Source organism: Ziziphus jujuba, chromosome 11 (genome assembly GCF_031755915.1).
Source record: "Ziziphus jujuba cultivar Dongzao chromosome 11, ASM3175591v1".
Taxonomy (NCBI): Eukaryota; Viridiplantae; Streptophyta; class Magnoliopsida; order Rosales; family Rhamnaceae; genus Ziziphus; species Ziziphus jujuba.
In genome coordinates, this window is record NC_083389.1 from 5,228,402 (window position 1) to 5,281,918 (window position 53,517).

Sequence of the window (53,517 nt, forward strand, 5' to 3'; positions counted from 1 at the left end):
CGGCGAGAGATGGATTTTGAAATTTTGAAATGATGAGATCCGTGAACAGTTGTGTGGCGCGGGAAAGTAAATGATTTTTTATTACAGGATGGTTGCAGCGCGGGAAAGTAAATGATTTTTTATTACAGGATGGTTGCAATTTCTCACGTGTGACAGGGAAGTATCTAAACCGTTCATTACATAAGTTGAAATTCAATGGCTGGGTTTTTCCTTATGTTTTTGGACCGCATCCATTATGGTTAGGACCGACCTGACCATAGAATCTATATATATATATATATATATATAATACTTTGCTAAATGAAATGCATACATATGGAGAGAGTTTTGATACGGTAAACACTTTATAAAGGACTTATTAAAAGGGATACGCCATGTAAGGAAAAAAAGATTTTAATTAAACCTATAAAAAGTTGAACAAACACCAATGATAATTACAAACGTGTCCCATATATTCATTATGGTTTCCCTTACCCTATTTAGGTTTTATTTTTTTAAGAAATAAGAAATATTTTGTCATTATTTGGATGAGGTGAATTGCTACATTGAATTCCCTTTTACAAGTCCGTTATAAGGTCCTTATCAACCTCGGCATAAGAAGTTCACCGCCTCCCTCCCTCAACCGGCACTTCCCCACAAAAACGCATGCACGTTAAAATTATATATAATTCTAAATGTTCTAATGGAAACCAGATAAAGGATTACAGATAATTTGAATACCAGATAATGGATTACAGATAATTTGACGTGCTTGCATTTGATAACATGCTTAGCATGTAGGCATTTTATAACAAAATTTGAATGGTATGTTTATACATGCATGTATGATGATATCCAATTTCAAGCTTATTTAAAATTACCAAAAACCAAAAAATGTATTCAACTACCACGAGAAGCTAATCTCAATTTTTTTGTATGGCTGCTCTCAAGCATTATTTATTTATTCTCATTCTTGAAACCGGTTAACGCATTCAACACCCATTCGAACAATAAAGAAAGTAAATTAGAACATATTCTGTTTCTTGCCCTTGGTTTTCTACTTTGTTTTTGTTTTTCACTCTCGTCATTTTTAAAAGCTAGCTCACAAACTATCAAATTATAACATGAGTGATACACAAAACCCAGAAACTCCCATCAAACAGCACCGGAAAAACGCCTAAACATACACACATGCATTTGCCTATAACACTTAAAAAGGGAAAGAAACCAACTTCAACTTATGACAGATGATGACCTTTTTTTTTATATCAATCCTGCTGTGGTGATAAATCAGATGGAAATTATATTGTTCTCTTCCTCTTTTGGCTTGCTGATGATGATTTCATTGGCATGCCATTTTGAGAAACCTTCCTCAAGGGCATTTCGCATCCATGGATGCCGGCAACACTCTGTAGCTTCAGGTATGGTAAGCCAACTTCTCTGCCGAGTGCTCTGCTCAGGCCAGGACTGAAGCTCCTCATCAACGAGCAACACAAACATAGCAGCTTTGCACACACCTCCAGGACACAACTCATCTTGGAGGTTTTTGCTCTTACTAAAACAGTAGTATCCCAAAAAGTGCTAAACAAACACAGAGATTCATTAAATATATCATACAAGATCAATTAATTTCTCATCAACTATGATACAGAAAAATATGTGTGCCTGCAGAGTAAGGACAGAGAAAATAGAAATCAATGATACTGATTGATTTTCCATTATCTTTTAAAGACAATAAAATCAACAATGCTTGGCATAAGTTCAGAGCTATTATCTTTATATTCAATCACTATAAAGATGAACCATTAGAATTATGATCGATATAAGAAAAGAAAGTGGAGTAGTACAATCTTACCATTAATTCTCCTCTAACACCGGCTTCTTCTATAGCTTCTCGCACCGCTGCTTGCTCTACGGTTTCATCATTTTCCCAGCCACCCTGTATTTAAATAAAAGGTTACTCTATAATCTTCTCTTAGTGGGTGGGAGAATGGTGTTCAGTAGTTTAATACTCATATTAATATATTGATATACGACTACATGTTCAGCCTAATAGTGAAGGTTCTGATTGTGATTGTATATTATAAATTGAATAGTTCAACAACTATTAAAGACATAAAAAGGGCCCCGAGTACAGATAGGCGGATACCTTCAGACTCCTTCAGCCAGCGTAATTGGTTTATGCATACATTTAAAATGTTAATTTGCTTATGTATTTTGATAGAGAACAGCAGTATTTATAAGATGGTTTGCTTGGGAAAGTAAAAAGGTAAGGTTAAGCATCCATTTTCTTCCCTTTGCAATTTCATTTTTCATAGAGCTTTCCAATGATTTGAGCAAAGACAGTCAAACATTGTTGGATGGGTATATTGAAGCAATTCAGACAGCAATAAATCCTCCATAAAGAATTTCCTTGAAATCTTACTCTGAAATTTAGGATTTCTGATCGAACAGCTTTATATAGGAAAATCTTCATTTAAAAAGCTGTGGGGCACCAAAATCTCACCTGGCTAAAAACTTGGGAAAATTTGCAACCATTTTTGCATGTCTAGGAAAGAAGAAAATTTTTAACCATCCAAATCTTAATTGGGTCTAAACAAGGTGTTGAAACAAGGTGTATAAGCATCCAGAAAATACTCCAAACAGGAACAAAGAAAAGCAAATATTCTCAAATGCAAGCACTTTCTAAGATTACAATAAAGGTCATACAAATAGCTCCAAAAATGTACAGGAAGTAACCAAACAGATTGACACCCTTGTTTTTCTCTTCAATTCAATCCAGGTTACACATTGAAGTATGACTTTTGATCGTAAACAAATCAGCAATAATTTCGATATTAAACTTAGGCAATTGACGTGATCTTTAAAGTAATTGTACCTTTGGAAACACAAGCCCGGGGCCACTAGTAGAGCTGATCATTAGTACCTCAACAACCTTCTCATAAGTGCTCTTACCATTTTCAAGAGCATTTCTGTACTTGAAAGGAATACACCTGCCAATGACAGCAGATTAGAACCCTACATATTTCAAACTATATGCTTGGGAAAGAAACAAATAAAATTAAGATACAAAGAAAACTCAGTCAAGTCTCCATTTAGAAATATAATAAAAAATTGTTGGGTTTCTTGCTTCATTGCAAGTTTAAAACAGAGAAGTACAAAAATGATTAATTGAAAGGTTTTGGGATATGATTAATATCTAAGACTTGGACAACTGGAAATTGTAATGACAAAGTCAACAGAAGTGACAGCATCAAATAATTTCACCGTGAAATGTGTATATAAATATATGTATGTTTCTTTGCGTTTACTTGGAATATTTCTCATAATCCGTATCCACTTATTCAAAGCCTTACCAAGATTAACAACATTAATATTTCACCAAAAAGCAAGATTCAATGAACCTTAGTCCACATGATGAAAACGACGCATGCCAAATACTCAAGAAGCTTGTGATTATTACCCCCCCCCCCCCCCCCCCCCAAAAAAAAAAAAAAAAAAAAAAAAAAAAAGCTTATGATTTCAAATTGAAATAGTGGATGCTAAAAAAAGTTCACAATTCTTCTCTATCTGTTGAATTGTTTGCTTTTCTGCACTAGCAAACATGAAAAAGTAAACGACTTTATATACACCACTATGGGTGGTGGTGCTGTTGCTGTGCCAGTACTGTAGTCTATCCCTTCTTCCAAACCTAAATATGAAAGTGAGACAAACACACACAGAGAAGAGAATAGCAATACCCAGCGACAAGGCGGCAACCGCCGTTATAGCGCTGAAGATGACGACCGGTCCGAGCCACCAACTGAGCCATTAGACTTCAAAAGTTGTGGCTTTTCTCTGTTTGGTTTCTTCCGGGTTTGAGTTCTCTCTCAGGTGCTAGTGCTACCACCACGATATTCCAATGCAGCAGTAACAAAGTTGTAGATCACATGGTCGCCTTCCACTCCTATTTCAAATCATCCAACCAAATTTCCATCAATTAATTAAATAAAATAAAAATAAAAAAGGAGAGCTTTTTGTGAGACCCTTTTTCTTTTATCTGATAATCTGACAAAGCTAATCCTTACCGGCAGAAATAACGCATTTTCACACTCACCAAGCATGAACGCCTTCTTCAACCGACATACAAGCACCTCAGTTTGGCTTTGGCCCAATTTCCCAACTTTTTTTTCTTTTTTGTCTGTTTGTTGGTGCTTTGCAGAGAGAGAGAGAGCGAGAGAGAAAGAGAGAAACGGCAATGGGGTTTTCAAAGTTTGTCTCTCTCAGGCATGTGTTATCAGGTCGGTGGTTTGGGTTCCATAATTTCTTATGCAAATCTATAAATCAACTTTTGGTTTTTTTCTTTTTTTTCTTTTTTTTTTTTTTTTTTCCCAACCCAAAACACCAAAAACCGAAAACAAAAGGAGCATTCCTTTTGATATTTTTTAAATTGCTAAACCCCATCTCCAATTCTTCTTACAAACTTCCCAGTGTTCACAGAATGACGTTGACATTTATTTTATTTTATTTTATTTTTCTCTTGGTCCAAATTATTGCTTTTTTAAAAGCACATTTAACATTGAAAACATTAAATTAATGTTAGATGATGACCTCTTCTCTTTCTACAAGTAGAACCCCCACTCGATATTTACCAAAAATGTAAAATCCCACCACATACATGTAATTGTTGACTTTCCAAGTCATTTATCTTTTGTTGACTTCCACGTCGTCAACAACTAGACCACGTCACCTCTCAATCAAACCTGGGGCCCACCCAACCCCTTAACCCAATGCTTGTTCTTCTGAGTCTGATCCTACTGTTTCAATTTCCTTTCCGTCAAATTAACCTTTTATCGATGTTCCCAAAAAAAAAAATTTAATTAATTAATTAACCTTTTATTTTTTTATGAATATATTATAGTTATGGTAGTTATACAATGTGAACGTTGTGCAACACTACTATCAAAAAACATGACTTTGTAACACATAACATGTCCCCCTGGAGACAGCCTTCCATCAATGCTAAAGAATTTTCCACTCCACTTCGAATTGAAAAATGATAAAAGGAAGAGACTTTTTTTCTTTAAAAAGAAAATAAATATATAAAAAAGAAAACAAATTTCTTCCACATTTTCTTTGCAATCATACATCACTTATGAAACACGGATGTATTAAAATAAAATTTATTAATTGACTGATTGCTGCAAATTACCTAACATGTTAATTCTAATTTTGATGAAATTTAACTTCACCGTATTGTTATTTGAACATGTTACACCCAACTTAAAAAGATTTAGTTTAGTAGCTCTCAACGATCTCTGATACTGAAAAATATGTTCCCACCATGCACTTATAACGCCCATCGCAAGAACTGCAATATTCTAACACCATCTGTTTATGTGCCAAACAAAAAGAAAGAAAAAAATTTAAAAAAAAAATTGTGCGAAAGAGAATAAAAGGGAAAATATTATGTATAAAAATTAATTTGTTGAATTCAGATCATTTTAATTAGTGTGATCATTCTTCATTATTTCCATTTATACATGGAAAGAAAAGTTTTAAGGAAAATTTGAGAAAAGAGAACAGTACTGGGCACTAAAATTCAGTTTACCTGCATTCTTGAAGCTTTGTTACCACTATTTTCAAAAAAAAAAACAATGCCGGCATAATTAATGCCTGAACCAATTTGAACCATATCCATTATACCATACGTATTAACTTTGATGTGAACATATCCATATAGTATGTATAATAATGAAATAAACAAACAAAAAAATTAGACAGGGAACGTGTACTATTATAATACCGAACAAACAAACGAAACGAATCAATCTCCATAAGTACTGTAGGTATAATGTTCATGCTTCCTTATTAAAATAATTGAGCTAGTCCAACAACCAAAAATATTGCTTTAATATATGTAGAAAAGACATCTAAAAGGGTCAAATGTCATTAATTCACAAGCTATAATCCTCTAGTCATGACGTAAAATCGCTGAATCGGCTGTGATTAGAAGGAGAGTGAGATACCGCAAATCTGTAGTGCTGAATCTGCTGAAGCCATCTTACAGTTGACGTGGCCATTAGTTGATGGTAGAGATAAGCTTATATGGCAGGGGAATAAGGAAGGAAGGAAGGAAGGTTTACAGTCAGAAGTTGCTATGAGCTTATGTTTGAAAATGACAAGATTAACGAGACCGTTGAAACATGGAGGAAGCTATGGAAACTTAAGATTCATGAACGTCTTAAGCTTTTCCTTTGGAGAGTGATGTCTAATGTTATTCCCATAAGAGACGTAATAGCAAACAGAATCGGAATAGGGGAACAAAGTTGCGTGTTGTGTGAAGCTGATGTGGAAACGGTTTTCTACATTTTCAAAGGGTGCTATAATATTAGGAGTTTAGCTTTCGCAAGTAAATGGGGATGCTGCTGACTCGATTCGTAAGAGAATAATAGTATTGGTGATCTTGTTGAATTTTGCGTCTAACCCCAAGACAGAAGCATGCTTTCAAAATATGGATAAAAGAACATTCACAATATTTCTCTCCACTCTAATGTATTTTGCATGAAACTGCAGAAATGAAAGGATGTTTTCCAAGATTGATCCAAAACAGGACATGGTGTATCGTTTTAATCGTTTAGTACATGATTTTTTAACTTTGGACGAAGTGAACAAAGGCCGAATTGAAAAGAACAAGGAAAGATGGGTTGCACCACTAGAAGGATGGTGGAAGATCAATACAGACGCAGCTTTCCACAATGGACAGGCTGGGATCGCTTTTGTTGTTAGAGACTGGAAAGGGGAAGTCATTTATCTGGCCTCCAATCTTGTTTGTTGCGGTCCTCCATATGAAGCTGAGCTAAAGGCTTCAATGTGGGCAGCAAAAGTGGCAAAAGAGAGGAGGTGGGACAACCTGTGTTGGTCATCGAATTCCCTTTAGGTGGTTGACGACATTAACAACCCAGCAGACCCTTCAGCGTGGGAGACCAGGTTCCCTTCCAGGAGATATTTTGGATTTAATGGCTGTTGACATGCTTGGAAGTGGATTTTTCTTGTAATATCCTCCTTTATGGGATGCTTTTTGTGCTTTTAGCAATGAATTATTATTCAAAAAAAAAAAAAAAAAAAAAAACAAAAGAAGACATAAAATCGGTGTTATATATGCGCTTTTCTATAATGATTGTTAAAACAGCATTAAGGCCCAACTTAGTTATTAATTTATATATATATATATATATATGGATCTGTTGGAATGATTGATAGAAATTATGTAAGTATTGGAATGTATAGCTTAAAATCATTATCTAAATAAAATAAAGATAAAAATAAATTAAAATCATTATCTAAATGTCATGTCCCATTAATTAATCCAATCGTATAATCATTTCCAAATTAACTAATTGAATGATGATTTTTGTTCATTATGTTATTAATTTTTGTCTTATTTCTTTCCTCAGACCTTTTATTTATTACATGCACGAGATGTAACATATCAATATATCTAAGAAGATGTAACAAAGGTTATACATTAATATTCTATTAAATTATGCTAATTATATACATATAAGATAAGTTATTTTTACAATTTTAAAAACAATTCTATTCAGTATTGTTTTTTATATGCTATCGTATCTTAACTATGCCAAAAAATATATTTGTTTTTTTTCCCTCCAATTATGTATAAACTAAACACCATTTAACTAAAATTCTTCATAATATTTTTGGATAAAACTGATAATTATAGAAATTTTATAAAAAAAACTTTCCCATTTAATATTTTTAAACAATAGAAAAATGTATACTTTTATTTTAAACTTATAAACATTATTAAATATATTCGATTGTATATTTCTCAACACATTTAAAATATTTATATTTAAAAACATATGATCACATATTTTTAAATATATTTAATATATTTAATTATATATTTTTGAACATATTTGAAATATTTAATTCAATATTTTTAAAACAAATATATATAATTAATAAATATTTTTATTAGTAATTTTAAATAAAATAAAAATAAAAATTTATACTAAAATTCTATACTCGTTTGATGATGCAACTAGAACTTTTTTATATATAAATAAATATAAATGAGTAATATTAAAAGTATGAACCAAATATTTAATAAAAAAATTATTAAAACGCCAAAAGCATTATAAAGTGTAGGTTTTGGAAAGAAGGTTGGACCGCTGAAAATTAAATCCCTAAAGTGGTTGAAGTTGAACGAAGACAAAACAAAATCTGTTCTTGACAAGAAAGAAGTGGACAAAATTAGGGGGAGCAAAACAAAGATAATAGTAAAGATAAGAGGATATTTGACTTCTTCAAAGTTTCAAAGTCCACTAATTATATGCATATATAATATAATTAATATTCCACTAAATTTGTTGTGGACAAAATTAGCAGCAGCCAATTAAACATAGAGTAAAGATAGAGGATATTTAAATTCTTCATAAGTCCACTAATTATATGTATAATATAATTTATATTCCACCAAAAATGTCTCAAACAAATTATGTAATGACAAAGTCACCAAATCTGTAGTAAATTAAGACAATCACCAAACCTATAGTAAATTAAGACGACCGTCATACCATAGCTACATGTAAATATATGAGTATTTATAAGGATTAGCAAGGTCGACAAAACTAATATTTAATTAATTAGCAACAGAGATTTCTTCGAACTTATTCTAACCAAAAAATGAAAATAAAAAATTCGAACCGTTTGCACGATTATCCGCACAGTTCATTATGGTAAAATGTACCATCACAATAGTACATATAAAAGCCAAGCTAAACAATTAGGATTTTAAAACAAAATTAGAGAAGAAAATATAGCATGAGGAGGAAATGTGATTAGGCCAGAATATCAATGCCCAGTTTAGGTAATTAGGCCACAATATCTATGTCCCATTTAACGACCAAAAGTAGTCAATTTCTAATATGTTTCCCCAAAATAATAATTTAAGAGTTCGACTACACCTAATATATGTTGAACACGAAGCATTTGAAATATCTGTCAATAACTCTTCACGATATCTAATACGGAAGAATATGTTCCCAGAATTGCACAAACAACGCCCAACGTAGCAATTGCGATACTTGAAACAACCTGACAATTATATACGTACAATTAATACTGTGTTAGGAAATTGGAGCTAAAAGATTACACACGGGTAAAAAAGAAAAACCATATGATTATAAGTGCTTATAATGTTCAAAAATAAGACAGAGAAACTTTCCTATCTCTTTTAGGAGGAAGATACACTTCAAATAGTTCAATAATTTTCCCATCAATATATTATCCAACCATTTGTCTTTTGTTCCTAAGCAGTTAACAATTATTACTCAGTTGACAGTTTGCATAATAAAAGATGCATAATATTCAAGACTTACGGAGGAACAACTGGTCAAAGTTTTTAGAATGTAGTTTCTATATATGAGGTTCCAGCGGCTATAGCTAATTGTGTGTGCAAAGACTAAGCCAACTAGAGATTGTTATCACTGGTTTCATTTAGCACTTTGGAATAACTGAGATCATCCTTGATGTGGAGTGGTTCTCTTCTTCAATGTCCCCATGTATGGAAGACGAAATTTGATTAAATTAAGAAATAAAAGGTAAAGTAAACAATGCTTGCCTGTGTATTTGTAGCTTTCTTCCCCAAAATTTTCAGAAAACAGAGCGAAGGCATAATTACTGCCTGAAAAAAAAAAAAAAAAAAAAAAAAAAGAACCCACATCCATCATTCATATATAACGTTGATTATAATGACTATCACGTGCTTTTACATAAGATGAGCTAATTTGACAATTTACAAAGAGTAGCACTAGATCATATCCTAGACAAAGTCTCAGTTATGTTTATGCATGCATAAAATGTGGAAGCTTACCACCAGTATACTGAGCAGAGAACCTATTAAGGCCATCACAAGTCCTGCATTCACAAATACATTCTTGCTTTAATATCAGTATTATTCAAATGACCTCCAGAAATTAAAGGAAATGAAAATACATTTGAAAGCAGGAGTATGTATTATGTGGTTGAAGTTTAATTTCAAACTGTACCAAAGAAAGGAAGAAGAAAGGCAGCACAAACAGAAGAAATCACGAGTCCTGTCCTTAGTAAAATGTAACACCATGGACTATTTGCAGTTCCAGCCGGAAGCAGCTCCTCAATACTCCTTGCCAGGGGGTTCATCAACAGGGCATACTTGTCCAATGCTAAGGAATTCAAATATAAAATAAACTAAATGCAATAAAACTTTCAATCTATGTCCACGTTAATTTTCATTACAGGAAAAACACATATCGTCAAAAGGATATTTAGTAAATGGGTTGATAACCTGCAAAACAGCAGAAATACAAGCTTAAAATCCTTGAATAATGTTCACACAATAAAAGCATCCTGCTATGAACAAACAATCAAACATCTCATACTTACCGTCGTCCACAACGCAACTTTTGAAATAAAGGCATGTGGTGGCATGTTCAAAGTTATCTGGGACAAAGTACTTTCACCGAACATGAGAAACCCCATCACTGCGACGCACCCATATATTAAAACACATAACATAAAACTGCATCATCACAAGAAAGGAAATGTTAAGGCATCAGCAATGCATTTTCCCACTACCAAAAACATGAAATTCTGTATGTATACCAGATTATCAGTGCCTTGGTAAATTTTCTTTTGTCCGCCATGGATTGGTAGATATTTGGAAAAACAGAATGCCCAGAATAGCAAAACCCATAAACACCAATGGCAAATGGAATTCCTCTCCAGTTCACTACTTCACCAGTATGGTGAAACCCAATCCCAGTAGTTGTACCGAGTAAAAGTACACACAGGACTATCAAAACTGTGGCAATAACACCTCCGGCTGCAAAAGTAGTGAAGAGTTAACCATTCATACTTTCAAGACCTCCAACAAAATAGGGGCAAATCACAGGAGATGGTTGCTAAAACTAACCTGAAAGGTACGAGATCACACGGAGATCCCTCAGCCAAACAGTTGGTAGAACAATGAGGGCAGTTAGAATTCCAAAGAAGTGCTTAGAATCCAGATGAAAACCAGCCCAATCCAAGGCTGTTCCAGGGAATAAACTGCTGAGGTTGTCTCCTTCTAAAGTTATAAATTCCACGCAATAAGACTGCATCAATAAAAAATAAAAAAAGACTTGTTAATCTGAGTGAGAGTTAGTGGCATATGGTTAAAGAGTAATGTAAAACTAGAGTCAATTTTTCACTTACATATAACTCTGTATACAAAAAGATCTGCGCCATGATCAAAATTTGAACCATCAGAAATTACTGAATTTCAAATAAACAAATATGCAAGTTATAATAAAAGTAAGCATTCAATTTCCCCTCTCAAATAATCATTTCAAACAATTTTCCAATCAAATGAATACGACACCTACTTTTTAAGTGTAATACAAGAACAAAAGGAAGCTTTCTAAATAGCCAGCAAACAGACTATGATAGTTAAGACTTTATGATCTCTTAAATCCAAATATACGTGTTGTGGATTTGTATAGAACTACATACCCCTAGCCCAATTCTTCATACTGCTAGCAACAAGAAACTATGGTGACAAAAAAAGTTACAAAACTTACAGAAATGAGAAGACGGCCATATCTTCCAAAGGCAGCTTCTCCTAAATCAGGATAAGTAATGATGCCTTCTCTGCTTTCAAAGCAGTATCTCATGAGAGAGGCTGTATAACAACATATAACAGCAAACAGAACTAGCACTCCCAAACTTGCCCATCCACCTTCCTTCACTGTGTAAGGCGTTGAGAGAAGTCCAACTCCCGCCATTACATTAATTCCTGTCTCAAAAACAATGCAACATTAGGAAATCATGTATATATCCAGACACATCCACAAGACAACAGCTTGAACCATACAGAGCAAAAAGTTCAATGTTTTTCCAATATTTATCAGCAAAAATTCAAAGTCTTGTTTCTCTAGGATATAAAATAAACGAAATTTATATAAACTATGTTTATCATTCAAAGAAATCTTTTGAAAAATAGTAATATAACAAGTAGAATAACATTGTTAAATAGCTAACCATTAAAGATAGTTTGAGTGAAACTACATCCATGACCAATGGGTAATTCTCCAGTCAGCTGCCTATACAGTGAAACTTTATCAGACCATGATGACTGTGCTCTTGAAATCCCATCCAAGTTACTCTTTTGATTGATTAGATCATAATCAGACAGCAAAGAAGACTTTTCATCCGACTCCACATAACTTTTGGTAGAACTGCCAAAGCTTGAATATCTAATACTTGGAACACGTACACCAAGGTTGCCAAAATTTGGTGATGCTGCTATTGTGTAAGAATCGGTTGTCTCCCTGCACCCAAAAGTTTTAATTTATAAAAATATCAGGAAAAAACAAAAAGAACAAGAAGAGCTGTAAGTACCACATAAAGCTCATGCCTTGTTTTATACATAACATAGCAACTACTTATCATCAGGAAAATTTCATTGATGTAATATTGTTTTATATTCAGGCTTTCCCAATTCCCACCAAGAAAGCCAAGGGGATTCCCTATTCATACAAGACGTGATATTTACATTGTTTGTTAACCAAAAACCCTGTTTTGAAGCACATCTCAATCCAACGATTATTAATACAGAGAACACGAGTAGTGTGTATATATATATATATATATATATGTGTGTGTGTGTGTGTGTGGGAAAGCAAAATGAAGGACAACCAGTACCTGTAACTCCGAGGCCATTGCTGAGAAGAGAAAGCTTGTTCATCAACATCATCATCATCATCATCATCGGTATTGCAAGCATTACTACTACCACACCCACTCTCAATCTTGTTGAGTACTTCTATGTCGCTGTTGTAGCTGCCATCCTCATCATTCTCCCAAAAAAACTCGGATTCCCTCTCTTTTTCCTTGTCACCCATTGAACAATAATCAAACCCACCAAAAGCTTCACTTATTATTATTATTATTATTATCTTCTTCTTTCTTCCTCTGTTTACGCTTTTTTTTTTTTTTTTTAATCTGAGAGACTGAAGGGATACGCTTGAAGGAGGTGAGGCTGTACTTTGTTTTTGGTTTTGCTTTCTTTTTTTGTTTTTGTTTTTGTGTTTTAATGCTTTTCCTTTGTTGCTTGATGTACACCGCTTTAAAGGGTTCATTTGCGTGGCCGAAAATGGAAGTTCAGAGGTCACAGACGAGCGCATGCTCGCGAGGGTTCTAGCAGGTCGGCCATGATGATTACGTGGCGAAAATGTTTAGAAAAGGTAAAATTCAATTAAAATTGTAAAATGAGCTGATATTGTCTCCCACCACGCTCCTCCTGGAGCTTAGCTTACACCGTCACGCTATTAAATTAATCAATTTAATTTGTTAAATTAACCGACTTAATTTTAAATTAATCTGTTAATTTCACTACCTTCGTCTTCTAGTATCATTCTAAAATAAAATAATCAATTTATTACCATCTCAATAGCTTTCATTTTGAATTACTACCCAAAAAAAAAAATTTCATTTACATTTTGAATTATTACCAAAAAAGCTTTCATGTATCTTATTACCAAAAAAATCTTTCGTTACGAATAAAATAAGCTTTTGGTCTAGACCATATCTCTGCTACAGCTGCTAGATATGATGTTTTGTTTGTTTTAGAGTTTTTTTAGTTTGCTCAATAAATTTCAGTTTCAATTTTTTAAATTTCTTTGTCTTTAAAAGGATTAAATAAATAAATAAAAAAGCATAGCTGATTTTTTTTTTTTTTTTTTTGGGTGAAAAAGCATAGCTCATGTTGGATCTGGGACAGTGATTATGTTCTGGGTCTGATATATATTACTGATAAAGTATATTGATATATTATACATTTTTTATTACTTAATAAAAATAGATTATTTGAAAAAATAGGAAAACTAGAATATTTCAAATTGGTTGGTATCATTTGAGTTTAACCCATTTAATCAAATAAAAATAAATAAATAGAAACAAAAAAAAAAAAAGGAATTTAGAGTACAAGAAGGCAAAGCCTTCCAAATTATACATTTGTATACTTAAATACAATCATATTAATAGAGGTTTAATTTGATAGAGAGGGAGAGATACGACTTTTTTTTTTTTTTTTTTTTTGGACAAGAGGTTTAGGTTTATGCTCATGTAATATCTTTAACATTTTATACAATAAATAAATAGTTTTGTTTTCAATTCTAATTTACTTTATTTTAATTTCACCCACAAAACATGAACTCAAAATACAGTGAAGAAATGCTTTCACTCTCAACATAAGATGATTTGTTTCCATGCTTCATTAAAAAGTAAAAATTTAAAGTTTGGTTTATTATTCCAAATGGTTGGTACCCCCACGCCCCTCCGGTGCATGTTGAGCTCGTGTGGTAAATTTATGTTTTCTCTGAACTTATTATTGATGTGTGGTGCAAGAAAATCACATGCGTATTTCTGTTGGATTGTGAACAAAAAAGTAGAGGTTAATTTCGGGCCCACCAGATTGAAACAGCGCAGCGAGGAACATTGTACATTATGCATAGAGACAAAAACGCATCACAAACTTTGGTGCAACCTTAGCCCAATCACTATCAACTAAACTGTTTCGGAAGGCATCTTTTGTGACATAAAATACCAATAAAAATAAATGTCCTCCAATTTTATGGTAAATTTTTATATCCTCTCATTAAGTGAAAAAATTGTGTAAATTCTATTTAAAAAGACAAAAATTGAAATAAAAAGGACTATTGGGCTTATTGACTTATGGCCATTTCAAGACAATTTGGCCCAAAATTCCATGTTTTGGACCTATAGTACTAATTTTGGGCCGGTATCATGCTATGTGATGGTTTTGTGTTTGGGACTTCTTTAGAGAAAGTATTAAACTTTCTTATTTTCAAAATAAAAAACTATATATGCATATAATATGACTAAAAAGTATATGAGTTATGTTCAACCAAAAAAAAAAAAAAAGTATAAGAGTTGAAGGAACTTTGGAGAAATATTTGGCAATGCTCATTTAAAAAAAAAATTGTGAATATTAAAATTGTAAAAAAAGAATGTACTTGCATCTGTTTTCCATTTTAGCATGGTAAGCAGGTAAAATGGAGAGCTTTCTCAATTAGTGTGATATAACATTTGTGTATATTATATTAATTATAAATATGCGTTTCTCGAGGATATGATATGGTGAAACTTGTGCAAGGCATTGCTTATTGGCAAAGAGATGAAAATATACTATTCCCATCACCCAAGCCTCCGTCAACTGATTCTTTGCTACCAAATGGAGGAAAAGAAAAGAAAATGTCTCCTTCAATCCTTTGCTGATGTACTCACAACAATATAAAGGTCCTTTTGTAACCCAAATTAAGCAGAAAAGATAAAATATGGGTCAATCCCTCGACAAAATAGGTACCATTTCTCTCGTATTATGGCTAGAGATTGTTATTGTCGCAAGTTTATATATATTAATAATTTGGTTCTTATAACAATAAATATTGTTTTTTTTTTTTTCCATATTTGGTGTATATATATTTTGATATATTTAATTTAATATGTGCTAATAATGATTTTTCTGATATTATTGGATATTTATTTCCAAGTAATAGCAATGGATGGATGGTTTATTGCAGAGAAGCACGAGGAGAAGAAAATAAAATTAATTGGTCCGGCAGTTGAAAGTTGTTATGGAGAGCTAGAAAAGCACAGTGATCGTGACCAAACCTTCGATAATTTCTATCAAGCACTATGCGAAACTGTGGAGTACAATATCATTTCTCCACCACATATATAAAGCTCATTTCCAATCCTATAATATTTTTAACCGTATAGGTTAATATATATTCCTGATTATTAATATATCTATATAACATATAAATATATTTTGGCATGCAGAAAAATCAATGAAAAGCTTGGCAGCACACAATTCCGGATTACCAAGACAGACAGACTCCGTGACGCTTATGAAGTAAGGAGTAATTTATGATTAGAATAATGAATAATGGAGGATATTTAATTATATGATTTGACAAATTAAGTGGTTTAAGAAAAAATAATATTGAGAATATATTAATTAAAAATTAATTGTGTTTATGTATGATATATATATATATATATATATACACACACACAGAAGCATCACAAAGAGGAAGAAAAACCATTGACATTACAAGAGTTTGAGGAGATATTGCGAGAAGTAATAGAAGAGACAGGGATTAGAGGTACTGGAGCCAAGGATACTCTAATTTACACCTTCGGAGTTCCCATCGCTGCCTTTTTTATCAAGCAGAGACTAATTCCACGAGCCATTCCTAACGTGTTTTTCATTCCTGGAATTACTTCTCTAACTGTCTTCCTTCTTTCTAAATTTAACAAGATTTAATAAATTACTACACTATATAATTATATTGAATAATTCTTTTTTAAAGTATGGATATACATAAATTTTTATTTGTTTATGTCCACGTCAGACGGAATGTTATCTGTAAATTTTTATACATATATCTGCACCACAAAAAAAATTGTTTATATATATATATATATATATGTACATATATTATTCTTATAATTATTAATTTCTGTACCTTTAATAAACTAAGCAATTAATATATATTCTTTTTTACTTGATGTGATCTTCTACATATTGTGAGATATATATATATATATATATATCTAGAATTTTCAATTGATTTACATATACTGGTTTGCTAATAAAGCTCTTATTAGTTCATAATGTTCCTAAATGGGTTTCATCAACATTTTGAAACAATATTATTATTATAATTATTATTATTAGTCAATGATGCTGATTTATTTATTTATTTATTTATTTTGTATGTATAAAAAGGGAATTCTGGTACTATTTAAGTCTTCATATGCTTGACCAACCCAAAATAGTGCATGAAATCTGCTTCAGCCTGAAATTAATGCAAATCAATTATATAGTTTACTGATCAAAATACTACTTTAAAGAACCTTATCCAGTCATGAAACACCAACCATATATATCATTATGTATATTTATATATAAAATATTCACGGATTTCGTTTTGATTTGAGGAGTTACACGATCTTAAGTCGAGTTGAAATATTGTGTGTGTATGATATAGGGATATAAAAATATATATATATATATATATATATATATATATGTTGATCCGGTGTTCCTATTACATGCATTTATAAGAGAAGATATAAGAACTTTTAGAAGAAGCACAAAATGAAAAGCAAAACATAAGTCTTTGGGTCTTCGTCCCCTGTATGATAAATTGTGTGTTTATGAATTGTACCATATATACTTCTGGGGTTTTATGGTACAGAAAAAATTGGAGTTTCGTTAAAATTGAAAAATAATGGAGTTCTCTTTTAATTTATTCATTTAGTCCTAGTACCTATCGGTTACAATTATTTTTACGCCTAGCTAGCTATTTCATATTAATTTTAAGAGATTTAATTAATTACTTGCTGCACTTTAATTTGTATCATTTTGATTTATTAGTGAAACAGGTCATGATACTTTCAAGTATGGAACCTTAGCCAAACAATTTAATGAAAAAAAAAAAAAGGGTTATATATATAGTTAGGACTCATTTTAATTTGCATAAATGCTATAGCTTTTCTTTATTTTTTTTCGTTTTGTGGGGGGGAAGAGCAGGAAAATATATATGTGGTTCTTTTCCCTCTTTCTCTCTCTCTCTTTTTTTTTTTTTTTTTTAATCGATTTATGTGTTATAGCTAGTGGTTACAAACAATCAAAACTTCAAGAAAATGTTTATATTCCCATTTAATTGGAAAAAAATAAAATAAAATGTCTTAGATTGGTAAACACAAACCTTGACCTTACCCATCTATATCCATATGTCATGGTTCTTAGAGGTTGTAGGAGATGAACAAGTCTCTTTCTCTCCGAATCACAAAGCAAGAAAAAACTTAGGAAAGGAAAATTGCTATTCTGACTCATGTTTTCCGCTTGAAATTCTCATGCTTTTATTCAATATTAAATTTTATTTTTAAAATTTTGCCCTTTTTTAAAAATAAATAAATAAATAATTCAAAAAGCGGTTGATGGTTGGCATGTAGACTGTCCAAATCTCTTGCATATCAATCTGACAACTGTGCCTCGGTCGTACGAAAATTGAGTGCAACATTTTGTGAAAATAGTAAAATAGAAGACAAAATTTTTTAATTATAGACCAACATGGAACGGTTAATGTTCTGGTTCGGAATAAGAAAGCCACTCCTTGGTTCAATCGCTCTTTCCGCTTTCTTCACAAATCAAATTAGACACAACCAAAGAAACTTCCATTCGGAAAGAGAAAGACAAAGACACAGAGACGGAGAGGGAGAGACAAAAAAGAAACAAAACTTTGAAACATTCATATTTCCATATCATACATGTCGTATTCGCATGGCAATTATGGCCCTCTGATTCATTTTTCTCATCTGGGTTTTAGCTATCGATGATTTTTCTTAAACAAAGCTTGAAACTTTTCTTAAGAAACAAAGCTTGAAACTTTTCTTTTCAATGTGAAAGAAGTACTTCAAAGAAAGAGCATGGAAATGTAAAAAAGAAGGGAAAAAAAAAAGGAAAAAAGAAAAAAAAAAAAAAGAAAAGAAAAAAAAAAAGCACTCATGATGAACAAAGAGAGCGGAGTGTTTAAGGCTTGGGAAGCCACGGTGAGAAAGACTCAGGCAGCGAAGAAGCGAGCCAACAGCATATTTGGATCCATTTCGGTGGCCAATGTGGAAGACGATGATGACGACGACAACGACGAAGACAACAACAACAACAACAACAACAATGGAAGCAGTGGCACCACCGAAATCTACCATGCTGACAAAGTCCTTCCCAATGGGGACTACTATACAGGCCAGTGGTCCGATAGTTTCCCACATGGACGAGGCAAGTACTTGTGGACAGACGGCTGTATGTACGTCGGAGAATGGTTCAGAGGGAAAACCATGGGCAGAGGAAGGTTCAGTTGGCCTTCTGGGGCTACATATGAGGGTGAGTTCAAAACTGGGTATATGGATGGGACTGGTACATATACAGGACCAAGTGGTGATACTTACAAGGGACAGTGGATCATGAACTTGAAACACGGAAATGGGACTAAGAATTTTGCCAGTGGGGATGTTTATGAAGGAGAATGGAGGCGTGGTTTGCAGGAAGGTCAGGGTAAATATCAATGGAACAATGGGAATCATTATATTGGGGAATGGAAAAATGGAGAGATATGTGGTAAAGGAACATTCATTTGGAGTAATGGGAATAGGTATGATGGGTATTGGGAAGATGGTGTCCCTAAAGGGAATGGAACTTTCAAATGGACTGATGGCAGTTTCTATGTCGGGAATTGGAGTAGAGATCCAAGTGAGCAAAATGGAACTTATTATCCATCTGGGTCTTCCCCTGATGCACATCTTGATTGGGACCCTCAGGAGGTTTATAATGTTGATTTGGCTGATTGTTCAGTTTGTCCCAATGAGAAGGTCTCCATTTTGCCATCTCAGAAGAAGCTTGCCGTTTGGAGGTCAACAAAAGGTGTTTCTGATAGCGGTAAGCCTAGGAGATCGTCGGTCGATGGAAGGGTGAGTGTTGGGATTGAGAGGCCATTTGATAGAATGAGAATGTGGGATGCAGGCGGTGAAGAATTTGTTGGTGATAGGACTTCATCTGTGGGCAGAGAATTTGATGATGATTTGTTAGGTCTTTGTGAGGATGTGAATTCAAGAGGGACACCTCAACAGCAAATCAGAGTTTCAAGGAAGGCCAAGAGACAAGGGGAGACTATATGCAAAGGACACAAAAATTATGAACTTATGCTCAATTTGCAATTAGGAATCAGGTAGCTATGATATCATTAGGCTTTCTTTTTATCAGCAGTCTTTTTTGCTTCTTATTATCATGTCACTAGCTTTTTAATTTATGACTCTTTTTTTTAAAATTTTTTTTCTGTTTTCATATCATATTTTCTTTGATGCATTACGGGACAGAAATCAATTGAACTAAACAATTGGTTTGTACTAAACTACTAATCAATTCGTTTATGCAGCAAAAATTGTATCCCACTCTTTCCTTCTATGTGTTGGCCCTGTTTGCTTCCTCTGGTATGGACATTAATGAAGACTTGATGAAATACTTGAGCATTCCTTGTATTTGTCCCCATTTTTTCTCACTAGTAACTACCATTTAACATTAACTAGTAAAATGTTGCAAATAATATTGTAAGTTACCTACCAATTCCAATTCATTGTCTAAAGAAAGTAACGACATGAAATATGGTTATAATCAGAATGTTCAAAATCATATCATTTTTTCTCCTGTCCTGTTTTACTAATAAGTTGGTTATATTTTGTACTTGCCAGGTTCAGTTAGTTTCATTTATTATTAATCTGGTTTATGTCTGTAATTGTTTTGCCACTTACTATCAGCATGTGGAATGATTGCACAGGCATGCTGTTGGAAGACCAGGACCAGCTGCATACTTTGATCTGAAGCCCTCAGCTTTTGACCCCAAAGAAAAAGTTTGGACCAGATTTCCTCCAGAAGGAACTAAACATACTCCGCCACACCAGTCCACTGAATTCAAATGGAAGGACTACTGTCCATTAGTTTTCAGGTCAGCCTTTGTAGCTTAAGTTATTGCTTTGGTTATTCCTGCTTCTCAATATCAAACCAACAGCCAATAATTGAACTAACTATTGCTTTAAACCTAGAGGGTGATATAAAAAAACAGGACAGAATAAGGATAGGGCTTTTGCTCACAGCAGAATTTGTGATTGAATGGTGTTTATGAAGAAAACCATACGAAAGAATGGAACTACTAAATCAAAATCAAAACCATTCACTATCTTTGAACTCTTTTTTTTTTTATTTTTTATTTTTCTTGCTTCTTATTAGAAATGAATTGTCTTTTTGTTATTTTGAGTGTACTCAATGTTTCTCTTTGTCATTATAATTTGCGTTCAGGACTCTGAGGAAGCTATTCAAGGTGGATCCAGCTGATTACATGTTATCTATCTGTGGGAACGATGCTCTTCGGGAACTTTCTTCTCCTGGTAAAAGTGGTAGCTTCTTTTATTTGACCAACGATGATCGCTACATGATAAAGACAATGAAGAAGGCAGAAGTGAAAGTGAGTTTTACGCCTACTTTCTCTCAGTCTGGTTTGTGTCCGAAATTCATTCATACATTCTAATTAATTTGATATTACATTGTTTTCTTTGGTCAAAGGTGCTTTTAAGGATGCTTTCAGCGTATTATAACCATGTTCGAGCCTTTGAGAATACTTTAGTTACCAAATTTTATGGCCTTCACTGTGTAAAGCTGATGGGGCAACCCATCCAGAAAAAGGTAAAAGTGTGTGCCATACCATAATGAGCCACCAACAGTATTAACATGATTAGTTCATAAAAGATTCATTATTAACGCTTTGATTTGTTTGATTATATAACAGGTAAGATTCATTATTATGGGGAATCTTTTCTGTACAGAATATCCAGTTCACAGACGTTTCGACTTGAAAGGTTCTGTTCTAGGCCGTACAACAGATAAGCCTGAGACAGAAATTGATGAAACCACAATCCTTAAAGACCTTGATCTTAATTTCATATTTCGACTTCAGAAGTCATGGTTTCAGGAATTTTGCAGGTGAGCATATATATATATATATATATATATATCAGAGCAAACAATCGGCATTATACGAAATTCTGGTTGAAGATTAAAAAGTACTTCATCTGTCTCCTTCACTCTCCTCTTTGCAAACACAAGAAGCATTAATACATGCATGTTGGCCTTTGTTTTGTTGCAGACAAATTGATAGAGATTGTGAGTTCCTTGAACAGGAGAGAATTATGGATTATAGTCTTTTGGTAGGTCTACATTTCAGAAATGTTTCAGCTGCTGGGGATCTGATAGCTTCTGGATCTCGAACTCCCACCGGTTGTTATATTCTTCCTTCAATAAATATTTAATCATGTCATAACACTTTTTCTTTATTTCAGGTTAAATTTTTCTCACCATGCATGAGACTACTGTGTTTTTCTTCCTTGCAGGTGATGAGAGTGATGGAACTCCCCAACTTTCAAGAGCAGATATGGACCAGCTTCTTTTAGACCCATCCAGGTAATTCTCTTAGTCCCGATTGGCATTAGAACTTATTAGTTTTGCGCTGTGTCCTCCAAATTACAAAAACTTTCAAAGATGTTGTTAATAGTCATTAATTGTGTACAAAAACACATTTCCGGATATTGCTTGTTGCAATGCAGGTGGGCTAGCATAAAGTTGGGGTTGAACATGCCAGCGCGGGTTGAGAAGACGGTGAGAAGAAACGAATGTGAATTTCAGCTTGTAGGAGAACCAACAGGGGAGTACTATGATGTTATAATGTTCTTTGGTGTCATAGACATACTTCAGGATTATGACATTAGCAAGAAGCTTGAGCATGCTTACAAATCCATTCAATATGATCCTACTTCTATTTCAGCCGTTGATCCTAAACAATACTCCAGGCGGTTTCGTGATTTCATATTCAAAGTTTTTGCTGAAGATGAGTGATAAAGAGAGAAACACCATATCAGCAATCAGAAAAGCTGCAATATTTGTGGTTAAATTCTTCTGTGTTTGACAGGAAATCACTTTTTAGAGTTCTCAGCAAAGTCACAGCCCTTGGCTTTGCATAAAATTTCATCATTTTGAAGGCTCATCTGTGGTTTGCAGTCACAATCTTTTAGTTCTTTTCTATTATTTTCTTCATTAATATACATATATACATACATATATGCAGCTAGATATACCATATTATGTACTGAAAGTTTTGACTGTTCCCGTGAGAGGAGCATTGACAGTATACTCCGTTGTAAAACTATTAAAATTTGTTGTCCTAATCAATTTTTTCTGTGTTCAGATATTGAGAGATGTTTGGGATTGTAGAATTTGTTTGTACATGTAGGGAAAAAAAATATGGTAATGGATTTTCCGATTTTGTTTTTTGTTACGGAAGATGTAATAACAGAGTTCTCCAAGTTATTAGAGACATTTAACATTTCCTAATTTGCATGGACATTCCTTGTGAATATTAGCGCATTCGAATTAGTATATACTACTTAATGTGCAGAAAAGTGAATAAAAAGTGCCAATCAAAAAATTATTACTATTTCTTTCATTTAAGCTGTTGGAAGAAGTCGCTGCCATTTGAACGTTCAAAGGAAATGAAAAGGGGTATACCCACGCTTCCTTTAGTAATTTCTGAAACAAAAAAATAATAAAGTTATTTTAAAACAAAGACATATACCCACGCATAATTTTGTTTGATTATAATAACTATTTACAAATGAAGAATATTTAATTTGTTACATTAACAACAAAAAATGGATAAACGAATTATCTAACTAGAATCCCCAATGTTTTGATAAACCTATAGATATAAATAGAAAATTATAGCACTAATTAAGTAAGTGGTAGCCAGTAATTGTTTTTTTTCTTTCAAATTCCTTAACCAGTGAATGAAAATTTAAAAAATAAGGCCTCAAGATTTTTTTTTTTTTTAAATCATAATTACGAAAAGACCGGCGATATTTTAAACATACATTATCAATAGACGAAGGGAAAGAGTACTATTTAAGCGGGGATATTCCCGATAATTTCTTTCAAATTAGATTTGGTATATGGAAATTAATTATAAAAGCTAAGACTTTATATACACGCCATGACGAATTATTATCTAAAACATGGAACATGACCGTTTGTAAGTTAAACAATTCCTAAGGCAGAAGGGGAATCAATTAGCTACGAGATCAATTGAGATTTTAACCAGCCTATCAGAGTAACTATTAAACCAACAAATTGAAGATTGAACATTATAATACCACACACACGATCAATAATACATATATAGAAAATTTATAAAAACATTTATATCAGAGATTTATATTAAAAAAATAATAATAATAATTAAAACTTTAACAAACCTAATATCTAAGTCACATGCGGATTTTAGAATCTAATAGATAAAAATGCTTAAGGGTGGCAAATATACTCAACATGAAAAGAAAAAAGGAACACATACATCGATGGAGAAGCTTTAATAGCCGGCGGCTAATTCCAGAAAATAAAAACATTGTGAATAAAACTAAAACTGTGAATTTTTTGTGAATTTTTTGTCTAGGCAATCACAGAAAATAAAACTCAGAAATTAATATTAAATTTTCAATTGTTAAAACAGGAAAAACATAAGGATAAAAGGATTGTCACAAGCCATTAGACTAAAATATACATTTTGGGAAAACATACGCATAGCTACATCCATTTTTGGGAATAGGATCAATGCATATGCATAACTAGCCGTAACGTGAACAGAGTAAATTAACTTTTGTTTTTAGTCCTATCACAACTCCATCCCTAAGCAAGTGGTCTATTGCGCTAATTCCATTGGAGAGTATAAAGATCAAAACCATAAGTTTAATATAGAGTTAAACTCAAAGAGATTAGTGAATAGATGGGATGGCAAAGAAGTTTTGATTTTGACCAATAAGGTAAAACTTTAAATTTTATTATTTTCTGAAGAGGAGGTGTAATCATACTTAAAATATATATAAATTGGCTAAACCGAGATGAGTTGGAACTTGATTAAAATGTATATAGATTAGCTAGGTTGATACAAATAGGTTTATCCTCCAACTTTTCTTTTTTTATTATCCCCCAAAAAAAATAAAAATAAAATAAAACTCAAAGAAGGTATGGTTTTGTTTTATGAGTATGGGTTTGCTTTATATGACATGGTATTGTTAGGCCAGTTCTAAAAACTATAATGATGCAAATCTTTACATTCCATGTTCCAATGTATTTGACACATTAAGCATATCCATTTAAAGCTTGCAAATTAAAAGCTCCTGCCTTATAGTTTCTAAATTTCTAAAATATGAATAATTTAGTAAGCCTAATTGCTTCTCAAACTTTTTTTCAAATGCCTTCAACATTTGAAATCCTATAAACTCAGTTGGATTAATTACAATTTTCAAATGGGCACTCCTCCATAAATACATTGCCTCCATCTTTACGAACCTTTCTGGTGGTTCTCCTTAGCTAGTACACTTTGACATCTTCAAGATCTCTCTCTCAATTTGACGTGACCACAAAATAAATTGACAAAGATTTTATAACACTCTGATGGGACAATGATTTCGAATCCATCATATATATATATATATGTGAGACATAAGTAGGGTGACAAGAAGAAGAATAGGGGAAAATATATAAAAATAAAAAAATAGAAAAGAAAAATCAGCATTATATATTATTGAAACCATGTTTAACGGTGGACGTGAGATTGAATAGATAAAGCTCGTGTGGTGGTGATGCTACGAGAGTTGATGGGGAAAATATGAAGATTGCAGGCGCCAGAGAAATTGTGAGCCCACCAAAAACCCAAACAAAATGACAAAGCCAAAAACGCCATCGAGGCCTTGCTTTGATGGTGTCCTTTTGGATGTTGGAAAAGCCTCTTTCCTCAGTGATGGCAATGATTGTCTGCGACGAGTCACACTGCTAGCTCCGTTGCGACACCGCCGTGGCACTTGCTACTTAATTTGATTTTATTTTTGCTGGCATAAACGATGCGAAAAGACACTATAAAACAAACTCAAGGCCGGTTGTTTGTTGATGTATGCTAATTGACTAAGCATGCAAGTGGTGATAGAACTAGCTTTTAGTATTTATTTATTCATGTTCGATTACGTCACGTATCATACTTGCTGTTTCAAAATTATAAATTAATGCATGATTATGATAAAAAAAAATACATGATTTTTTTCTTGACTAATAAATATCTTTATTCCAGCGAAAAACTAATAAATATCTGTAATATATATATATCAGAAAACTACCAGTAAAAGTATCATGTTAATATTCTTATATAAAGAATTACAACATGGAAATGACAAAGTTTTCAACTTTTACTCTAATTTCAAATAAAATGAAAATTATCTACTTGATGCAATATTCATCATATTATTTACACAGTAAAAACTTAAAACTAATAAAATCATAAAACTCATGTGTTCAAATGAATGATGCATAGGTTATTCACCAACCAAAAAAAAAAAAAAAAAAGAATGAAGGATGTTGGTTAAAAAAAAAAGGTCAAATGTGTATTTATCTAAATCATTATCGTTTGTGACCTTATAAACGGAATTTGAAAAAAAAAAAGGAGTATAAAAAATACCCTTAGTATATTTGACGCAAATAATAATTAAATATTCACTACAAGAGTCGGAAGAGATATATTAGTTTTTATTCTGGAAAGTTTTTATTATTATTATATAATCAGGTGAAATTCATTTTCCATTTAGTTATAAAAATGCGGAATAAAATTACTTTTTGTGAAAAATTTAGTATTAAATAAGTTATATACCAAATACTAAATGTAGTGCAAGACGGATAATGTATTTGTTATATAAAATAGTAACTTTTTTTTTTTTTCTTGAAAGATTATTGCTTGAAGTTTAATGATGAACACAATGAAAAGCAGACATGTCTTAACCCAAATCCTGAAGAACAGTTCATTAATTTTATTTTTATATTTGTTGAAATTAATATAAAATGAAACTGAGAATATTCGACTTAAATTATTTATGAAAAATGGACTTAAGTTGTGAGACCAGCACTGAAACAACACGGAAGATATTCGTATGGAATAAATTAAAATCATGAATTTAAGGTTAAAAAGGGTCAAACAGCTACAAGACAAGGAGACACGTGGGCAAATGACAACCAATTAAAACTAGGCACATGATGCAGGGTCATGTCTACAGCATCAATCACCTACATCCCGGACCATCATAAGAATCCACGTCATTTCCTTTTTTTTTTTTTTTGGTTTTGTTTTGGTGAGTACGCCATTTCCAGTTTTCCATTCTATCGTTTGGTTTGTTCATCTTAAATTCTCAATAATTGCAAGTTTATTAATGTTAAATAACAAATTAAATTGTCATTTCCACAGAATGTTTGGTTTCACTTAAAAGAAAAAAATAAAAAATAAAAACTATTGGTTAATGTATTATACAATATAATTTTGATTAGAAAAACACCTTACAAGTGCATAATAAAAAAAACTGAAAGACCAAAACAGTAAGTAGAATTTTAACCAACAAAAAATAAACTAATCCAAAAATCTTCCAATCAGTTGGTAATAGCGTGTAGTATAACACGTGGCCTCTTGGAACTCAAAAAATGCGGGAAAATCAGGACCATCGCCACCAAAGCCGAGGGTGATAAGAGCACAGGGAGCAGCAAAAAAAAGCGTGGATCTTAACACAGACGACATTGACTCCGAAGCAGTGGAAAAAGAGAGAGAGAGAGAGAGTGAGCGTGGGTTTACATCAATAGAGGGAAGACGAAGCAGACGCCACGCAGAGAAATAGAGGGTGTAAATAAGTGAGAAGGCGGGTGGTTGTGGTTCCGGACTTCTCTCTCTCTGTTATCTGTTTTTGTTTTTATTTTTATATTTTCTAATTTTTTTGGTTGCTCCATTCCATTTGCTTTTCCTTCTTCTCCACACAATCCTTTTCCCTCTCACTCTCTCTTTCTCTACGATATCTGCTATGGCGTCTCGGTACTCAGTCACCAGTCCCATTACTCAGCTCCTTAACTCCTCCTCCAATAGCCACTCCCCAGCTGCTCAGCCTCCTTCGCTTCGCAATGGACTATTTGTCGTCGATTTCGTTGGCTTGTATTGCAAATCGAAGCGGACTCGTAGGAAATTCGGAGCTCCAATGATCTCTCGGAGCCTTCCTCAATTCGTTCCCGAGACCAAGACCTCGTCGTCGGTCAAAGCGGTGCTCGATCTTCAACGTACCAGTATATCGTTGGATGAATCACCTTCTCATCCTGATTTCAATCCGCAGGTATGCCTAGCTTTTCATTCGTAACTGTCGCTTTTTTTTTTCTTTTTTTTTTTTTTTTTTTTTTTAGATGTTCCTTCAAAGTCTTTGAATGGAATTTTCTGTTCAGAGGCTGTGCTGGTTCATACTCTGAATGGAACTATCACGCTTCGTTGAAGAAGCTGTTTTAGTTACTCTTTTCAAAACCATTATAGCACGTTGTTTTGCAAACGTAACCAAGCGTGCCTTATTACCATCTCCTTATTTTTGTTCTTGTTTTTGTTTTCTTTTTTTAAAAAACTTTTCTCAGCGGCATTATTTTTAAGCTGTTGAGCTTCTTACTGGTTATTATCGGTGTTTTCTGTGCGCTTAGTTCCACTTGTTTGACATTTTTGTTGTTGCTTAATGGAGTGTAAATTTGGGTTCTTTAGGCTTTCAAAACCAATATACTTCGAAAATGCTAACCCAGCAGTACCTTAGGCTTAGATTCTTAATGGTACTTGTTACCTTTCAGATAGCTATAATGGATTCAAATACTTCAAAATTGTAAGTCCAAACATTTTTTTTTCTTTCTTGGGGAATGCAAGAACATTTTCAGTTCTGTTTGAGTTCTGAAATCTGAAGTCTCCACAGTGCTTTTAGTCAATCTTTTGGCTCTTATGTCCTTTAGGTTTGGACAGCAAAAATTTTAGCAAATTAAGCTTCAGAGTGGATTAGTAATGAAAGTATATTTAAAAGGTTGAATGCAAAGAAGATAATATGTCGTAGAATTCCATCATTATCGTTAAGCTGTTAGCTAGAACATGTTTTTTGCCAATGGTTCTATGGAAAGCTTTGGTGTGGCAGAGGTGAGGATTTTCTTCTGGAAGTTTAGCATGTGATTCTTTACAATGACCCACTAACAAAATTTTTTGTCAAATGTTAAAAATTTAACCAAGTCTTTTTTCATTAGTTTTCGTTAGATTATCACTTTGGACCTGGACTTCCAATTAATTTATTGCTGGCACTTCATCAGTGGATATGTTTCATAACAGAGTCCTATAGCTTTGGTAGCTAATTTTTTTCCTGTTCTAGTGTTTGATTGGCCAAATTTCGCATTGATTATGTGCTCTTTTTTATAATTGATTTATTTCTCATGAATAAATTCTTGTTCAAGTGAAATTCTTGTTCGTGAAACTCCAGGTCCGGTGAATAGTATGATTGATTTGTCACTCACAAATGTTATTTTGTGAAACTTTATGATTGATTTGTTGGTCATAAATGGTCGTTCATGAAACTTTGGCTCTTAATCATTTTTCTTTGTATGCTCTGGTTTAGTATGATTGGGGATAATATATTGTTATTGATTGTATATTTCTTTATGGTCTGAATTTCATGTTCAGCAGGTTGCAAACTTGGATGATATAATATCAGAAAGAGGAGCTTGTGGAGTTGGATTTATTGCCAATTTGGACAATAAAGCATCCCATCAGATTGTTCAAGATGCTCTTACAGCTCTTGGCTGCATGGAACATCGCGGGGGATGTGGAGCAGATAATGACTCCGGTGATGGTTCAGGATTAATGACTTCAATTCCTTGGGATCTATTTGACAATTGGGCCAACTCACAAGGGATTTCTACCTTTGATAAGTTGCACACTGGTGTTGGCATGGTTTTTCTCCCCAAAGATGATGACACTGCAAAAGAAGCCAAAAAAGGTAACTGTTGAAAGATTCTAATTAAGTCGGATGGAATATCTACTTTTTACTTTCACTGATACAAGCTTGTGGATTTGTTCATGAACGGTGATATGGTGTCTCTTTTTGTATCATTAAAGGTATGCATGACAATTGAATCCATCTGTACTCTTTATTGTAGGTTTAAAACTGTAATCTACCATACTACTATGATCCTATTATATATTCTCTGTATTTTATGGTTAGTCTTTGCAATTTAACCTTCTTTTGCTGCTTATAAAAAGTTCTTTTAATCTATTAACTTCAAAGCTGGCAATTCAGCAGTGTAGTCAAACTTCTTTCGTTCTTAGTAAACTTGCATCTCAGATATGTGGTTCTAGGACATTGCTACATTGTTCTAGTTGCTGCAGCGAATATTGCAAGCAAACTCTTTGATGAAGAGTAAAACTAAAAATAACTTTGCTGACAAGGGGTGAAGAATCCAATCTTAACACTGATATTTAGATATCACTCTGAACTTATGGGTTGCAGGCGTGGTTTCTGAACTATGGGCGTGGTTTCTGAACTATGTTAGAATTATAGAGAGAACAAATTGTGGATCTCCATAGGTTCTTTTCTCAGGTTAAGAAATGGGTCATGCGATTAGGATTTCCATAACAACTTTCTATGGCTTTATATCTCCTCATGCTTTGATTTTGATTACTTGAGACTTGAATAAGGTAGAGTTGTTTTCTGTCAACTATGGTAATTATTTTTTATATACTGTACAGTTTCTTATAATTGTCAGAGCAATTATAGTTTAATATCTTGTTTATCAACATAGTTTTATATCAAAAAGTAAAAATAAGAATGAAGGTAGAGCAATGATTTCTTGAGGCTCATGTGTATTGCTAGAGTATAATTATTTCTCTTGTTGATATCTGTAGACATAACTACCTAAGAATATAATTATATCTTTTTGTTTCTCCATCCATTGGTACTTTTACATGGTTTCTTCCGTTTCTTGCTCTAATTTCCTGTTATATACTTAGTTTGTTCATATAACATGCTGTTTGACCTCTAATTCTGATTTCTGTTGTAGTTATTGTGAATATTTTTAAACAAGAGGGTCTTGAAGTGTTAGGGTGGAGGCCTGTTCCTGTAAATACTTCTGTAGTTGGTTACTATGCAAAAGAAACCATGCCCAACATACAGCAGGTATTTGTAAAAGTTGTTAAAGAGGAGAATGTTGATGACATTGAACGGGAAATGTACATTTGCAGGAAATTGATTGAAAGAGCAGCACAATCAGAAAGTTGGGGAAATGAACTTTATTTCTGTTCTTTGTCCAATCAAACTTTAGTTTACAAGGGCATGCTTCGTTCAGAAGTTCTTGGGTTATTTTATTCTGACCTTCAAAGTGATCTGTATAAATCCCCTTTTGCCATTTATCATCGAAGGTATAGCACAAATACTAGTCCCAGATGGCCCCTAGCACAACCAATGAGGTTGCTTGGTCACAATGGAGAGATTAATACCATACAGGTTGCAATTTTTTCAACCTTAGAGCCTGAAATAACATTGTTTAAATAGCTTGCATGAGTTACACTTGAACATCTACACTGACCCCTAACCTGCAGGGGAACTTGAACTGGATGCAATCCAGGGAAACCTCATTGAAGTCGCCTGTATGGGGTGGTCGTGAAAATGAAATTCGTCCCTTTGGCAATCCAAAGGCATCTGACTCAGCAAATCTTGACAGTGCAGCGGAAGTATGATCCAGTTTATTCCATTTCATAGTTGATGTCATAATTCTCATACCATCTCAATTCTTGACGTTTTTCTTCTTTATCTCTGCTCAGTTGTTAATAAGAAGTGGACGTGCTCCTGAGGAAGCTTTAATGATTCTTGTCCCGGAGGCATACAAGAATCACCCAACTTTGACAATTAAGTACCCTGAGGTACTTTAAATTGATGTTATTACTAGACATGAATGTTCGTTTTGTGACTGACTGGTTTGGTAGCGCAATACCAGATGTAGAATCTTTGTACTACAATTTGAGTTTGTTGTTTGTCAACATGTTTGAAGCTTTGGGTAACCACATTACTTAAACAATGTCACCGACTAAGGCTCATACTCTAATTTCGCAATCTAGATTAAACTTTGCTTTAGCATCTGTTTGGTCTTCATTATATCCTTTCCCAACTCATCAGTTTATGTGCTTTTATTCTGCCTCATATTATGTTTATGTTTTTTTATACTTGAATTAAATTATTGGTGATGATATTGTGTTTAATCTTGAAGACTTTTGATTCTCAATGGCCATGTAATTGTTTGTATTTTTATTATATGAACAGTAATGTTATTCTGATCAATATTATACGAGCCTGAGGATGCTGATTGTTTTCCCTATTTAGGTGGTTGACTTTTATGACTATTACAAGGGTCAAATGGAGGCTTGGGATGGACCTGCCTTACTTTTATTCAGGTAAATCTCCAAGGTTAACTCTACCTTCCAAAAGGACAAACAATTGCCTTGTTAATATATTCACCAAAAAAAACAGTGTCTTGTTAATATCTATTAAGTTAGATCTAGATTGACATAACTTAAAAGCCTACTTGTCAGATTTTGGGTTTATATCATTGGTATCATTCTCATTAAAGCAATATTTTAAATTAATAACTTAAATGGTCTTTGAAGGGCACTGAGATGGTGAAAAAAGCTCTTTTTTGTTTTCTATCCTATTACCTTCTGCATTGAGGAGTGTGACTTTACTAATGGAATAATTAATTGTTAGTGCACACCCAAGAGCAACGTCTAGTCTTAATGAGGATGTTTAAGGCACTGGAGATTGCTATTAGACCAGATCATTTGGACTGTTAGTGTGGAATTATATTCTTATGGTCAATTCACAATCCACATGGCACTATCATAAATTATGTGAAGAATAGATATGTCCATTCTTCTTCAATTGCCTTGCTAGAATTTGCATTTGCCTAGAAGACTATGAAGGTTGAAAGAACTTTTAACTTAGTGGTGGTGTAGCTTATAGCATTTAGACATGCATATTTCCCTATGAATAATTATTTACCCTGCTGCATTACTGAAAGCAGTTTTCCATGCAAAAAATGAAAAAAATAAAAAAATAAAAATCTTATAATACATTTTCCTTTCCACTTTTCTCCTTTTTGTGCATCTAAAATTTCAGTATACAATTATTCTTTCTGATAATCGCAATTTCCATTATTGTGGAACAGTGATGGAAAGACAGTCGGAGCCTGTCTTGATCGTAATGGACTTCGCCCTGCTAGGTATTGGCGGACAGCTGACAATGTTGTCTATGTTGCATCTGAGGTATGTTCTGTTTCATTATTCTTTTGAATTTCTCTGTGTTTGATGATATTTCACATTACTTGGATGGTTAGAGGACAGCATTTTTTTTTTCCTCCCTGGGGTTTTGCTATCCATTAAGGAGCCAATTTAACTGGGCTTTTTAAAAAAAATTATCTTATTGGGCTTAGGTGCTGCTTGAAGTCTGGGGGCAATAAATGAAATTCTGTTTTCACAAGAATATGATAAATTATAGGTCTTACAAAAGGAGACATGAATGTCACTACTAGAAAATTCATTGTGATTTCTCTATATGCTGTAATCAATTGTGGGTTACTATTTTAATGCATTTGTGTCCTCTCACAATTCGTTAGCAATGAGGTTTTGTATTTGACAATATTCCTATTATGAATCATGATGCTTTGGTCTGGTTTCGTGCACTGTGGTTAAGATTTCTAGCTTTCTATTGTTGTAGGTTGGTGTGCTACCTATGGATGAGTCAAAAGTCACAATGAAAGGCCGTCTAGGTCCAGGAATGATGATAACTGTTGACTTACAAAGTGGACAGGTTTGCAGAGAATTTTTAATTTTTTTTTTTCTGTTTCCTTTCTTCTTACATCTATATCTATAATTCTTTTGGTGTGGTTTTTAGCAATTAGTTTGTATGTCAGAAGTTTCCCAAGAATTTTGTGGATCTCGGTGACAGTTAATTTCCAACCTTGTTTATAACAGAAATATTTAAGTAAAGAAAATAAATTACAATTGCAAAGACAAAGAGAAATATGACCTCAAGAAAAGATGGCTTCACGCTGCATCTGAAACTTATTAAAATCTTAAGCTTTTCAAAATGGCAGGTTTATGAAAATACAGAAGTTAAAAAGCGGGTTGCCTTGTCAAATCCATATGGAAAATGGGTCAAGGAAAACCTTCGGTCCTTGAAGCCAGCAAACTTCCACTCAGCAACAGTTATGGACAATGATGCAATACTAAGACACCAACAGTGAGTTTTCTGTTTCAATGGTTATTATGATATATAATAGATCAGGTATAAGGTAGCACATGCTGGAGGAGATGATGCCCATAATTGCTATTAGACAGATGCTATTATTGTGATAGAGTCCAAATTATTGTTTCTTAATTGTTATTCCACACTATTTTGCTGATAACAATAACTGAAACTATACTAAGCAACATATTTTTAATTATCGGTGTTAAGGAATCATGTATGTTTGAAATTTTCATATATAGTGAGCTTCGTTTATAGATGAGTGATTTTTTCCACTTGGCCATCCTGATATTCCTTGTAAAATAAATCTTTTCTGAATGATGCTCATTGTTTCGAACTTTTCATGGGAACAGGGCATTTGGATACTCCAGCGAGGATGTCCAAATGGTTATTGAGACTATGGCTGCTCAAGGGAAGGAGCCGACATTTTGTATGGGAGATGATATTCCATTGGCAATCGTATCTCAGAGGCCCCACATGCTTTATGATTATTTTAAACAACGGTTTGCACAGGTTTGTTTGAATTTTTGTAGTTCTTGATTAGAGATTTATTGAGAAATTGCCTGGGGAATGCAATCTATGTAAAACTGTTGCTTGTTGCAATATACTATCCTAAAAGGACAGGCCTAGAGTGTATCATTTTTTAAACACTAGTATTGCACACACCAACTTCAAATATTTGTTGGAGCACTGACTACAGCTCAACTGCTTATTCATAAGTACTGTATCTAATAAAAGTTGTCACCACCATTGGATCTTGATTCTGCATCCTATTTAATTATGATTTTGGGAGTCATTTGGTTTGGAACTTGGTCTTAACCCTATACCTTAGTAGTTGAGAGAATTTTTTGTTTTCCTCCCTGCAGGTTACAAATCCAGCTATTGATCCTCTTAGAGAAGGGTTAGTTATGTCTCTTGAAGTGAACATTGGGAAGCGAGGAAATATATTGGAGGTTGGACCCGAAAATGTTTCACAGGTTTGTCAGCATTTTCCTGTTACACTCGTTCATATTTAATGGTTAATTATGCAATAATTTCTTTAGTTCAACTTTTGAGACTGTGCTTAGTATATTTTTCTGGTCCAGGTTATCTTGTCGAGCCCCGTACTGAATGAAAAAGAGCTCGATTCTTTGCTGAAAGATGCTCAGTTAAAACCCAAAGTTATACCAACATTTTTTGACATACATAAAGGGGTTGATGGCTCCTTGGAGAAGACACTGTCTAGGCTTTGTGAAGCTGCTGATGAAGCAGTTCGAAACGGTTCCCAATTGCTTGTTCTCTCTGATCGGTCTGATGAGTTGGTAAGATCCAGTTTAGCTTCCAATATTTTCATGTGAAACTTGTTCTGTTCATCTCAGTTCTTAAACCTATTTAAGCTTGATATTATGTCTTTCCTGCATGATTATAGATTTAAACTTACAATCAATTACTGTGTTCATCGAGAAGCAATAGGTATCTTCTATTTAGAGTAATGATTGTGAATTTGTATGAAAGTTTACATGTTATATGAATTTCTACTTTCTAAAATTTGGAGGTTGTTTACCGTGGAAAAATTAACTATATTTACATTTTCTTGTGCATGCGTGGCACACCACACATGTATATGCCCTTTTTTTTCTTTTTTTCTTTTTTTTTTCCTTCCTTCTTCCCTCTTTTTATCTGAAGTGAAGTGTTGTACTTTCCTTTTGTTAATTAAGATGGCTTGGAATATTTTGTGACGACCTCCAAAATGAATTGATGTATTTGTATTTTTGGCTCAGGAGCCCACTCGGCCTGCAATTCCAATACTTCTTGCTGTTGGTGCTATTCATCAGCATCTTATTCAAAATGGATTGCGTATGTCAGCCTCTATTGTCGCAGACACTGCTCAGTGCTTCAGTACCCATCAGTTTGCCTGCTTGGTTGGATACGGTGCAAGGTTCTTTTCTTTTACAAACTATATTTATTTTTCCCCCTGCCACTTATTTTGCTAGGGAAGGCACATAAATGATCGTTTCTTTGGCTCAGCACTTCTACTGATTCTCTTTTTGTTTTCTAAATCTATCTTCTTTCAGTGTAGTTTTATAATCTAAGAAGAGTAATAGCAAATAGTTTTTACTATCAGAAACGATTACTACTATGGACATAAAACCCTTTATTCACAATCTATAAATGTTGAACGAGTTCCTGAAAGAGATTTAAATTTAAGTGGATATGAAAACCTCATTTTTTATGTTTCAGTAAATGATTTCCTCCTATGTTGTATGGAGAAACAAAGTAGGTAAACCCACATTGCATAATATTATATTTTACCCGTTTAGTTTCCAAAGCAGGTTGTAATGTATAGTAACTGTTTGTTTTAAAAATTATATTCAGTGAGGATCTAATGTGTTGATCTCCACATTAATTTCACTCTGATGATACTACATCTAACTTAGGTTCTGGTTTTTCATGTGTTCAGTGAGTAGTGATTAGTTCCATTCCTTGAGCTAGTTCCTGCATTTTGCTGCTCTATATGGTTCTAATATTGGCATTTGCACCAATATGCCTTATTTAGAAGATGAATAACATTCCACTGCTAATCATGTTTCAGTGCCATATGCCCATATTTAGCACTGGAAACGTGCCGACAGTGGCGTCTGAGTACTAAAACAGTAAATTTGATGCGCAATGGAAAGATGCCTACCGTAACTATTGAACAGGCTCAAAAGAACTTCGTCAAGGTCAGTAAATTGGTTTTGGAAGTAAAAATTAATGAGATTGACATTATTCTAAAGTAACGTTTTAAAAAGTTATGTTTGTTCTTTTATTTTTAATATTTCAATAAGTTATTTCCTAAAAATTTTTAATTTTTTGTATAAGGTATATAAAGTACGTGGTCGTATTTTACTCCAATCTCCCTAAGATAAGTAAAGAATATTGTTCAAGAGGAACGAGTATGAAAAGGAACCAACCGGTGGTTCTTACATCATTTATAGTTGATAGATTATGTTGAGATACATAAAAAATTGTATAGTAAAGAAAGATTGGAGCAAACAAGGAAAGCATGTGTAATTGAGGTTAAATGTTTTGCGTAAAGGTGATGCGAGAACAAAGTGTATTTAGAAATGTTGTTTCATTTCAAGCACAATGACATACAAAGGCATTATCACGCTAATTATCTTGAGCCAGAATTCTACAAAGATCATAATTAAAGAAAAATTGTTCATTAAGGTGTTGTTTGGTAAAACGGTTGGGCTTTATTTATTTATTTCTTTTTCAACTTTTTTTTGTCCTACCTAATTGTGTGATTTGCTTACCTCAAGTATTAGTTAGGATAGCTATAGTTTGTCAGACTTCCACTGACTTTTTTTTTTTTTTTTTTTTTTGGAACCAAAACTACCACTAACGCTTTAGGTCAGCAAATTAAAAAAATAAAGAACAAAAAACCAACCACTTTACCAAACATCACCTTACTGTCCCTGTTTCATACTTAATTAAGATTAAAAAAAATGTTATCGCACTCACCGTGCCTTGGCATTGCAGGCTGTCAAGTCTGGTCTTCTCAAAATTCTTTCCAAAATGGGCATCTCACTGCTTTCAAGGTACACATGTTTAGTTTTTCCTTTTACTCTTGCTAGGGAATGAGTTTTATTTTTAAGAGTTGTTAAACTGACGTGCTCCCTTCAACAAACATTTTAACTAGTTAATTACTTTTGTTTCTTGTTTGTTAGATTACACTTTATTTATCAGTCATGTTGATTACTTTACAATTACACTTACGAGCTTCTGGTGTTTAGTTACTGTGGTGCACAGATTTTTGAGATTTATGGACTAGGGAAGGAGATTGTTGATCTTGCATTTTGTGGTAGTAGATCAAGTATTGGTGGATTGACCTTTGATGAGGTGAGAAACACAACAACAATGTAAACATTTGGTTGTAAGTTGGGCAACATTGTCATCATTGTTAAAAAAAAAAAAAAAAAAAAAAAAAAAAAAAAAAAACTTTGCTCGTGGTAGAATTGATTTTAGAATTTCTGGTTTGATTAAATAAACTTAATTTTTAAATTTTAGAACATTTTATGAGAGATATTTAAGTAGAAAATTTGGTTAACATATTGACAATACACTAGGGAGAAAATATGATAATTCAGCATCTGTTTTGAAATTAATTTTTGGCCTGTTTTAAAGTAAATTTCTCGATCTCGATCAACCATAGAGGTACTCAGTATATGAATTTCTGTTTTAATATTTATGTTTTGGCTGGAATAGTATTTAAAAATGCGAGATAATTCAGAACTATCCACTAAATGTAGTATTTCACAAGGAATAGACAATGGACTCCAAATATATATTTAAAGATTGAGAAGTCAATTAACTTACACTGCAGTTAATTCTTCCTCTACTTATACATTCATGTTTTGCCGAAGAGTCGTACTGTGGTGTTGCTCATTTTCCAGTTCCTTTTTACTGCAGCTGGCGAGGGAGTCTTTGTCCTTTTGGGTGAAAGCTTTCTCTGAGGATACGGCTAAAAGATTAGAGAACTTTGGATTTATACAATTTAGACCAGGAGGTATCAGTTTACAACAAGGAGATTGATATGTTGACTTAGTTTTAATACATGCAATTATTCAAACTTGAAGGTTTAAAAGTTGCCTGACTATCTTGAATTTTTATTTTATTAGCTATCTCAAAATTTCTGAGACAATCCTGTTTACTTATTTGTGTCACAAGGGGAGTATCATGGGAACAATCCAGAGATGTCAAAGTTGCTGCACAAGGCTGTTCGTCAAAAGAGTGAAAGTGCCTTTTCAGTTTATCAACAACATCTGGCTAATCGACCTGTGAATGTGAGTTCTGGAGTCACTAAATTTTCTATTTTGCTTAGCTCTTTTTGATATTTCATTACAAATTGTAATGTAGCTCAGAATAAATTTGTTTAAAACATTGACAACTGTTTACTAAATTTAACTGTAGGTTCTACGTGATCTTCTTGAGTTCAAAAGTGATCGTGCTCCAATTCCCGTGGGGAAGGTTGAGTCTGCTGCATCTATTGTTCAACGGTTCTGCACTGGTGGGATGTCACTTGGAGCTATTTCAAGAGAGACTCATGAGGCTATTGCCATTGCTATGAATAGATTAGGAGGAAAATCTAATTCAGGGGAAGGTGGTGAGGTAGTCTATTAACCTTTATGTTTGAACATTGAAATGCAGTCTTATTTAGATGTATTCTTTCAGTGCATAAGTTCTATGTTCAACAACTAAAACACTTCAAACATTACTTCTTTTTTTTTTTTTTTTTTTTTTTCCTTTCTTTTCTTTTTATGAATGTTCAGGATCCTATTCGCTGGAGGCCGCTAACAGATGTTGTTGATGGGTACTCTCCAACACTTCCACATCTCAAAGGTCTTCAAAATGGAGATACTGCTACAAGTGCTATCAAGCAGGTCACCACTTTGAACTTTTACTTGGAAATAAGTTTATAAGCAGGTCACTTTACTTTTTAAGCAATCTATTGTTGCATCATTCCTGTGGCTTACTGCAAAACTTACAAGATGCACCTAGTATTTTAGAAGTATGAAGCTGAAAGTGGTTATCTTTTTGGAAGTTGATGCTTATCTCGGTTTTAATAAAAATGGATGGAAGGAGAGCAAATTTTTTATGTGCACTGTTATCAGAGGCAATATTCACCAAAATTTACTACTTCTTCTTCAGGTTGCTTCAGGACGTTTTGGTGTCACTCCGACATTCTTAGCCAATGCCGATCAGCTAGAAATCAAAATTGCACAAGGTGCAAAACCAGGTGAAGGTGGTCAATTGCCTGGTAAAAAAGTTAGTGCATATATTGCAAGGTTAAGAAATTCCAAACCTGGAGTTCCACTTATATCTCCCCCTCCACATCATGATATTTATTCCATTGAGGATCTCGCCCAGTTGATATTTGACCTTCATCAGGTGTTTATCTATGGAAAACTGGATCTCTTTTACTTCATTGTTAGAGATTTCTCCAAATTTCTGCTAAAACACGCGAATATTTGCTTAATGAATAGGTAAACCCCAAGGCTAAAGTGTCTGTAAAACTTGTAGCAGAAGCAGGAATTGGCACTGTTGCTTCTGGGGTAGCAAAGGGTAACGCTGATATTATCCAGGTATTACATTTTGCTGATATGGTACTTGGTATGGTATAATTCATCACACTATTGCTTCTCCAGCTTTTCTTCATCTTGAGAATTGTAATCAAAGTTATTGGTTAGTACTTTTAAAAAGATCACACCAAGAAACCACGTTCATTTAGTTTACTGAAATGTTTCTGCAGTGACTAATCTATCTATAATTGTTTCCTCAATTCTCTCTTTGGCCTTAGACAAAAATCTATTACTTAATTTGCAGATATCTGGGCATGATGGTGGAACTGGAGCAAGCCCTATAAGTTCCATTAAGCATGCTGGCGGACCTTGGGAACTTGGAGTTACAGAAACCCACCAGGTTATCAGATGAGAGCTGAGAATTAAATATTTTAATTTTTTCTGATTGACTCTCCTTAAAGCCATACTCAATGCTCTTCAATATTTGAAAATCTTTTACAGACACTCATTGAAAATGGTCTCAGAGAAAGAGTTATTCTCAGAGTTGATGGTGGCTTTAGAAGTGGAGTAGACGTCTTAATGGCTGCAGCTATGGGTGCTGATGAGTATGGGTTCGGCTCTGTTGCTATGATAGCTACTGGATGTGTTATGGCCCGCATTTGCCACACAAATAATTGTCCCGTTGGTGTTGCTAGTCAGGTAATAGGTAGACCAACATGTCATAGTTTTCTTAGAGTTGGAGATGCATTTAATATTGCATTTTTTGCAATGTCTTCAGAGAGAAGAACTGCGTGCTCGCTTTCCTGGAGTTCCTGGTGATCTTGTTAATTACTTTTTATACGTTGCTGAGGAGGTAACCATCTGTTCGTTGTTATGTTTATTTTGTTTGCTTGTTTTCTTTTTTAAGTCCTCAGTACACCTAATTTTACTTCATATTTGAACATCTTAGGGTTTTGTCTATCAAGGTAAATGTTCTCCACTTTCCTAACTTTCTTTTTTCTCTTAAATATTTGTCTCCTAGGTAAGAGGCATATTGGCACAATTAGGATATGAGAAGTTGGATGATATAATTGGACGGACAGATTTATTAAGACCACGGGATATATCTCTTGTGAAAACTCAGCATCTCGATCTCAGTTATATTCTCTCAGTACGTTCCTTTTTATACAATACATTAATCAACTGTTCTCAGAATGTATCTCATTTTCCTTGTCTTTATTACTTGCAATATGATATAAGTTCTCCTATTGATAACAGAATGTTGGGTTACCAAAATGGAGTAGTACTGAAATCAGGAATCAGGATGTTCATACTAATGGTCCTGTTCTAGATGATGTTATGTTAGCAGATCCAGAGGTAATCACTTCTTGATATATAAGTGGCTTGTTTAGCTATTTTGAACAATGTATTTACTTGGTGATCAACCACTTTATCAAACTATATTGATTCCATCTATCAATTGGCAATCACAAGGGCATTGAAATAGTAACATATCTCAATTTTGAAGAAGAATTATTTGTATATGTTCAGATATCAGATGCAATTGAGAATGAAAAAGTGGTGCATAAGACCATAAACATATACAATGTCGACCGTGCTGCTTGTGGACGCATTGCTGGAGTGATTGCCAAGAAATATGGTGACACCGGTTTTGCTGGGCAGCTGAACATAACGTAAGATGGAACTCTTTATGCTTATGCGTTGACTGTTACACTTGCAAGCTAATGTGTAGTTTCCATATGTATTCAGATTTAAAGGGAGTGCTGGGCAATCATTTGGATGCTTCTTGACACCTGGAATGACCATTCGGCTCATTGGAGAGGCTAATGATTATGTGGGAAAGGTATGCTGATCCATTATTTTGCCCATATCCAGTAAGTACATGAAGGTCGGACACAAATCATCTTGGAGAGTTGTACTATAATAATTTCTTTGAGTAACTGTGCTGTATTATATCAGGATTTGGTCATCACCAAATTGAACATGATAAATATCGGTTTGAATTATTTAAAGATAAGCTAAATCGATATGCAATTGGCTTAACTTTTTAATGTAGGTTTAAGAAATGATTATGTTCTTCAATATCCAACTTTTACATATAGAATCTGATACTAGCAAAATATAAATGTGTCAAAGGGTATTGCTGGAGGTGAGATAGTCGTCACTCCAGTTGAGAACACTGGCTTTGCCCCTGAGGATGCCGCTATTGTGGGCAATACCTGCTTATATGGTGCAACTGGTGGTCAAATATTTGTGAGAGGGAAAGCTGGGGAGCGATTTGCAGTCAGAAACTCACTGGCTCAAGCAGTGGTTGAAGGCACTGGAGACCATTGTTGTGAATACATGACTGGTGGATGTGTTGTTATACTTGGAAAGTGAGTATAGTGTCTCTTTACCCAGCCTATTTATTGATACAACCAAATTGAAAAGGGATAAAACTGTAATCAATTTCTGTTCTAATTTTTGATAGAGTGGGTAGAAACGTAGCTGCTGGAATGACTGGAGGTTTGACATATATTCTTGATGAAGATGATACTCTTATTCCCAAGGTTTGTGTCAATATGCGCCAATTTCCCAGCCGATCCTTCTTTCTTTTCTGTCAGCTTGCTTGTTTTTAGAATTCCTTTTGAGGTTTTTACTTTTGCTTTAAAAGCATTCTATATTTATTATCCTCCAGTTATTTGAAACCTATAAATCTCTCTCTCTCTCTCTCTCTCTCTCTCTCTCGCCCCCCTGATACTAAAGAAAATTATCCTCTTTTTTCAGTGTATTTACTTCTAGTTGCTTTGCTTGTATTGTATGTACAACTTGCTATATTGTTGTCAACTTTAATAATATCTGGTAAAACTGTGAACAGGTAAACAGAGAGATTGTGAAGATCCAAAGAGTGCTTGCCCCTGTGGGGCAGATGCAGTTGAAGAACCTTATTGAAGCCCATGTTGTAAGTATACCAAATCATGAGCAGGCATTCATATGCGTGCTAATATAAACATCATGTTTCGTGCTGATCTTTTTCTCCTCCTACTTGTCTGTGTTGCTATGTTCGGAGCTGATGTTCTTTTCCTTTTCTTTGGAATGTATAAATTTGGTTCTTATTCTAAGTTATACATTCTAAAACTTTCTAATAATCAAACTAGCCATGGAAACTAAAATTCTTGATGGTTTTCTTCTTTTAACTAGTACTTTGTTGCTACCAAATACAGTGTAGCCATTCACGATTGTTGGGTTGTTTTTTATTTTATGGTTCTGGTTCACATAATTACTCTTGCTTATAAGAACATTACTATTCAATTTGGTGAAGGAAAAAACTGGTAGCAGCAAAGGCTCAGCTATTCTAAAGGAATGGGACAAATATCTACCACTCTTTTGGCAGTTGGTTCCTCCAAGTGAAGAAGACACCCCAGAGGCTTGCGTTGACTATGAGAAAACATCTGCTGGACAGGTGACCTTGCAGTCTGCATAGAGTAACAATTCAACGACACCTTGAGGTGAGCATTCAAACCCGTAAAGCTCCAACTCCAAGCGAAGAAGAAGATTTCACTTTAATGTTGACAGTTTATACTCATTCATGGGATCAAGAAGTGGATCACTACCATGAGTTGACAACAAAAAAAAAAAAAAAAAAAAAAGAGAAGGAAGAAGATGATCATAAAATAACGTTTTCATGTCTGGTGAAAGATATTATAGCCTGGAGTTGAAGAACCCGATCTTCAAATTGCCTTTCCTCAGTGTTAAAAGCAAGCAGTTGTATAGGGATTGTGGCAGAAAATGTAAATTCAAGCTTGTTCATATATTTTCCAAATGTCCTGTCTAATTAATGTGATACTGTCTGTTAATAATTGAAGTTAGCTTCTTCCACCATTTCATAATCACTCTGTTTCATTGCATTCTACTAATTTAATGAAATTTTTGGACGTGATCTTGTTCAAATAAAGAAACAGTTAATTGATCTTGCTTCAAATACTTGCTTTACTTGTTTATAAATTATTCTCACTGGCAAAATTTCAGTGTGTGAAAAATGAAAAAGAAAGAACATTTTAAGGGATTGGCCTATTGTCTGATAATGGCAGCTACTTTTGTTTGGGTAAGAATGCAAACAGGGGCGTTGCTTGTCAAGTTTGTTCTCACTGGCAAAATTTCAGTGTGTGAAAAATGAAAAAGAGAACATTTTAAGGGATTGCCCTATTGTCTGATAAGGGCAGCTACTTTTGTTTAGGTAAGAATGCAAACAGGGGAGTTGCTTGTCAAGTTTGTTCTCGGCTTGAAGGTGTTGGGAAGTTAGCGTTTTTCCACATGCAAAAATTAGTCCGGAAAAAGTCCAAGTATTTGGTATTAAACACGTAAGCTTAACAGGCCTGTAGTTAATTTGAGGGTCAAAAATTAAATTATGGGGACGGTAAATTATGGGTAACTTTAGTAGATCGTTGATCAACGTTCTCGTACATATGGAGGCGGCCGAGAGCTTTCAAAAATTACTTGTTTAATTTATAAGAAATAATGCTTGGTTAGAAAATTTGTCAAATAAGGCCAAGCATATAAATTTTTGCATACCTTGTGTGAGTGCCTCGGAAATTTCCTAGTTCATTTACTGCGTAAATAATTAAATAAAATTTTCCGTATTCCATTTTCCAAGCATTTATCGCGTGTTCCTTCTTCTCCGAAGAATTGTGTCCAAATCTTTGTTGCATTTTTTGAAAGTCTCATTCACACGTCTACATTACATTAGTACCTCGATGAGAAAAAAAAAAAAAAAAAAAAAAGGAATATTCTACCTACGAAATATTAATTCTTCAGCAAGAAATTATTCAACATTCAACGTATTTTTCTCAGTAATTAATTGGTCTTTATTGGTCCTATAAAAGTGTTAAGCGACACGAATATATACATGCTTTCTAAAATGTATTTGTTTCGGTCATGATATAAATATTGAACACATGAAATTCTTATTCACCAAAAAAAAAAAAAAAAAAAAAAAAAAACTCCAAAAATTCTCTCCATCACACAATAGTGAACAAGCTGTTGTTTAATGCATTTTAAAATAAAATAAGAAAAATGTTCTTAAGATCCATATCCAATTTATTATTCTTTAAAAGAACAAAATAGTTTTAACCTATATATCCACAATTAATCCAACTCAAAAATAATATGCAACCAAAAGAGTTATATACATTCTCCTTTTTTTATTTTTTTTGTTGCTTGAAAAGAGTTATATACATTCTCTTTGCTTCTCATATCTCACTTAGCAGATGATTAATTGGTACCTTCTATATGAGCGTATGCAAATCACATGATTAAGTTTAATAAATGTGGAGACCGCTTCCTATTTCTATATCTATCTATCTATATATATATATATATATATATATATAAGTGGATAAAAAAAGAATTTATCCACTTTAAGGTATAAGATAATCAATATATATATATATATATATAAGTTGATATTATATACGTATTTATTTCGTGTATATATATGTTTTGGTCCTTGTGAGCTTCTTTTATTTATTTATTTATTTTTGGTGAATATTTGGTCCTCGTGAGCTTCGTGTGCTGTACAACCACTAATTAATTGGACTTAGTGGATGGTAAAGAGGTACTAGTAACAGCACATGTATTTATTAACCCTCTTGAATGTACTTCACCTGAAAAGCAAGCCCCAATATAAAACATTAACATTTTTTTTTTTAAAAAAAAAAAAAGGGAGAAGAAGAGAATAGAAAAAACAGCCGAGGTTCAGGGTTCGGATGAAACAGGGAAGAGAGAAAAAAAAAATATATATATATATATATATATGTAGAGAGAGAGAGAGAGAGAGAGAGAGAGATACAGATGTATCTGTCTGTCGCCCATAGAAATAAAGAAAAATAATAAAAAATGAAATAGAGAAAGGACTTTTATTAAATTTTTTTCAGTAACCTTCCGCGAGAGAGAGAGAGAGAGAGAAAGCAAATCAAATCCACGTGTTTGCTTGCATGTCGGCTTGAATTAACCAAAGCCCCAAAACAAGGAAACCTCTCTTCTCTCCATTTTTTCTATTCTTGTTTTGAATTCTTTTTTTCCTTCCTAATTCCCATCCTCGTTGTCTATCCTCGTGCTTTTCGTACGACTAACACCACCACCACCACCACCACCACTACCACCACCACCACCTCACAAGTCTTCTGCTTCATTTGACTTTAATTTCCCACACTTTTTTTCTTTTATTTTTCCTACCTCTGCTCTCTTTACTTTCTTTTCCTTATATTTTTTTATACAACTTGATCGACGGACTTTGGCTAGATTTTTATGAGCTCTAATAATAGAATATAATATATAATACTAAGTTTTGTTAATCTCCGGCGGCTGTAAACGGTGGCTCAAAGATCCGCTACATTGTTTTCCCTCTATCTGATTGCTTAAATATAATATTCAACGAATTAATTATAAATGTTTCTGATACCCATTCTGCTTGATTTGCTTTGCTCTATACATACATACATATATATATATATATATATGTAGCGGTATTACTTCATCTGTCACGCAAAATATTGAATTACAATAAAAGAAGGGGTAAAAGATTAACACGAAAAAAAAAATTTAAAAGAAAGAAACACAGGATAAATTTTTTCCTTTGGGTCTCATTTATACATTAAACTATGGACTACCATTGCATACTGAAAACCCATTTCCCTTTTCTAAAACCCAAAAAGAAAAAAAAAGAAAGAGAAAAAAAACCAAAAGAAAGAGAAAAAAAAATAGAAAACGAAACCAAAAGCGAAATGCAATGCACTATATAGTTTCTTCATACATACAGAAAGAGAGAGAGAGAAAGATAGACGATCTACGAAGGTTAAACAGAGGGAGGATCGGCAATGGTGGTGGGCATTTGAAAGGAAGGCGAGAGGGCGAGGAGGAAGAGGAGCGAGAGAATGAGAACCGGAACGAACATCAGCATTAATGGCGGAGGAGGCAGTGGAGGCAGAACCAGTGGAAGAACCACCAGAAACACTGCGAACACGATCATCAACATTGTCGATCCACGACTAAACAGTTCTACCATGCAAAAAACCCAAACTCAAACCGATCAAACTCAAACTCAAGCTATCGATATGTAGCACGCCTGAATTGTACGCTCCCTGTAGAGGCATATATATATATATATATATATATATGTATAATTGGGAAAGAAGAAGTGAGAAACAGAAAGAGAAAGAGAGAACCGATGGGTGAGGCTCTGTTGTCGTTTTCCGATGAGATATATATCAGCACCAGTCGGCGGAGTCTAGGCGTTAGTAGTAAGATTAAAAAAACAAAGCCCTCAGGAATACCACGGGAGTAAAAACTTGCTACATCCTATATTTATATATTCTATAATCTACAAATGTGCTGTGCTAATTAATCAGGTAGAACTATAGAAAAAGAGAAAGACTGGAGAGATGATGGAAGAGCAATTGATCAGGTGAGGTCAAAGTGAAAGAAATACACTTTTTTTTTTTTCTTTTTAATTAATGAATTGTGTGAGGGTGAAAAAACAAAGGAGGGGTAAAATGGGCAAGGAAGATTAATTGGAAAGGAGGTACATTGATTGGTGAAAAAGAAAGAGAGAGAAAGACAACGGGGGTTACAGGTCTTTCTCATCACGTCTCAAAACCAATGTCTCCATTCAACCCACCTCAACGTACGTACACGTATCCTTTTTTTTATTCCCATTTATTTTTAATTTTTGTTCTTCTTAATTCCTTTATTGCAATGAGTTTATCTTTTCTTTACAAATTTGAGAATTCAATATCCGCTGTCTACCAAAAAAAAAAAAAAAAGGGATTCAGCATGCATGTAAAAGATACAAACGAAAGGTTTCAAGAAAGGTAAAATATATTGTTCTAGCGACGAAAAATTTTGGATTGCAAAATGTTGATAAATGGTTACAATTTTATGGCCATACACTTTAGGAATCTCCCTCCCCACATCTACATTTAGTTGTACATTCTTTAAAAGAAATTATAAATATGACAATAAAAAATTATAGAATAAGGAAAAGGTTCGGCATAATCCAAAAACTTAGCGTTATACATAATATATTTTTCAAAATCTAGAGCCATCCTAATAGAAAGATATTATTTATCAATATTCCATATAACATATTCAATTAAGAAAGAATTTTAACCTATTTTGTCGTGAATCTTTAAGTACAACACATATTTAATGAGCACATCCAATAATATCGTTTATTTGAAACAAAAATTAGATTTTCTATCGTTAGACCGTTATAGTATCGTTTGTTTATAAAACAAAAAGATTTATTGTCTTTTGTGATATATAAAACTGCTTATGTTGTTTTAGTTATTTTTCCATTTGGATATCTGAATTTTAACAAAATCAAGATATTGTTGGTTTTTGTTGAATTACATATAACCATCAGTATTATTATTTAAAAGAAAATAATCATCATTATTGAATACATGTAATTTCAGAAAAACACACCATATTCAGATTTTAATGTCGATATGATAATTTTCTTTATCCTTTCATCTTTTACTTTGCTCTAATAATTGCACATGTAAAGATAAAATCAATTTAGTAACAATGTCATCACTAAAGAAATGCATTTAGTAGCTAGAATGATCAATTACATGAATCGTGATATTTACTTTGTTGTGATTATTGTTCGGATAAGACAAATTATAGAATTGCTACTTCTAGATAAATAGTTAGGTTTTCTAAATTAGCATGTAATGTATTGCTAACTTTTTAACTTAGGATATTCAAATTTTAAGATGCATAAAGTTTAGTTTAGCACTTTATATAATTATTCAGTCAAAACTAGTGATTTGTTAGTTAATTGTGTACTGTATACTAACAATCATTTCGTCTATTTGGCGCATACGTATTCACTAATTTACCAAATTTTCGGAAAAACTAAATCCTTTTTTAGGACATTTAAGATCAAAGTAAACAAAGTCTTTCTTTTAATTATTTATGGACAAATATTAGGTTGATGAATTGGAGATATTAAACTGTAATTGTGTTAATTTGTTAACTTTCTAGTTTCATTTGTATACATTACGTAATTACATACTCAAATAAAATCAATAAAATGGTATGCACATTTATACAAAGTATAAGTGTGTAAGTGTGTTACACAAACACACACACGCACACACACATACAAAAAAAAAAAAAAGGAAGGAAAAAGAAAAAAGTTATTTATTTATTTATTTTTTGTGTTATAGAGAGAATGTGCGGTGTGTATGGTAAATTTTGTTTCATTTTAATTTACAAGAGAAAATAGAGAGAATGCGAGTGTCATTGTTGTCTTTTCGGTGTATGAGAAATAAATTAATTAAATACAAACGAAATGTTAGAGAGGAAGTGATGCCAAAAGACGTGAAAATGCCACTTGTAAGAAACTTCATGCAACATGTAAAGCTTGAAGAAGAGGGAGAGATTGTGCCAGGTTCATGCATGTTCATTTGACTTTATCGGTTTCGGTTGCCTTCCAAATGAAAAAAGGGAATGATAGAGATCAGATCACATATACACATTAAAAACAAAACTCTGCAATTCTTCTCCTAAACCCAACCAACTTCCTTTAAAATTCCTCTCCCCAAACTCATCCATCAAGCAATCGGATTCACCAAAAATAAATAAAAAAAATTCAATTAATTCATCAATCTATATATATAGATCTATATAACTGAACTGAAAATATGAAAAATTGCAGAGTATGTGACCATGTCCGTATATAAGATCCAAATTAATTAATGGAAACGTGATGGCAGCCATTAATTGGTTCAAGAAGGTATATCCACCAGAACTACGGTGAGGATAAGAGAGTGATCACTGTGACATGGCAATACATCATTCTATCAAGGGATCAGAGGTCCCAATCCTTTGTTGCATTTATACACATTATATATATATATATATATATATATTACACCGTCTTCATGAAGAACAAATTATATAGAATTTGATATGTTAAGTTTGTAAAATAGGGCATCTTTAACATCCGATTGTTAAAATATTTTTGCCACAACAAAAAAATAAATAAATAAATAAACAGTCATTTAAAAAAATGGTCTCCAATAAATTCATTAAAGACTCTATCAAGCTTTCATGGCAATGAAAAAGAAAAGAAAAAAAAAAAAAAAGATCGCGTATTAGAGAAAAATAAAAAGGAAATAATAGCCTACTTGTCATAAGTACAAAATTGTAAAGAAATAATAATTCAATTTAATATCAAAGCTAAATCAAGTTTAAAATTCAACAACTAAACTAAAATAAAAATAGATATAGATTTAAAAAAGAAACCTAAAAGAAAAATGATAATCTTCCTCTCCCATCAACTTAAGCGTTTTCAAAAAAGTAATAATACAATAAACAAATAAATTTTTTGAATTAACTGGTTATTAAATTAGTATATTAAAGATTGATTTTGAATTAACCGCTTATTAGATATACGTATATACCACATAGATTATAAGTTCTTTTGATTCACATGGATTATATATAATCCATATTTATTTTAGAGATATTCTATTTTAATTAAAGTTTAAAATTAAAAATTTATTTGCGCAAGCATAAATCCATTTACACTTGTCATATGATCCATAAATTTAAAATAAAAATTATGTTTATTATCTAATTCTATTAGATATTTTATATGTGTTCTTAATTTATTTGTATTATATTTTGATTTTATAAAATTATGATATTTTAATTAAATAATTATTTATATGTAGAGAAAATGAGGTTTAATTAATGGATACGACAGATGACCAGTTGCTGATAAGCAGCTTTTTAGCACCAAAGTCATATCCGTCTGCTTCGTTTTAGAATTGATTACATATTTTGAAGAGAGAAAATTAATAAATATGGCCTGAAAAAAGAAAAGAAACAGTTCTTTTTCTTTTTTGTCAAACACCCCTTAGTGTTTGATTTTATAGATACTTAATACTATATAAAGACTTTGAAGGTGTCAAATGAAAGTTGATGTTTGACCTGTTTTGTACGGCATACATTGCATCTGATCTCTCTCTCGGCATTTTTACCACCGCCTCTCTCACCAACTATATTACACCACTATTTTAACGTTTGAGATCGAATTAGATACAAAAGGGAAATGATTTTGATCCCTAGCCACTTTAGTTTAATTTAATTTAATAAATAATCATCGACCTCTCACCCAACTTCAACATCTCATTTTCTTTATGCTTTAATTTAATTAATTAATTTCCCTGGCAAATGATTGATTTTCTGAATATGTGTGTGTACATGGTTTTTCTCTGTAAACAATATTACTAGTCATGTTTATATATCTTAACTGATTTACATGAAAACTCTAAATTATGGTTTAATTTGAAGTCCTTGCACAGAGGAGACGATAAATTTTACAACTCATAATCTTTCAATAATAACAATAATTAACTATCTTTTTTTTTTTTTTTTAATGTGAAACAATAACATCATAGAACATGCATGGAATATATACATTGATCTAACCTATATATATTTGTGATTAATTTGATACATGTACCGTAGTTTTATCATCATCCATGTTTAAGCAATCTTTTTTGGGTAGAAATTAGAGATGAGCCACGCTGAAAAATAAGAAAAGAACATATGTTTAAGGAATCTAGATGTCATATCAGCAACCGTTTTATATTCTATAAGATTTGGGAATAAGACAGTTAGACTACTATTTTCCTTATTCTCCATAAAATGGGCCCCGTGGAAAGGATTAATAATAATGGTAATTACATTCTACCTTATGATTATTTTTTTTAATTGGAGATATATCTACATATGACTTGCATTAGATTTTAAGTTTGATTAGCGTCACTCCCTACTTGATTTTATATGTGATCTAATAAAGTTATTAAATAGCTAGTTAGCTAGGTAGCTACAACTAAGAACAGCTTAACAACTAATTAATCCAAAATGCATATACGTCAGAAGTTTTAAGGACATAGCTAGCCAGCATAAGTCATATATCGGGAGAATGTTGTCTCTGTTCTTATTATAAATCTTTAATTTGGGGATGCAATTTATAAATGTATAATAATATTAATTAGCACCATATTATATGGTCTATAATTAAACAGATGTAAATTAGTTAATAAACTTTACGACAGTATAAACTAGTGAATACAAACTGTCCCCACACACCATCATGACTTTTCTCCATCCATTTTGCTTCCGTTCCCTTTTGCATCAGACAAAGCAAGCAAAGATCATAAGTAATATTATTAGCTAGCTAAAATAACTTTTTATATCTACCACTCCTTTTCAATTAATTTAGTATAAAAGATGCTTATTGGAAAATCGTTTTGGGAATTCCAGAGGATACTATATTTAATAGCTAAACATATAGGTATATCTAAGAAACAAAGTCAACACCGATAATGTTTCAGCAGCAAGATATGACCGATCATGACTGGAATTTGATATTGAAAAGCGAACTCATATCATTCATGCCTGCGAACCCTTTTATTTCTTAATTTTTTTTTAAATTTTATTTTATATATTGTTTTTCTTCAAATACACTGCATCTCTGATCCTTCTCTCTCTAAAAATCAATTGACGAGAAGAATGTGCATGTAGCGACATTGATTGTATGAAAAATCAGAGTTGAGAAAAAAGAGAAGGCAAAGAATTTTACCGACCGGTTCATATCTTGGGGTCGTTTTCGGTCGGCATCTTTATACAACTTTCGCTAATATATTAACATATATATGAATGTCATTTTTTATACTTCCGCTCTTCTGCTTAGAACAATATTCCATTGATTCTACTGCACGTACTGATCACATGTATGGTTTGTGACACTCCAGATTAAGATTTCAACAAATGATGAGAATTTACTTGTTAATATATTATATTGTTATCTTTTGTATATCTTTCATAAGGTTTTGTATCTTCTGCCTTGCCATATCTCTTTCAAAATCACCTAATTAATAACATTTTAATGGGGTCAAAGTAGGGGCCAGCTATGATTTCATGACTAGCCTAGCTTAATTGTTAGGAAGGCTCTTTTAGAGAATCATGTTCGATCCAACTTTTGATCAGAACTTATTAATAAACACTTGCTTCTTCGTGTTAATTTCTAGCTTTTGCGTGTATAACCAGCTATTTTCTGATTGATGGATTAGTTATATGCTAATGTCAATGCAATTGAGCGCTCAAATTGAAGACCTTCTACCTTTTTCCCTTTTATATTTCCCCACTATTTATAAGTAGTTAAATGGAAGCAGATCAATCAAATTGATGTTAATGGAAAGAAAAATACTTGCAGATATATACGCATGATGACAAAGCAACTTCAGATCATATATATATATATATATATAGTCCGTCTATGGTGCGGACGGTCCTCATGCAGACTACAGTATTGGTGACGGTTTTTCATAGTATTAGTGATGATTTTCTAAAAAACTGTCGTTAATACTATGAAAAACCGTCACTAATACTGCTGTCTTCATGCAGACCGTCCTCACCATAAAATTTCCGTATATATATATATATATATATATACATATATACATATAAGATAATATATATTGGGAAAGCAATGGTAGAAGAAAAAAGAACACAAAATAAAGACCACCGAATGATGCTCTAAGCCACAAATTAAAATCAA

At 33.0% G+C, this 53,517-nt stretch overlaps 5 protein-coding genes across 11 annotated transcripts; 3 read left to right on the forward strand and 2 right to left on the reverse strand.

Moving 5' to 3' along the window:
- Positions 1-897: 897 nt before the first annotated feature.
- LOC107435869 (nudix hydrolase 16, mitochondrial) lies at positions 898-4,372 on the reverse strand. 2 transcript variants are annotated; one of them, XM_016047504.4, is made up of 5 exons: positions 4,076-4,372; positions 3,720-3,925; positions 2,858-2,972; positions 1,835-1,918; positions 898-1,560 (listed from the first exon to the last, which is right to left on the reverse strand). In XM_016047504.4, exons 2-5 carry the CDS (start codon positions 3,788-3,790, stop codon positions 1,270-1,272), a joined length of 561 nt encoding a protein of 186 aa, XP_015902990.2. In that variant the 5' UTR covers positions 3,791-3,925; positions 4,076-4,372; the 3' UTR covers positions 898-1,269. The 2 variants fall into 2 exon arrangements, with proteins under 2 accessions (XP_015902990.2, XP_015902989.2); XM_016047503.4 differs by having other exon boundaries at positions 4,047-4,372.
- A 4,305-nt stretch (positions 4,373-8,677) lies between these two features.
- Positions 8,678-13,226, reverse strand: LOC107435880 (amino acid transporter AVT1A). Of its 4 annotated transcripts, XM_016047513.4 has the most exons (12): positions 12,709-13,224; positions 12,046-12,335; positions 11,586-11,800; positions 11,221-11,244; positions 10,940-11,120; positions 10,630-10,849; positions 10,411-10,546; positions 10,293-10,312; positions 10,035-10,180; positions 9,860-9,903; positions 9,608-9,670; positions 8,678-9,081 (listed from the first exon to the last, which is right to left on the reverse strand). In XM_016047513.4, the coding sequence occupies exons 1-12, from the start codon at positions 13,188-13,190 to the stop codon at positions 8,989-8,991; spliced, it is 1,914 nt and encodes a 637-aa protein (XP_015902999.3). In that variant the 5' UTR covers positions 13,191-13,224; the 3' UTR covers positions 8,678-8,988. The 4 variants fall into 4 exon arrangements, 3 of the variants coding, with proteins under 3 accessions (XP_015902999.3, XP_015903000.3, XP_060668736.1); XM_016047514.4 differs by lacking the exon at positions 11,221-11,244 and having other exon boundaries at positions 12,709-13,225; XR_007238427.2 differs by lacking the exon at positions 8,678-9,081 and having other exon boundaries at positions 9,607-9,670; positions 10,035-10,161; positions 12,709-13,226.
- A 2,027-nt stretch (positions 13,227-15,253) lies between these two features.
- Positions 15,254-16,433, forward strand: LOC107435879 (uncharacterized). 2 transcript variants are annotated; one of them, XM_048465912.2, is made up of 4 exons: positions 15,254-15,387; positions 15,609-15,738; positions 15,871-15,943; positions 16,109-16,433. In XM_048465912.2, the coding sequence occupies exons 1-4, from the start codon at positions 15,363-15,365 to the stop codon at positions 16,355-16,357; spliced, it is 477 nt and encodes a 158-aa protein (XP_048321869.1). In that variant the 5' UTR covers positions 15,254-15,362; the 3' UTR covers positions 16,358-16,433. The 2 variants fall into 2 exon arrangements, with proteins under 2 accessions (XP_048321869.1, XP_060668826.1); XM_060812843.1 differs by having other exon boundaries at positions 15,351-15,387; positions 15,585-15,738.
- Positions 16,434-18,233: 1,800 nt separating this feature from the next.
- On the forward strand, positions 18,234-23,047 carry LOC107435877 (phosphatidylinositol 4-phosphate 5-kinase 4). Its single transcript, XM_025068099.3, has 8 exons — positions 18,234-19,823; positions 20,430-20,597; positions 20,948-21,113; positions 21,212-21,331; positions 21,435-21,628; positions 21,792-21,922; positions 22,036-22,105; positions 22,249-23,047. Exons 1-8 carry the CDS (start codon positions 18,607-18,609, stop codon positions 22,535-22,537), a joined length of 2,355 nt encoding a protein of 784 aa, XP_024923867.3. The 5' UTR covers positions 18,234-18,606; the 3' UTR covers positions 22,538-23,047.
- Positions 23,048-27,312: 4,265 nt separating this feature from the next.
- On the forward strand, positions 27,313-43,530 carry LOC107433784 (ferredoxin-dependent glutamate synthase 1, chloroplastic/mitochondrial). Of its 2 annotated transcripts, none has more exons than XM_048464736.2 (33): positions 27,313-27,882; positions 29,241-29,556; positions 30,617-31,059; positions 31,155-31,286; positions 31,377-31,475; positions 31,933-32,003; positions 32,774-32,870; positions 33,322-33,414; positions 33,701-33,846; positions 34,206-34,365; positions 34,719-34,829; positions 34,938-35,153; positions 35,613-35,770; positions 36,425-36,554; positions 37,357-37,415; positions 37,611-37,716; positions 38,287-38,383; positions 38,545-38,660; positions 38,788-38,985; positions 39,147-39,257; positions 39,526-39,765; positions 39,861-39,959; positions 40,201-40,296; positions 40,398-40,595; positions 40,675-40,749; positions 40,918-41,046; positions 41,154-41,252; positions 41,427-41,569; positions 41,646-41,739; positions 42,033-42,271; positions 42,367-42,445; positions 42,754-42,837; positions 43,198-43,530. In XM_048464736.2, exons 1-33 carry the CDS (start codon positions 27,580-27,582, stop codon positions 43,357-43,359), a joined length of 4,899 nt encoding a protein of 1,632 aa, XP_048320693.2. In that variant the 5' UTR covers positions 27,313-27,579; the 3' UTR covers positions 43,360-43,530. The 2 variants fall into 2 exon arrangements, with proteins under 2 accessions (XP_048320693.2, XP_048320694.2); XM_048464737.2 differs by having other exon boundaries at positions 27,314-27,882; positions 29,244-29,556.
- Positions 43,531-53,517: the final 9,987 nt, after the last annotated feature.

What these genes read in the sequence shown, in the direction of transcription:
- LOC107435869 (XM_016047504.4), bottom strand. Translation starts at nt 3,790, where the DNA reads ATGGCTCAGTTGGTGGCTCGGACCGGTCGTCATCTTCAGCGCTATAAC. An exon ending in CCGGGCTTGTGTTTCCAAAG is followed by an intron (nt 1,919 to 2,857) that starts GTACAATTACTT and finishes ATTTAAATACAG; the next exon opens with GGTGGCTGGGAAAATGATGA. An exon ending in GTGTTAGAGGAGAATTAATG is followed by an intron (nt 1,561 to 1,834) that starts GTAAGATTGTAC and finishes GTGTTTGTTTAG; the next exon opens with CACTTTTTGGGATACTACTG.
- LOC107435880 (XM_016047513.4), bottom strand. Translation starts at nt 13,190, where the DNA reads ATGCGCTCGTCTGTGACCTCTGAACTTCCATTTTCGGCCACGCAAATG. An exon ending in CAATGGCCTCGGAGTTACAG is followed by an intron (nt 12,336 to 12,708) that starts GTACTGGTTGTC and finishes TTTTGGGTGCAG; the next exon opens with GGAGACAACCGATTCTTACA. An exon ending in GTTATCAACCCATTTACTAA is followed by an intron (nt 10,181 to 10,292) that starts ATATCCTTTTGA and finishes AGCATTGGACAA; the next exon opens with GTATGCCCTGTTGATGAACC.
- LOC107435879 (XM_060812843.1), top strand. Translation starts at nt 15,363, where the DNA reads ATGGGTCAATCCCTCGACAAAATAG. An exon ending in TCAATCCCTCGACAAAATAG is followed by an intron (nt 15,388 to 15,584) that starts GTACCATTTCTC and finishes TCCAAGTAATAG; the next exon opens with CAATGGATGGATGGTTTATT. An exon ending in GACTCCGTGACGCTTATGAA is followed by an intron (nt 15,944 to 16,108) that starts GTAAGGAGTAAT and finishes ACACACACACAG; the next exon opens with AAGCATCACAAAGAGGAAGA.
- LOC107435877 (XM_025068099.3), top strand. Translation starts at nt 18,607, where the DNA reads ATGATGAACAAAGAGAGCGGAGTGTTTAAGGCTTGGGAAGCCACGGTG. An exon ending in TGGTTTCAGGAATTTTGCAG is followed by an intron (nt 21,629 to 21,791) that starts GTGAGCATATAT and finishes GTTTTGTTGCAG; the next exon opens with ACAAATTGATAGAGATTGTG. An exon ending in TGGATCTCGAACTCCCACCG is followed by an intron (nt 21,923 to 22,035) that starts GTTGTTATATTC and finishes TCTTCCTTGCAG; the next exon opens with GTGATGAGAGTGATGGAACT.
- LOC107433784 (XM_048464736.2), top strand. Translation starts at nt 27,580, where the DNA reads ATGGCGTCTCGGTACTCAGTCACCAGTCCCATTACTCAGCTCCTTAAC. An exon ending in ATTCAGGGGAAGGTGGTGAG is followed by an intron (nt 38,986 to 39,146) that starts GTAGTCTATTAA and finishes ATGAATGTTCAG; the next exon opens with GATCCTATTCGCTGGAGGCC. An exon ending in TGTGTTGTTATACTTGGAAA is followed by an intron (nt 42,272 to 42,366) that starts GTGAGTATAGTG and finishes AATTTTTGATAG; the next exon opens with AGTGGGTAGAAACGTAGCTG.